Source organism: Centroberyx gerrardi, chromosome 16 (genome assembly GCF_048128805.1).
Source record: "Centroberyx gerrardi isolate f3 chromosome 16, fCenGer3.hap1.cur.20231027, whole genome shotgun sequence".
NCBI lineage: Eukaryota > Metazoa > Chordata > Actinopteri > Beryciformes > Berycidae > Centroberyx > Centroberyx gerrardi.
Window position 1 is genome coordinate 1,427,096 of NC_136012.1, and position 72,089 is coordinate 1,499,184.

At 41.5% G+C, this 72,089-nt stretch overlaps 3 protein-coding genes and 1 non-coding gene across 5 annotated transcripts in view; 3 read left to right on the forward strand and 1 right to left on the reverse strand.

Annotated features, from left to right (window-relative positions):
• The window catches only part of dnd1 (DND microRNA-mediated repression inhibitor 1), a 12,659-nt gene extending 845 nt beyond the window's left edge, over window positions 1-11,814 (forward strand). Inside the window, exons 2-5 of the mRNA XM_071920074.1 lie at window positions 396-501; window positions 2,543-2,868; window positions 10,500-10,632; window positions 11,264-11,814. Of these exons, the coding sequence (XP_071776175.1) occupies window positions 396-501; window positions 2,543-2,868; window positions 10,500-10,632; window positions 11,264-11,814 (1,116 nt within the window). The remainder of the gene's footprint in view (window positions 1-395; window positions 502-2,542; window positions 2,869-10,499; window positions 10,633-11,263) is intronic.
• Window positions 11,815-16,696: 4,882 nt separating this feature from the next.
• Window positions 16,697-29,798, reverse strand: hars (histidyl-tRNA synthetase). 2 transcript variants are annotated; one of them, XM_071920068.2, is made up of 13 exons: window positions 29,646-29,798; window positions 26,870-26,959; window positions 26,242-26,361; window positions 26,007-26,102; window positions 25,256-25,381; window positions 24,721-24,828; window positions 24,523-24,621; window positions 21,025-21,118; window positions 19,842-19,969; window positions 18,579-18,854; window positions 18,071-18,187; window positions 17,571-17,717; window positions 16,697-17,423 (listed from the first exon to the last, which is right to left on the reverse strand). In XM_071920068.2, the coding sequence occupies exons 1-13, from the start codon at window positions 29,733-29,735 to the stop codon at window positions 17,364-17,366; spliced, it is 1,551 nt and encodes a 516-aa protein (XP_071776169.1). In that variant the 5' UTR covers window positions 29,736-29,798; the 3' UTR covers window positions 16,697-17,363. The 2 variants fall into 2 exon arrangements, with proteins under 2 accessions (XP_071776169.1, XP_071776168.2); XM_071920067.2 differs by lacking the exon at window positions 29,646-29,798 and adding an exon at window positions 27,162-27,532.
• Window positions 29,799-31,413: 1,615 nt separating this feature from the next.
• trnaa-ugc (transfer RNA alanine (anticodon UGC)) lies at window positions 31,414-31,485 on the forward strand. Its single transcript has one exon. It is a non-coding gene; the product is annotated as a tRNA-Ala (tRNA).
• Window positions 31,486-39,029: 7,544 nt separating this feature from the next.
• mmp17b (matrix metallopeptidase 17b) lies at window positions 39,030-52,952 on the forward strand. Its single transcript, XM_071920066.1, has 11 exons — window positions 39,030-39,161; window positions 40,395-40,527; window positions 42,633-42,786; window positions 43,980-44,088; window positions 44,553-44,730; window positions 46,446-46,622; window positions 46,794-46,887; window positions 47,530-47,603; window positions 49,384-49,533; window positions 51,779-52,030; window positions 52,555-52,952. Exons 1-11 carry the CDS (start codon window positions 39,030-39,032, stop codon window positions 52,950-52,952), a joined length of 1,851 nt encoding a protein of 616 aa, XP_071776167.1.
• Window positions 52,953-72,089: the final 19,137 nt, after the last annotated feature.

The following is a 72,089-nucleotide window of genomic DNA, read 5'->3' on the forward strand; positions in this document are numbered from 1 at the left end:
CACAACTATCTACGTTTAATTTCATGGTCACCTAAGCACAAGGACCTATCCAAAAAGAAAGTTAAAAACGTACGTCCTTGAATTTTCCCCACATAGGAGTATGGCATAGGGATGGGACAATATGCTTATTTCATGATATGTGATATGGGCTTCACGACTCCATACAAGCATGATACGATGTAATAAATAAAAGTTCAGTGACAACAAAGTTTGACTGTGCAGAATTATGTTTATTTCTGAGACAGATCTTTCTAGCAATGGGATTGGCTTGCTAGAATGTAAACAACAATTTAAAAATGTCATTACAAAGTGCAAATAATATAATTTAGACACAGTCCCCCCTACACTGAGCTGCTATTTCTGATGGTTCATTTCCAAACTTTTTTCCACCTTAGGTTCTGAATCTTGAGCGGTTGAAGGCACTGGAGATCTGGCAGAACAAAACCAATGTAAAGCTGACCCAAGTCAACGGCCAGAGGAAGTATGGAGGACCACCTGAGGGTGAGAGAGGCCCCCAGGAGCCTGGCTGTCCAGCTCCAACACTTAAGATAGAAAAGAGAAAATCTAATGAGCTCCGTGGGGAAATTGGGTCATTACAGCAGCAAATAGTAATAGAATACAGCAAAAAAATAAGACTGTAAGTAAGAATAGAGCAATGACAATTCCAACATTTCAAGAACACTCTTAGTTTTGACATGGGGGTTATTTGGCACTTCACCACCATGAAAACCAGAATATACACTAATCACCAAGATCAGATGCAGCTGGAAGAGTTTGTAGTGTTCAGATTTTTACTTCCCATTCATTTGAATGAGGCCACAAAAATAGACTGAAAACTGACATTTAACACGTTTGTGAACATATTCAGCAACTTTAAGTGGAAATATAGGCTATGTATGAAAAAATCAGTACAGCATTATGAGGCTTGATTTGATGATTTGGATATGTGTATTAGTAGCTGTTCACATTATCAAAAACTCCAGATGGAAGAGGCATATGTGGTACAATTAAAAGTGACGCTTTACAAGGTGCCTGATGTTCTGCCTCCCATCTGGCTGAATAGAAATCATTCTTTGCAGCTCCTTTTGAATTCCTCCATATTTACAAGGAAGTAATTAGAAAACAGAGTTCCAGCCCTCATTTCTGAACGGCCGAGTCACGTTCGAAAAAATGAAACACCCGATAAACACAGACTTGTGACCACATAACAATTCATTTAAATGTTAATGATGTAATGTATAAATGCACACCTGTGGCTGCATGACAATTTATTTGAATATTGGGCAAACTCATACTGGTAAATGTGTGTGGTGTAGTAACCACTTTGTTTAGCCACTGTTCAAGAGTTATCTTGCTTAGCGGAAGAATGTTAGGGATGGGACAATGTATTGCAATACAAAAAATGTGACAATATGTATCGTCGGGCAGAAAAATGAATCGGAATATTAGGTACATTTTATTCTGCTGTAGTAATCACAAATGAGACAGCTTGACCATCACAAAGTCACAAGCTCTTCATCGAAATTATATTTGCACTTTCTAATGACATTTTAAAATTGTTGTTTGCATTCTAGCAAGCCAGTGCCATTGCTAGAAAGATTTGTAGCTCAGAAATAAAGCATAATTCTGCACAGTCAGACTTAATTGTCACTGAACTTTTATTTATTACATCGTATGAAGCGGAACTCGTTTTAAAAAACTACTTTAAAGTCACAATGAAACAGCATTTTGAGAGCATCTTGCTACCTTAATGTGATTTAATTCAGTTAGGGAGAGAAAGGCAGTTTGATTTAATGGGCCAGGCAGAGGGGCAGGATTGTTCAAAAATCTGTGATGCTTTTATTGGTTTTTATTTATGCCTCCTTGTACGCAATAAAGTCACCACTAAAGATGATCTGTTTTCCAGGAAGTATAAGTAATGAGATTTTGATATAAAAATACATTTTTGTCATTTTTGGCCAAAAATTATCAAATTGGTGTAGGGTTAGAATGAGATAAAAAGAAGTAATTTCAATTTGACATTTCTTAAAACAAGAAATAGTCCCTGTCCAGTGTTATTATCTAGGTATTTGGAAGAGACATTAAACATATTGCTTACTGGCTGTTTCAAATATATCTGAATGTAATATTTCTGATGTAAACTACTACTGTTGATATTGCATGGATAGAATTTTGTGTACATTCAGTAGTGTGTTTTTAGTTTTTATTCAATTTTTAATTTCCTTATTTTACTCTTCCTGATCTCACTTATTGGAGCTTGTCTTGTGATATGTGTGTATGTTGTGTACTTGTGTGTGTGTGTGTGTGTGTGTGTGTGTGTGTATATAGTGCATCAGTGATGTGCATAGTGTCATGTCTTTGTTATATGTTGCATGTTTTTTTTTTTTCTTTCATTTTGTCTGTGATGTTTGTTTGTGGATCTTAAACAATAAATAAAATGGTTGAATTCTTTACTTGACTTTGTTGACTTGACCATGTGATTAATTGACCAGATAATCAGGCAAAATGAACCATTCTCATCCCCTGTCCATCCCCCTGGTAGTCTGGGAGGGCCCCACCCCAGGAGCCCGCTGCGAGGTCTTCATCAGCCAGATCCCGCGGGACGCCTACGAGGACCTGCTGATCCCCCTGTTCAGCTCCGTTGGGCCGCTCTGGGAGTTCCGCCTCATGATGAACTTCAGCGGCCAGAACCGCGGCTTCGCCTACGCCAAGTACGGCTCGCCGACCCTCGCCTGCGACGCCATCCGCCTGCTGCACGGCCACGCGCTGGAGCCTGGCGCTCACCTCAGCATCCGCCGTAGCACAGAGAAACGCCACCTCTGCCTTGGAGAGTTGCCGCTTAGCACCAGGCGAGAGGAGCTAATACAGGTAGGCTGCGTGGGTGGGCTGTCTTCCCCTTCAGATACTGCAGGATCTCTGTTGGGGACAGTGTGAGAGATTGTTGCTGTCTGAAATGGAAGAAAAGTGGTAGCAGTGTGGTAGCAGTGTGACTTAATGGTTAGAGACACTGTCCTGTAATAGGAATGTCGTAGGTTTAATTACCCATGATACCAAGTGTTTTCCCTGTTGACATGTAAGCTAGACACTGAATCCCTACCAGCTACAGACTCACTGCTCTGTGACAGACTACACCCAGGAGAGAAGATACATTTCACCTTGGTATATCAACGAAAAATGTTATTACCTTATCAACAAGCACTGCACACACTTCAAATCAAAGCATTATCCAGACAAACAACGTAAGTCACACTGACAAGCATATTGAAGCTGAATGGAGGCTATAATCATAAAGAACAAAATAAGAATATTATGTAGGCTGAGGCTACAGTATTAGTCTATGTAGGCAATGCAGTTATGGCTCGTAAAAACCTGCTGCATTTTCATCTTGGCATTCTCATATTCCAATATTAATCCGACTGAAATAACGTTTCCAAACTCCAAAGGAAATAATCCTTTATGTAAACAAAACCATGTGCGTTCTAGGTAGCGCAACATGATTTAGTGAGATAACCAAAGCACAAGACTCAGACTGTTGCCACTTGCCTGTGTTGTTGAGTCGAGTTAAATAAATGGAGACACCCTCCGAAGTAGAGTTGTCACGGTGGTGCCTTTTGACACCGGTGTTGTTTCCCCCCTCAACACCGGCCATACCGGTTATACCGCCTGTCGCCACTAGGGGGTCTAAGCGCTAGCAAAATCAGCGTCACTACAATGAAAGTGAAACTTAAAATTCCTCTCCAAACTGTATTAACGCATTTGTAAACGTAACACTTTTTAATCAGAGATTTATAACACTGCTCAACACTCAGAGAGTTAATGTGAGTGCAGTGCAGATTCTGGCATATTGCCCTTCTTTAGGCTACCATTGGATTGTACTGGACACATTACTGTCACTAGGTAAGGATAAATAATTAATCCTATTCATCCTAATCTGTCATATTAGTGATCAGATATTAATGATCAGTATGTTTTTAGTATGTCCATTTATCATTCAGTAGCCTAACTTGAACATGGAAGCTCTGAATATGTGCTTTTATTTTACAAAATACAAAATAACAGTATTCCCGGTGTGGGGCTAATAACACCGGTGTGGACTCCAAGACCGTATGCCACCGGTAACACCGCCCACCGCGACAACCCTACTCCGAAGATATATATCCGTTTCAGTCTTTGTTTTTGTATAGCCTAAGTGAATGTTCTTAAGAGAGAGAGAGAAATGAGACTTTTCAGTTGCCTCTCTGCTGTTAGGGTCTTGACCAGACCTTAGATCGGGCCCAAAAAAACAAGCCCGACCCGACCCGAGCCCGTGCACGTTCTGTCTGAGCCCGGCATGGGCCCGTCCCATTAGCTGCATTTATGGGCTCAAGCCCGGTTTAAAACCGAAATTTTCTTAGTAAGTTGGCTGTTTATAAGTAGCTAAATTAATTCAGAGTTGTTTGAATGACAAAAATCTGTTCAGAATTACATACGGGATCTTACTGAATAGCCTACTTCCTCTCACAAAGGACTCGCAAAGCGAGTGTGGTGCCGCAGCGAAAACCCGACACTTACATTTCAAATCGTAACCTTTGATTGACTGGGGATAAAAACATAATTGACACAAGGAATTAACAATCAGACTTTGCGGATTACAGAGAAATTTGAATGACAGAAATCTGTTCAGAATTACGCACGGGATCCATGGTTATCAACCTGCCTGCGTGCGCACGGCGCCAGAGGAGAGGAGGAGACGCTGTGCCGCTGCTGACTGAGATGTGAATATGTATCGATCACAGTGATTGATATATATATATATATATCTATATCTCTGACCACGAGAGCGGCCCGGCCCGGCGAGGAGTGCAAACCATTATGTAAACAAACGCACATGGCTCACGTGTTTTGCGTCATCGATCGGTTTTTGCAATCGGCGACTATAAAGCATTATCGGAATTCTCCGATCTCATATATCGGCCGATTCCGATTGCTGATCGATCGCGGCATCCCTAGTACAAACCAACTGGTTACATTCCTCCCTCTCTGGTAGGAATGAATTTGTCTTTGTGGGGGGTTCACAGGTCCCAGACACACCAGTCCTTGGGCCCCATCCTGTTCACCCTCGATATGCTCCTCCTTGGATGTCATCAGCCAGCATGGGATATCTTTCCATTTCTACGCTGATGACACCCAACTATACATAAAGACCTTAGGGAGATCAAGGCATGGATGAAGCACAGCTTCCTCTAGCTGAACAGTGGCAAGACTGAGGCTCTCCTAGTTGGCACCCCACATCAGGCCCAGCTCTCTACCATAACTCACCTCACCGTCTCTGGTCAGAACATTCCCCTCTCCACCTCAGTCTCCAATCTTGGGGTTATGTTCAACCATCACCTAACCTTTGAAAACCACATAAAAGACCTCTGCATAGCCTCCCTCTACCACCTCAAGAACACCTCAAAACTCTCACACCTTAACTGTCTCAGATGCAGAGAAGCTGGTCCATGCCTTTGTCTCCTCAAGGCTGGGCTACTGCAACGACTACTGCTCTTCTTCAGGATCCCTGGCAGTAGTCTCCAGAAACTATATCCAGAACAGCGCTGCCAGGATCCTGATGAGAGTGCGTAAACACCAACACATTACATTACACCCATCCTGTACTCACTGCACTGGCTCCCTGTCTCCTTCAGGTTTGAATTCAAGATACTTCTCCTGACCTATCAGTGTATCCATGGACTTGCACTCCCCCACTTGAAAGAATTGAAAACAACTTAAATAATTAAATAAATATAAATTAAACATGGCAATTTAAAATAACTGTAATGTCTCCCATTACAATCATCAAGGCCCTCGACTCCGCCCAACAAGGTGCAGAGATCTATAGTATGAGGGGGAAAATTGAAATGGACTAGGGCCACTAAATCAAGAGAAAATTAGATAAAATCAGGAAAAAATATCTACCCCTTAGGGCAAGTTACTACCTTAGTTATTCCCTTAGGGCAAGTTGCAGCATGTTAACTTTGCTAGGTTTCAAACATGCACGTTGACATGTTACCACATTCCCTGATGTGCTGAAGAGCCTCTCCGAGGGTGAACTAGTGGCGGGTATACAAAGGTACCTCCGAGCTAGTTTGCTCAGCTTTGGGTAGGTGACCTGGTGGAGTTTCCACCAAGCCAAAGGGTCTGCCTCACTGTCAATGGTGGGGGACAGCAAGTAGCTGTTAAGTTCAGCTTCAACAGCTTGCTCCAGCTGCATGGAAGATGCGGTGGGAGTGGGGCCTGGATTTGTTTTGAGCAAACTGCCCAATGATCGCTTTGCCTTCTTGTCGCTGGGTGTCCATGCTTTGGGCCTCAGTGTTGTCAGAAGGTATTCCCTCCTAAACAGAGAGACAATTAAGAATACATAGAAAAATACACATGTTCCATTCACATTCAGATAATGCACCATCTGATTACAGTATGTGACATCTTGTATCCCACCAGTGCTCATGTCATTAAAATGTATAACCTAATTACCTTCCGTGCTGTTTCTTTCATTTCTGACATCACCCTGGTCTTGATGTCTTGGACTTTTTCGCTGCTGATGTAGCTGACCTTGAACCTGGGGTCCATGAAGGATGCAGTGTCCAGAAGTTCTTGTGTTGCTGGGTCATCATACTTTTTATTCATGTAATCCAGGATTTTCACTTTAATGGTCTTGGTTAAATCGGTGTCATCTTCCTTTTCTGCAAGAACTAATGTCTTCAAGAGATGAAGGGCTGGTTTCACATATGAAACACTCACATAGCTTTCCTCGGAAAGAGCATCAGTAAATTCTTGCAAAGGGTGTAATGCCAGGTTTACAGACTCAAGTACATCCAGGTCCTGCCAGGAGGGAACCAGATGCCGTGTTTTTCGGTCTGCCGAGAGGACATCAGAGATGGCCCGCTCCTGCTCCAAGACCCTCTCCATCATCTTTTGCCTCGAGCCCCACCTGGTTGGGCATTCTGTGATGAGTGAGTGCTCTGGGAGGTTGTGCTCCTGTTATGCTTCTTTCAGTGCCATCTTCTACTTCCAGCTGTGGGAGAAATGTCCCACCAATTTTTTGCAAAGCCCAGCAGCACGGGCAATGCGGCTGTCATCTTAACAGCATTTTCTGGAAAGAAGACATGAAGACACTAAACCTACCAGTAATCATTGTAGCCTAACTGCAAAATATAACAATTTTGTAATAATTACAAAGTAATAATTCAGAGACTACATACTAGTTAACTACAGTAATTACAAAGTAATGATTCAGGGACTATGAGACAGACTACCATTATGTGACATTTAGTAGTAGTTTAACTACTACTAAATTGAGCATGAGCTCAAAATCAATACGTTACATACAAAACAATAGACACAGAGGTTCTCAATGTATGAGGCTGCCTCCCCTAGTCTGGCGCCCCCCAGGGGAGGCACGAAGATAATTCAAAAACATTAGCTGGATGTCAAGCTCAAGTGTTTCCCAAACTGTGTGCCGTCAGTTTAGTTTATTAGTTTATTTGACAGGGACAGTGCACATTTAAAATGTGTCAGAATTAGCCAAAAAGGCTAGTTTCAGAGCTGACCATGCAGTGGGGAAAAAAAACTACGATTATAATTGTCATTTTTACATGTGCGCATTGCGTTTGCTATTTTTTATTCCAATCAATAATATTCAGACAGTTGCCTAAATGCCATCACATGCTTTCCCCCCTCTTGGGCAAGGTTGGACTTGGGTAAAATAAAGCCTGTGAGAACTCAATCTTTGGCTATGCAATGCAATTGACAACAATAACATTAGGTAATAAAACAGGCATGCTTGAATCATCTCAATGAATAATCCGGTCTGTTCGGGTTACAAAATAAGACTGCAATAGATTACAATAATGCCACGTAAAGCAAATGTATTCATTTACACTTACCGATGGCAAGATGCAGCCTGTGGCCAAAACACTAAAGTCTGACCCAGTGGTTGAGTTCGGTGGTCTTCACAACGTTTGACCCGTTGGTGGTGATGCAAACTAGCTGCTCTTCCCGCAAATGCCAGCTGGCCAAAGCCTCACGTAGTTCACACGCAATGTTTTCTCCGGTGTGTTCTCCGGGGAAGTAGGCTGTCTGTAGACATTGTGTTTTCAGTTCAAAGTCTTGATCCAGGAAGTGTACAGTGAGGCTGATGTAGGGCTCTGTCGTTCAACTGGACCAAAGATCTGTGGTACAGGCGTAGTGTTCAACTTGACCCAGTTCCGATTCCACTGTCCTCCTGCATGTGTCGTACATTTTTGGAATGGCGACATGGGAAAAATAATTCTGTGATGGAATCTGGTATCTTCGGTCCAATTTGTTTATCAGACTCACAAAACCATCTTTGGTCACTGTGTTTATAGGCATCATGTCCTTAGCCAAATAACGAGTTATGGCCTCTGTTATTTCTCTGTGGCGTTTGGATGTTTTGTCATAAGGAGTCACACTCGCAAAACTCTGAGAAATGGACTGTTGTTCCAATGATGGCAAGGTTTTAGATTTGCTGCTACTCAACGTTTGTGGTTTTGTGGTTTAGCTAGTTTTGAATTGTTTGTGTAGTTCTTTATGGTTGTATTGCAGGTGGTGATGGAGGTTGGTTGTGTTTCCTCTGGAAGTTGCCACAACTGTTTGACATGTTTTACACAGTACCTGTGTTTGTAACACATCGTCTCTCCTGAATCCAAAATAATTCCAAATAGCAGAAGTGCTGTTCTTTTTCATCACGAGGTCTTCGTCAACCACATTTTCCTCGCTCCTTCCTCAGCCATCGTGCTAACTAACCTCGCAGTCGCCACCAAATTGACACCAATTAATCTGAGGGTAGCTGACGGCTAACGTTAGCTGGGGCTTCATCTGATTGGCCAATGCATGGCCCATGTATCCAGGGCTCCATCTGATAGGTCAAATGTTTGCATGCTGAGTGTGAATGCATGGCGCATGTAAATACAATGATTTTTGTTATTCATCGCGTTTCAGGCAGTCTTTTGCGATGTGTTTATCGCGCATGTTCATATCGCAATGACGATGAAAATACGATTTATCGGTCAGCACTAATTTACACAATTATTTAGCTGAAATCGCCACTCTAGGTAGTGTAGATGGTGAGTAGATAGTGACTGAATTTTTGGGTGAACTATTCCTTTAAGCTCAGGTGCACCCTATTTTTGGAATGCCCTTCCTGACCACCTGAGGGCAGCACAGACTCTGGACTCTTTTAAAACAGGCCTCAAAACCTTTTTGTTCAGGAAGGCCTTTTCTTGACTTTCTAAAGTGTGATTCTCCGACACATATTTGACAACCGTTTTATTACTTTGACTTGACTCAGACTTACTTGTGACTCGGATGTATGGCAACTTGAAATGACTCAAATTGCAATGTTTATCGCCAATGTGTGTAAGCCCATCACTATTGTGTTTTTTGGTTGAGAATAGTCTTATAATCTCACACAGCTACAGATTTCCATTTAGATCTCAGTGTACCATCTCAACATCAGGTTGATTCATTAGATTTTATGTTTACATTTTATGATTTTTCCTATTTCCTATTTTAAAGTTGCGCTAAGTGATTTTCCGACCACTAGAGGGTGACAGAAACCGCAACACATTTGTAAATAAAGCACAGCAAAACTACTGGACTACAGAGGCCCCTAAGGACAAACCGTGCATAAAGGCTAATAGCTAAGCTAAACATACCATGGAGAATTGTTGCCGGTTACTAGTCTTACTTTGCCAGATTTTTCTCCCGCTGAAGGTTACATGTCCCACAATGACAAGTGAAGAGGTAGGTAGCAAGTTTACTAGTTTAACAAGTGTACTTGCTTGTTTCATCGATTCCGCCATTAGGAGAATTTTTTCACGAATGGGACAACTAAAAGTTAGTGCAAATAGAATCCTGTGCTGTAACAACACTAATCGCACGAATTCCCTGAAATTAACCAATTAACGAGCTATATTATTACCTTTGTGGCAAGCTGGCTCCCCCTCGCTCCTGCTCTCCACGGTAGGTCATATTGGTATCGCAATGCCTGCTGGGTAACCCTCGCTTTTAAGCCAGCACTTTAATTGCCTCATTTTCGAGGGAACGTCTGAGACCTGAACAGCCAGTCGCCCTCGCTTCATTTGGCTCACTCAGTAATGGGACACCCTCCATCATGGCGGCGGCTCACGGGAACGCGCAAATCCGAGGGTTACGAACCCCCTGCCCCTCTCACCATATAAAACCGCTTTTCTCTCCCCAACAGATATCCCATGGGGTTACACTTTTGAATGAGCACTCGCTCTGTTATATCCCGCCCCAACATCCTTTTTCAACAGGAAATACGTTAAATTACGGCAAGATGCTCTCAAAATGCCGTTTCATTGTGACTTTAAAAACTGCGTCCTCCACTAGCAACCCCCTTGCTGGTAAAATAGTTTGCAAACACATAGATTTTCTTCGTTCGTTCGTAGAATTAAATGAATGATGAAAATGAATAATGAAATGATCTTTGTTCCAAGGTGCTGCGTGGTCTGACGGAGGGGGTGGAAGGAGTGTCTCTGAAGGCTGGGCCTGGTATACAGGGGGTGTTGGCTGTGGTCATCTTCTCATCCCACCACGCTGCTTCCATGGCCAAGAAGATACTGGTGGAAGGTAGGTGAGCTAGACACTAGAGTTAGTGAAAATCAGATCTGGTCCAGTCAGTGTAGTCCACCTCTGATATGATGGATATGATGCAGTTTGACTGACTCCATATTTATTGTAGAATTGATCAATACTACACTGGTTGTCTATGGGAAGCCCTTAACCTGAACTGATATAAGATATTTGAGATATGAGATAATGAGATATTTTTATCAGATTCCACAGATTCCAAGTGTGGATGGATATGTAGTACTAGTAGTAGAGGGTAACTATGTAAACCTGTTAACCTTTATTTTTTTTTTTCCCCACTGCTGGCAGCTACCTGTGCACTTAGTTATGGCTGACTCAATTACACTTCGCTAGGGATGCACCGATCTAGATTTTTGGAGCCGATACCGCTTTCTGATATTCTGCCAGCCGTATCTGCCGATAATGTTTTTTTTGATGATTGGTATCATCAATCGGTTCCCTTTATCGGCCTTCAAAATGATCCAATCTCATATTATGAGTGAATATGGGCCAATCGATGGGTGCATCCCTAGGCTCCGCCTTGACAGTCTCTACCTGTCACTTGAATGGCGATTTAACAAGTGTGCCCTTAATTCCTGCTGTATTTCCACACCCTCCTCTTTGTCTCCAGCTTTCAAGAGGCGTTTTGCCTTGACTGTCTCTATCAAGTGGCAGTTATCGGTCAAGCCCAGCAAGGAGGATCCGGCATCTCCGCAGCGACCCCCAAAGAGCCTCCTGCCGTCACCCGTCAAGCCCCCCCGCCGCCCCCCGAATGCCCCTCAGCCCTCGGTCCTGCCTCCTCGCCTGGTCCAGCCTCCGTCCGCCCCCCCGGGCTTCTGCAGAGCGGTAGGAGGGCCCACCGCCCCCCAGCCGCCTCACCCCCCCTGCTCCTCCTCTTCCCCCCAGGGGCCTCTAATCACGGTGGAGCCGACATCCTCGGTGCTCCTGCTCCATAAGGTGTGCGAGGTGTTCGGCTGCGGCCAGCCGCTCTATGAGCTACACTACAGCCATGCAGGGTCAGACGGATTCCTCTACTTCAACTACAGGGTGCGCGTCCCCGGGGTGATAGTGCCCTTCACCGGCCTGGTCACGATCCTGCCGGGACCCACTGACGCCACCTTGCAGGAGGAAGCTCGTCGGGCCGCGGCCCAGCAGGTCCTGCAGGCCATCTACAAGCACTAAGTAGCTGGCCCACTCTCCAGCCAGTTAGTAAGCTATACATCACTGTACCGCTCACTAGGTACCGCTACATATATCTACCTCACTGCAGCGATGTTTCAGGCTTTACCATCGTTTATGTTTTGTCATTGATGTTTTCTAAAAGAAAGACATGTTTCATCTTGTATGTAGTTTGTTGATTTATGCATGTTTTAATTATTGATGTTTATGAAAGTAAGACTTATTTGTCTCATTTGAACTTATGTGGTTTGTTTTATGCATGCTTTTTTATTCTGTGTTTTAGTATTGGATTGGTTTCTCATTTTAATTAAATGAGATTTGAGATGAAACTGTGATGGAGTTGTTACATTAAGAAGGTAGAAAAGAGGGATGACTGATTACTCTTTTATGAATATGATTGATGAATGACCACTTACAAAAAACAATAGAAGAGTAGAGTAAGAGGAGAGTTACAGCCATTATCAGGCTTGGGAATGCTGGCAGGTTTTAGTTTGGGAGTGCAACATTGGTGTGTATCCAGTTCATTCCTGGTTCGCGATATGTAAAGTCAGAGGGCCTTATTCCCCAAACTTTTCTTAAATTATTCTTCCTTTTATTCTTTAGAACAGTGTTAACGCAGAAACAGAATTCATAAAATATGCACATTTGTTCTTTCTTGAGTTGATTTTGTCACAAAAGATACAATAAGCACTGCTGATGCCAAAATGACACCAAATAGTTTCAGTGCTACAATATGTAACTTTTATTTTTTTTTTTTACATTAAAATAATATAGGATGTATTATATCATCAGTATGTAAGTATTGGCTTTATAATGATGTTGGGTTGTAAACCATTTTGCAAGTAAGTCATAGCAACATGAAAGAAAATAAAGAACAGAAAAAAGTTTCATATTGCAGCCTTAAAAAGAAAATTTAGAATTCAGAAATAGAAGTTTTATTAACTGAGGTTAATGCAAAAGGAGAGACATTACCTTCACCAACTAGGTTATGTTTTCGCTCCTGTTTGTCAGCTGGAAATCTCAAAATCTTCTGAACATTCCATTTCCATTAAATTTGGTGGACAGATAGGCCTTGGGCCAAGGAACAATTGATCAGATTTGGTGGTGATCTGGGATTTCCGCTGTTAGAAACAAACACAGATGGAGACTTTATTCCAAATCCTAAGCTTCCGGGGTTAAGAAATCAATTTAACTTAAGTGATAGCAATGATGTGTTTGGGTGTAAAAGCAAGTTGGAGAATCAGTGTTGGCGGAGGTTTTCGTACTCAGTGTTCCCTCTAATTTTCAAAAGCTAAGGCGTAACAGGCACTGAGAGAAGAGCATGGCAAGACATTAAAGATGCTGTGTACGCGCCGTCGTCTGAGCACCGCACACTGGATAAGAAACGGTTTGACATGAATGTTCAGATGTTCCGGTGGAGAGGAACGCAATGGTGGAGAGCCCACTGAATATGTAGACGGCTTGGATCTTTCCCTTTCAAGTTGTAGCTCGAGGGTATGACAAAGATCCATACAGATCAGCCTTGGTAAATCTGAAGTTCATCGTGAGCCATTCATCACTGTCTGCAAAGATGCACTTTCTCTGCAAAGCCCTATTTGGCAAGGAATCCAGTAGCAGCAAATGCACCATCCTCAAAGTGTCAGAGCCGACTCACTGCTCATGGGTCTTTATATACTGTTAAACACTGTTAAAATGGCATGCATTCACAATTAGCATGTTGGTCTACGTTCTGTTAATTGTGTTCAGATAGTCTGTACACAGAAACATTCATTATTATATCAGAGGCTATTGCCAAATATAGGTCTTAAACCATACAAATTGTTTTATATCCAGTATACAGCCTACAAAGAATAAAAACGGGAACAAAGGTTCAAGATGGCAGCATGTTCCCATCAATCATTTATTGGCCATTAAATGTTCAAATAAATGACATGTTTCTTCAATCATTATTGGCCAATAAATGATTCAAGGGAGCATGTTCCCTGAATCTTTTTTCCATTATCCCCTAGGACTGAGCACCCCTTTCCTGGTCAGTTGTATGCTTTTTAAATACCTCTGTTGGATGGTGGAAGCACTAGTATCACGATAGTTTTTTTTTAATTGTTCGTAAACACAATTTGAGATGAAATTTGTCAATGTATGATTTGTAAACAAGGCCCATTAAAGTCGAGATGAAATGAAAAATGCCTTTTTAACCCTTTTAGATCACATCCCCGGTCATATTGTGCACCTATTTAACAATATATGCCACAAAAAATCAATTTCTTTGTATTCTTATATCAAAATTCAATCATGTTTTCTTCCTGTAAAACAAAATATGCCGTGTGCTTACGTAAGCAGGACTCAACCAATTTCAACCAATAATATCATGACATCCACCCATCAATCAATCTTCAACTTTTAGCGCACAGAGCTAAGATTCATTAGTTAGCTAGCTAGCAACAGCATGGTACTTCGGTGTGTCTTCGGGTGTTATGACACGCCCACTTTTCAACGTTCAAATCAAATTCCTCCCAACGTTATGTCCCGCCTGTCTTTCCTGTTTCACTCGGAAATACGTCACGATACGGAAGTTAGATACTCTTGAAATGCCGTTTCATCTCGACTTTAATGCTACGCTAGGCAGCTTCGCAAGTTAGTGGCCCCAAATTGCAGTGAGAGGCTGTTTGAATTTTGAGGTCTTCACGACCCAGAAATCCTGTGCAGTATCACTAAACTAAATGTTGTCTTATTGTGTGGTGGGGGTAGAGGTGGTGAAGAGGTTCAGCCATTGTTGGTGAGTCCAGCTTTCTCTGTACGGAGCGCTCACTTTTGAATTTTACTCATTAAAGAATTCACCCCAAAATGAAAATTAAGTCATTATCTATTCACCTTCATGTCAGTCAAAACTCCATTGAAGTTCGTTAGTTTCATCTCAGCCTTCTTCTGAACAGTTGAAGTTAACGGAGCCATCTTTTACAGCTCCAAAAGCACGTGCACCCTGCAGCGCTCTGGCGGACGTCAGAACACTGTGCTGTGATAGCATGCACCTCCCCCAAAACAAGTTGAGAATATTTATACAAGGGATTGAACTGAAAATCTAGGGTTGAAGCTGAAATAAATAAAGCATGTTGTGTTAAAGTTGTTTGTAAATTGTACCATTAGAGTGCGTGGATGGATTGAGAAAGTCTTGTCTTCTACATGGTAAAATACTTTGTTGTTTTCCACCCAAGGTAAGACACTATGAAAATCAGCCAAGGTCAGGGTGAGTTTAAAACTAGTTCCACACTAGATTCCATGATAAAGGATTTCATTTGGGATAGTTCTGAAGATATGGACAATCATTTCCCCCCTCAGCAATGCCTTGTATCTTAATGACATCCCTCAAGTTTTGCTTGGTAAAGGTGCCCACAAACTTGGTACCCAAAATAACTTTCAGTAGATCAGTATGACTTCAGAGCTTGAAATTAGGTGAACTGAGTAAATGGTAACTGAAAATACACTTTGAAACACCAGAATTCATATCAACATATACTAAAATAAACTGCAGGTTTTCCTCTTCAGAGCATTCAACCACATGGGTTAAATCCAGTTTGAATCGGCAGTTTAATGGTCTGATTTGATGCAAGTAATCAAATGAAACTTAAGTTTGGAATTATGTCATGCAACCTCACCCAGGGGACTGGGATGCCTTTGGACCATGAACCATTGTGCTGAATATAAACGTGACATTGACCTTGCAGTGATTCGGACTACCACTAGGTGCCAGTCTAGTACTGCCCTACTTACCTACAATGCCTTAAAGGTCCCACATTCTCCACTTCCCAGAGTTTTATTTTATGTCTTGAGGTCCATTCAAAGCTGTTTCTGTGGTGTCATGTACAAAAAACACTCTCAATCCATTTTTACACATTAATTTTCCAGCATCTCTCTGAGCCTTGGCAAGAACAGGCTGTTTCTGTCGCTGTGTCTTTAAGGCTCATTAATATTAACGACCCTCTGTTCTGACACCGCAGCCCGGCTGCTACAGGTAGGGAAAACTCTCCGGTAATAAACAGTATTTATAAAACAGACAACCGCTTTGAAAAAAACACTTTGTTAGCCTATTATTTCTTACAAAAATCATAATGAGCGAACCTTTGTGACGCCACAAAGTTATGGAAGTCCAAACGGCTCGTTTAGAGGCTCGCTTTTTTAATATGGATTGTGTGGATTTAGTTGGCGACTGTGCATTTTGATACTTTCATGTTTAGATAGTACATCCAACTCCTTTATAATCAAAGAGGCAAGGGAAATCCTGTTATACATGATATCGGACCTTTAAATACAGTCAAAAGGTTAGAGAAGTGGGCTTGTGCCTGGAAGATCACTGGCTCATATTGGTGTCCTAGCTAAAACATGAAAAGGACACGGGGAATACCCATTCAAATTGTTTCCAATTGCCATTCATCTGCTTTACTTAATCTGGCTGTTACAGAACCATGACATTAACATCCACTTTCCATTTTAGCTGTGCCAACTACTGTGATACACTAGTTAATATTATTTCCAACCATTCTGTTCTGTGCTGAATACACTCAGGCATTCCGTTATCGTCTTGCAGATGTACAAGAGTTTTGTGAAATGAAACATGAAATTACTTGGGCTGTGAACACGCAGGGAAACCCAGTAAACGTTTTATTGGTTTCATCGTCAAAGAGCGATGCCACCCAATAATCTGGCTTGCAGTGTAAACAAAACTCAAGAGGATCAGCTAAAGCATTTCATATTCTGGACATCCTCATCACAGTATGGTAACCCGTGGCTACTCATAAAACTGAACGCGCTGCTGCTGTGCAAACAACTTTCCTCGTAGTCCACAAGGCAATTATATTTGAGGTACTGAGAAAAATGAGGACCAGAGAAGTATGATTTTAATCTGTTTATTTTTGACACTGGACAGAACAGGGATGTTTCTTACAGGTAGAAATGTGAATTTTTTTTAATAAGAGCTCAGACTTGAAGCTGTAATGAATACTGCAGCATTACCATCTGTTGGGTTCAGGCAGAAAGAAAATGTCTATAACAGAGTTCCTCATTCTTGGTCCTGGATAGGCGAAGCAGTTCTGTAGGAATGCTGCTCTGCGATCAGTTTGGCTGATTAATAATTTGAATGAATAACATATGAGACCGAACTGATCTCCAAGAGCTCTATGGAGCAGCGTAGACTCTTAGAGGTTTCATTAACATCAAGGATCTGTTCCCCAGAGCACAACTTGATGCAAAGTTCAAACTCAAAGCAATGTCACACACTTGACACTCTAAAACATATTACATTTAATGTAAACGGCGTCATATTAGATGTATGGCATTCCCTTGAAAGTAGCGTAACAAAAAGCGCCACACACTCCATATAATATAGCAGAGTATGAAAATGAGATTGGATGTGTGTGTCCTGTAGGGCTGCAGTGATGCGGAACATGCTCTATTGAGGACTAGTTAAGGAACTCTGTACAAGGTGCTACAGAGCGTTTCTGTGTGTTTGAACCAATTGGGTGATGCGGCCAAGGTTGTCGCTAGGCAGAACGGAACAGCTAGACCTCAGAGGTCCTCTTCCTGATCTCCTCTATAAGATCAGCTCTTGAAACATCAACCTGCGGAGACAAAGCCAAGAAGGAGACAGTGGGGTTAGTACTGCAACTGTGATATTTTAGAGGCTTTTCAAAAGTGTCCGTTTGTCTTCATATGTGAAAGACAGAGATATAAAGAGTGAGTGAGGAAGGGTGTATCCTGTATCGTACCTCCTCTCTGGTGGCCACGGTGCGCAGTTTGACCACTCCATCTTTCAGCTCCTGTTCTCCCAGTATGGCCACCAGGGGAATCCCCGAGTCCTCACAGTGCTGCAGCTGACTCAGCAGCTTGGGGTTCTTCTTGTACATCACCTCTGCCTGTACACACACACACACACGCACACTAAGTCAATTTACTGTGCATCATTTTTAACAGTGGTTCTCAAAGTGTCCAGGAATGAGGAAAATGAGGAATAGTTTGACTATAATTTAATTTCCTAGAAATTATCCCAATTAGAGAAGATATAAGAATGACTATTGTGATCCTAGGTTTAACTCTCTCCACTATTATCTCCCCATGTACAGTTTAGACAGTTGTACAACACAATACTAAATCAACAACTACAATCTGCCCATGTGTGTTCCTGGGTGATCTGATCAAATGTGGGTCCGTGATGTGAAGAACCTTCAGAACCAGCGCTTTAGAAAACATAGACAACAAACACACCCACCTTAATGCCACCATTCCAGAGCTCAGAGGTGAGTTTGAGCCTCTCCTCCAGTAAGTTCTTCTGGGCCGACGCCACCATGACCTGGACCTCTGTGGTGCGAACCTTCTCCGCTGAAGCCTGGACAACACACTACCGTTAGGCTGAGCACAACTCAAAACACTGGACATCAATGTTTGGATTTGGAGAACACACTGGACGACCGGTTGGACATGGGGAACACACACTACCCGAGTTCTAATGCCATCCAACCCCCAAATCTCATGAAAACTTGAAATTTCCCACTAATATAAGAACAAACATGGAGGTGAACAACTTGCTGCTGGTTTTTTTTCCCCCTTGTTTGGCGCTAAACTTTGGCGTAACACGTTCAGATTTAAGTGATTGACCAGTTCACACTACAGGAGGATGTCAGGCCGGACAAACTGAAAACGTGACCTTTAAATCTGGCCCATATTAGGCACCCAAACTAGCTTGTTTTGTGTCTCCTTAACCCCCCACCCAGCGTTACCTCAGCCTTCTGCTCCATGATGGAGAAGACCCTCTCGATGCCGATGCTAACCCCCACGCAGGGCACCTTCCTGCCCTTGGGGTCGAACATGCCCACCAGGCCGTCGTAGCGCCCCCCGCCGGCCACACTGCCTACGCTGACGCTCTCCTCTGCGGCCCCGTTCTGGGCTTCGCTGGAGACCGGGGCCGGGACCACTCCCGCCTGGGTCAGCACTGCCTCGTAAATTATGCCCGTGTAATAGTCCAGACCGCGGGCCAGACTAAGGTCAAAGACAACCTGGAGATAAGGGGGCAATGGTACAAGGGTAGAAAAGTAGAGACAGGGTAATAGTAGCAGGGTAGGAGGAGAAGAAAAGAATAGGAGAAGGTGTAATGAAGGAACAATAGTTAAAAGATTGTAAGTAAGTATTACAGCCATCCACACAAGCAACACTTTTTGACTGTAAAAACTAGGGTTCGACCGATATGGGTTTTTGATACCGATATTTTTGGACTGAACCTACTGATAGCTGATATTTTATGCTGATATTTAGTATCTTTACATTTGACAATTTCCCAGCCAAAACATTCAATAATAATAATAATAATAATAACCAGTGTAGTATTGATCAATTCAATAAATATGAAATAAATCCAAAAGAAATCGATAAAAGGCCATTATTGGCAAACCAATTTAGCAGTCTAACCTCATAGGAACACACCAATGATTTAATATCTGTGCAGGTAGAGTTTGACATCACCACCTGCCAAGTGCCAAATGCTTGTAAAAGTTGTCTTTGGTGGCCTGCTGGCCACTATACACTCTCTCTGAGTGTGAGCAAAGCAGCAGCATCTAAACTTGTGCAAAACTTCCTCCTGTTACGCCTGTCTTGGTGGTTAACTAGCTTAATATTAGTTGAAACTATGTTATTCCCATGAGTTATGATGAATTACAAAGTTGATCCATTGTATAAGTGACACAAATTACAACTCTAAATGTGCTCTAATGTATTTACTAAATGTTTCACACAGAACCTAATTCGTACATTTTTTTTAGTTTACCAGCCCTTGGTAGGTGAGACAAAAACTGAATTTCGGACACTGTGTGCGGGTACTGCGCATAAATCCTTAGTATTACCAACCATCCAAACATGGCATGATACTGAAAGCCAGAGGGCCACTGCCTCCACTATATCACTGCTCACTCGTTTCCCCCTCCCCTTCTCTCTCACCCATCTCCTGTGAGCTTTTAACCTTTGATCCTTTCCCCCCTTGCCTGCCTCACCTTGTCTGTGACCTGGAAGAGCTGCAGGTAGCTGAAGAGCAGCTTCATGTCGGTGAGGCCGGCGCAGGCCTGCTTGCTCTGGGACATCTTCTGGTCCTGAAGAAGACGCTCTGCTAGGTCCATTCCACCTAAAACACACAGAATGCAGATGCAATTTGGGTTAGACCCATATCTCAGTTTGACGACTTATCGGGCCAATATTGTCCAATCAGTGTTGTCCACCTCCCTAACGCAGCTAGGCATTATATGTTTATTATTATTTTTTATCAGATGTCCAACCAGAGAAATCAGTGTGGTGTGGGAGGATTTTAACCCTTAAAGAATTTCATTAGCATGGCTTTTAATGGAGAGTTTTAGTGTCCCATGATGGTGCCTTCTCCACCCTGACAAAAATAAAACTCTGGAGGAAACACCGAATACTTTAAATTTTTTTGGGCATGAAAATGGTAAAAAGATATGAAATAGCGCTTGGCTCTTCAAATCAACAGGCACGCTTCGCACTGATTGAGTCTACATGGTTCTCATTGATTCAAAGAAGTGTATACATCGAGTGAACAAGAATCGTGTGGAGCCAACCAACTCTTTTGACCCTCGTTCATCATTCACTGGAAGTCTTCCCTCTGTCCCCCACGCATAATGGCCAACTAAATCAAATGAACAAAAAGAATCAATCTAACTAATCTTTTCACTGAGTGACCCATAAAGAATGAAATCTCACAAAAGAGCCGAACTTTGCATCACTACCACTGCAGACTATATAGTCTCACCCCATTTTCATGTCAAAGAATTCCCCAAAAATGACAAGTATTCAGTTTTCCCCAGGTGGAAAACAGCATTTAGATAATGGGACACAAAAACGCTCCACTGAAACCCAGGATAATAATAAACATATTCATACTTAAATGGAATCCAATAACAATGTCATTAGAATCAATCAAATGGACAACCAGTGTAGTATTAATCAGTTCTACAATAAATATGCAATCTATCAAACTGCATAAAATCCACCATATCAGAGGTGGTTGACACTGACTAGAACAGATCCCATTTTTAATACAAATTCACGTTTTTTTTTTTAACTCATGTATTGACTTAAGCAACCTCTGACTGATGCGAGCATTGGGCAGTGATATTACTTCCATACACGGTGTCCCTGCAGCGGGTTATTGGTTCATAGTCTCACCCTGCATACTGACGTACTCCCCAATCTGGTCAGCAGCCTCCTCTGACAAGCCCTTTTCTTTCACCATCTCATTCTTCACATCCTCCCAGGACATCTAGGGGAGGACAGGAGGGAGAGAAGATATAGAGAAGGGGTGGAAGGAAAAGAATAGAGCTTAAGATTAAAGAAAAAATGTATATGGTTCACTTTGATATGCTAGCTCATTGGCCTGGATATCGTCAAGAAACTCATGATACAAAACACTTCAATACTTCACACAGTATTGATATTATATATAGAGTATATGACTGTAATTTGCAGTGAATTGATATACAGTGAATCTTTTTTAGTGTTGTGATACGTGGTTGTGTGCAATATTGATCTGCATTAAAAGAAAAATTGAGGCGAAAACTGATCCCACTGGTGCGTGAATTCGAATTCCAATCATTTTTGTTTGCAGAGTGGAGCCTTTTCTCTGTGACTTGTTTTGTCGACTTGAGGGCATCGAACGGAGAGTGATTGTCAGTTACACAGAGCAGTGGAGGAGCATTCAGTTCAGCATCACCAGTAGTGAGTTCAGAGAAGAGAACAGCCAGAGAAAAAGCATTGTCTATTCCATCTGACATTGCAAGGGTCTCCCCTGCAAGTGTGCTGCGCACCACACGCCTGATCCTCTTGGACTGCCAACAGAGAGGAGAAAACTTTCCTTTTTCTCCCATGAGAACAATCAAATGCCCCCCTTGTGTACCTCCATCAGGAAGGTTTCCACTGAAAACAACCAATTTCAGAGCATCATTGTTTCCCAACTGTTGAAAACTGAGTGTCACCTTTTCAGACTTAAGATTTACGGATTACTTTGTTTCATGAATAGATTGCACTGTAGCATTGTTTGTGTTGGGTGCTAAATTACAGGCATCAAACATCACATCTGGTCTGGTCTGTTTTGCAACCCAAAGAATCTGCACTATTTTTGATCGGAGTTGCTCTCTTTAGTTTCACTAAGGGGTGCATGCCTTTGTACAGCACGTGCAGCTTCCATGTGAATAAGCTGCAGGTTTTTAATGTAACTGTCCTGATGTATCTGTACTATACCATCACTTAGGCTTCAGGTGAGGAATTACATCAGCAGCAAAGTTTTGTGAACGTCCCCAAATAAAACTATCCACATGACATGCAAGTACTCCAGTAACCTTACATTCTTCATCTAACCAACAGAAAACTGCTGGATCCACTTGTGACATTTTACCATCTGTGCTCAGCATAATTTCCTTCACTTTGTTATACCAATAAAGTGATGCATCTGCAAGGCCATATACACATTTCTTTAGTTTCCACAGAATACCTTCAGTACCTGCCTCAGGAGGGGGGCGAATGTAAATATCTCTAGACAGCTCCATACCCTGCAGAAAAGCAGACTTTTATGTCCATTGAAGGGAGATCCCACTGATCCTGACAGATTACTGTCAACAATAATCTAAGAGATTCTGAAGCACAGGTGGGAGAATCTTTCTGTAACTCTTGGATATTAAGTTCCACAAAACCTCTCGCCACTAAGCGTGCTTTAGGTACTATACCCTGTGAGGTATCTTTGAGAGTGCAAACACACCTAGTGGAAACACACTGTTGACCTACATCCTCAACTTCCTCAAAAACATCATTAGTGTGCCAGATGTTTATCTCTTCCTGTTTTGCTGTCTCAAAAGAAATGTCGCTGGTTATGAGCACATCAGCATCCCCACACAGAGTATGAGTGTGGATTTCCCCATTCTCTGATTCAATGTGAAGACCATCAACACGTGACATACCAATACACTCTTAGTCCATCACTGCCATCAGGTTCTATATGTTGCAAGTTGTACCAGTTTTTGTTTCGTCCTGTAGCTTTGCCTGCTCGACCTAAAACTGTGGCTCTATGTGGAATACCACCATCTTTGTCCATAAACTTCACAATCTGTCCTGTCTTTAATGTTAAACATGCAGAAGAGGTGGGGTTACTACAACCATGTTTCTCTTTTTCAGTTTGTGTCACGGGTGGTTGCACAACTTCTCCTGTATCCTCTCCACTGACACTGATGTTCTCCTGTTCATTGTCTGTATTCTGTTCACTGTCTGTGTTACCTGCAGCGTCGTTTGAGATGCCCCTGGCATATCTCACAGTGATTCACTATTTGTTGTAAGATAGTGGTACACTCCTTGACTTTGTTGCCTGAGCTGTGAATAAGTCTCTGAAGTCTGTCTGCAGATGCATGACCAAACTGCTTGTGAAGCTTCAGCAATACTTTATGTTTCTCATCTGAGGACATGTTCTCTGTCACTGTGAGGACCACATCTTCAGTTTTACTCTTTTCAACACTATCATCTCTAATGTCTACACAATAGTGTCCAGAACTAGTGAATTCGAGAGGTACAGGTTGTTTGAACATCACTTCTTTGTCATTTTCCATATCCAAAATTGTTCCTGCCCTCTTCAGTGATGTTCTACTCAGTAGCAATGGAATATCCACCGGAACCACCTCGGTTTCAACATGGCATTTTGTCTGCCCTATTTTAGCAGGGATTTTCACTTTTCTGGTGGAATATATTAGATTTCCATCTCCAAACCGAAACGGTCTGCTACTGTGGGTCTCTGTTGCTAACATTTTGTTCATTTGGTCTCGGCTTAGGTCATTACTATAATCATCCAGCCATTTCCCTCCACATACTGTGCGTGTACATGCAGTGTCAATAATAGCTGATCCCAAAGATTCTGCTAAAAAAATCTCTGAGTCAGACAGAGTCTTTTGTAAACAGTGTAATGTTGCACTCCTCTACACTTCCAGTGTTCCAGTGGACAGTCTTTGGCCCAATGAAATGTGCTCTGACAAATAGCACATTTAGATCTCCTACTGAATTTATCCAGTGGATTAGTACCAGGTAGTGGTTGCTTCTGTTCCACTCTGCATATTACGTTGTCCCCTTCCATGACACCTTTTGCTCGGTCAAGTATGCCACGTCCTGGTTCACTTGTATTCCGGTTGATGAACCCGTCTAGCAACTTGAAGGCTAACACTGCATCGGGAAGTGTCATGTGGTAGTTTTTCATCTGATTATATCTCTGTTCAAAGTCAATAACGTAGTCCGCCACAGAAACAGAACTGTCCTTCGCAATGCAATCCAAATGAGAATACGCCTCATATACACAGTCTTTTTCCTCCTCTTGGAACATTCCATCAAGTTTCGTTAATAACGTTACCATACCGTTGTCACTGTCCAAGTCTTTAATCGGGATTTCCATAGCCGTTTCCCTAGCTCTGCCTGTAAGCCCCAAAACAACAGCAAGGGCTTGCTTCTTTTTGTCGAGGTCTGTAACTCGAGTCCAGATATTAACTTTTGTCTCTAGCAACCATGCTAGAGCCACCATGTTGGCCTCTCCTTGGAACAAACAGATTACTCATGCACGCCCTGCCAACAGTAAGTACCGTCGGGAAACAGTGTTTACCGTAAAGAACATATAAAAGGAGTGTACACATTAACACTTACCTTGTCCAGTTTGTCCACTGTTGAACAGATAGTGCGGAACTTGTCATCTGGAACGCCACAGACAGCAAACATCCCATCCAGGATTCGTCTGTCATTGACCTGGATTTGGAGGAGGTGGTTACAGAGTTAACACCTACTGATAGCCTGTTAGCCTGCACATCTTTCATCTGTGGATTCACCGTGATTGACATCTCAGACCTTGATGCGGAATTCTCCGAGGTCCAGTTCGCTGAGGATTTCGTGGACAATTTTCAGGCACTCGGCGTCAGGGATCATGGGATCATACTGCCCTGCGATGTCAAAATCCTGACACACACAGATGTTGAGTCATTCCTATGAAAAAGATACTGTGTACAATGTTTTAGAGGGGGGCTAATGGATAATCTTTGTTATGACAGTTTTGGATGTTCCTTTTCACAGTGCAAAAGTGAGAAATGTACTATTTGTTGTTTTGCCAAAGTTGTATTCAGAATAAATGTCTCCTCTGAAATAGGCAAATCAGAACATGGTCGGGTTAAGATGTAGAAAGTTGACTTTATTGGAGTCAACCAATCAAATTATGTTTGTGGCAGGGAGGGGGTGGAGCCTCTAGTGATGCCAGTCAATCAGAGCTGTGGGTTTTTGTGGCTGCTAGAAACAACCAGCTCTTTAGGTGGGACACTAGAGTGGCACTAGAGAACAATGTATTTTCACAGCTTTGACTCAAGGCTAACAGTTACACTGAAACACTCACACATTGGTAAAACTCCCGGTAGCGGCCGCGGGTCATGGCTGGGTTATCACGGCGGTAGACCTTGGCGATGTGGTAGCGTTTGATGTTGGTGATCTTGTTCATCGCCAGGTAGCGGGCAAAGGGCACCTGAGGGAGAGCAGGTCAAGGACAAACGACTGGTTCTCTGTCAATGCTGCAGTACGTCTCTACAAGCTGTTTTTAATGGATTTTTGAAAACAATGGGAGCCTATAACTTCCGGGAGGTTGGGCAAACCTGCAGTAGAACAGACCAGTAGGAGTTTCTGACTGACAAATACATCAGAGGATTTAGACTTATGTAAAAGATTACACCGGTATTATCCTTTAAGGGTCAGAGACTAGGGCATCGTGGTGGCTCAGTTGGCTGGGTCGCATGCCGCAATGTCCTCGGTTGGAATTCGACCTGGGACCTTTGTTGGATGTCATCCTCCTCTCTTTCACCAGTCTTTCCTATCTCTCTTCACCGTAAAACTATCTAATAAAGGCAAAAATGCCCAAAAAAGTGGTCTAATAATCATCGATCTAATCAAAAAAAAAAAACATACCAGCACCTTTAAAAACCCATATCAGCCAACCCTAGTTACAACATTGATAAGACATAATAAGACATATAAGGGTCTCTCCAACAGAGAACAGTGGCTCTAATTTTTGTCCATGTTTCACCAAGTGATGCATGCAGTTTAGTTGTATAAGAAGCTGGTGGTTGGGGGTTTGGAGTGGTTTCTAAGGATACAGTGAGGTCATATCTGAGGGACAGCAGCTCTCCTCCTTGGTCCTTGAGGTCGTAGATGAGCTTGGAGTCTTCACCATATTTCCCTGTCAATGTTTCCTACAAACACCCCAACATGGAGATAATGAAGGGTCCCACTCATATAAAAGATGACATCAAGTGAAAGTTTGCCACTGTGTGTATGTACAGTATGTGTGTTTGTGTGAGTGTGTACATATGTGTGAATGTGTCTGCCTACCTTCAGTTCAAAAACGGGTGTGTCGATGGTTTCAGCTCCGTGGCGTTTAAAACTGCTAACGATGGTGTTGAAGACTCTCTCTCTGATGGCCATCTGCTTGGGGTTGTAGTCCCTCGTTCCCTGACAGAGAGAGACCCTGTCATGTGAATTTTACGCAAACTTTTGAAATGTCGCAAAAAAAGAAGTGTTAACTAAGTGGGCTGAACTGCATAAACAGGCTTTGTGAATGTCAAATGTCAGTCTTTCAAGAATTGATTAGTATTACGCAAGTTGTTCTTTAGTGTCAGCTAATGTTGGTCATATTTCAAGTTGTCTGAAGACGAAAAAAAAGAAATGTACTTGGCAATACTCCAATTTACCAACTAATGGTGACAGAAACAACATTTATGGAGGTTGTGGTGGACAGATATTTTACACCCCACCCCACCTGCAAAAAATTGCAACAAAGTAAACTTTTCCACTCTGGTTCAGACCAAAGTAAACCAACTGCAGGTGTGATCGTGTCATGAGCAATGCTCTGTATGAATTTCTCATTATTTTCCTGAATAAACAAGGCTGTGTGTGTGTGGCTGCAGGAAGCACTGTAGATTACAATGGAAGCTGCTATTGGTGAACTGTCTGGTCTTACCTTGGCTGTCTTGAGAACAAACTGGTGTTTGCCATCATCTCCTCCCAACTGGGCCTTCAGCTCCAGCAGTTTAGCTACTTCTTCATCAATCTGCGCACACACACACAGGCACACCAGGAGAGAGAGGAACTGTGTGAACATCAACATCATTGTGGATGTTGTTTGCCAACAGACATCTTGTACAATATAGCGTGTGCAACAGCAAGCAACTTGACAAACTACCTTCGATCCACTTTACGTTACATTTTAGCACATTTAATCACCACATACACACACACTCCTAGAGGCCTACCTGAGCCACAGTGATCCCATGGCAGGAACGCAGAGATCGGACGCACGTTCCAGTCCGACAGCCCAGCAAACCAGCACAAGCACGAAGGGTAAACACGCCCAGTGTGTTCATCCCAGCACAGGTGAGAAAAATAAAGGGTAAAAAAAAAAATTAAGTCCAGATATTGGTCAACCAAAAGTTCAGGAGTGCATCACAGGTGCAGCGTTGTCCAATGGTATTGCCCGGGGCCGGCCATGGCATCCAATCACAACAGTCAGAAGAGGCAGAACCAAGAAATGAGTTGCCCAGGAAAGTCCAGAGAGGTTGGATTCCCCAGACGTTGAGGTAGATGATGGTGATGATGAAGGGTAAACCAGGTCATCCAGGGTCAGGCAGGAAGAACAGGAGAAAAGTGGTGAGCAACCCTAGCACTAGGGGAGGGCGGGGCATGACGCATCATCATCATCATCATCATCATCATCATCACAGCGTGAAAGATAGAACATGAGACGCACGAGTCAATCAAACCAGCCAGCCTATCACAGCTCAGACAGACAGACAGACAGACAGGGTTCCCACTGTGGCCCTGATGTAAAATTCCCTGACTTTTCCATAATGTTTTTCACTCCACATTTGTAAAAGTCCCTGATATTCCCCAGTGAATTGATCAAATGACCCAAATTTCCATCTAACACCTCTGTAACTTCCATGATATTCCAGAAATTCCTGGACCAGTGGGAACCCTGAAGGTAGCCAGAAACCTCCAGAAGTCCAGTTCCTAACATCATTTCTCCTTCTCCTACTGGCAATGCCATAAAAGCCTTGACTTTAGAGGAAGGGGGGCTGAGAGAGGAGTCAAGGGCCTGAAATGGGGAGAGACCAAGGAGGTTCTATGGAGAGACACTCAGGGTATGATAGTGAGATCAACCCCTGACTCAATCCCAGTGAATTCAGACTAAGCAAGAGGCAAGGAAACAGAAGAGGACAGAGAGACAGATGACATCATTTGACAATGGCTGAGCAGGGATAGTGGAATAGGATGAGTGAAGAGACACCGAGCCAAGGCTGCTATCTGTGGACTGTTAAGCTGAGGCAAATTAAGGGGGGAGCATGTCCACTGATTAACTGGGGGCACCATAGCCCCAATATGTCCCCTCTCTTGCATGAAGAGAATGTCACACTCTGTTCAAAACTGTGGCCTTGGTTAGGGCAAACAATGTACAACTTCGCAGAACATGTCTTAAGAAATTGTACTTATCACTAGGAGCCACTGGAAAATTCGGCATACAGGTGATCAACCAACTTTATTTTGATAGAATCTCAACTTTAAGAAGGTGAACCAATTCCAAAAGTCGAATTTGCGCTGCCTAATGTATTGGATTTGTGCCGAATTGAAGAGTGTGTGTGTGTGCCGATAGGTAAGGCAGTATTGAACTGTCAGATCTTTGAACGAAGTTTGGTATGACGTTCTCTCCATATCTGAGAACACGGAACGTATTATGGCTGTGCGGCACCAGGAAAAGCCTGCTTATTTGTTCTAAGATGTTAGATGCGCAGCCAGATCAGTGATAACGTTTGTCTAAGTTAACAAGGCAAGATATTGCGTCAGCTGTCGCGACATATTCAGGAGACATATGCTTTGAAATGTAAATTCAATGTTTCACTACGCTGTGCCGACGTGGTCTAGCAGTACCCTTTTACAAATTAAATGCCCCATTTCTTGCCCAGCTATTTCATTTATGTCAATTCTATGCCAATGTGAACTTGTTAGCAGGAGCTAACTTGACAGATGAATGGAGGCCGGTGTCCTTCGCCGACAAGGCTAGTTAGCTTGATAGTTAGCCTGTTTAGCATCACGAGTTAGCTTTGCTATGATGAATATAAGAACAAGAAGAGGGGCAGGTAGTTCCAGCTACATAGTAATCGGTTTTCCTGCAAGAATGTGACTGACATGATAGCCGGCTGGATAAGTACTAGCCCCAATGCGTGCAGTTATGTCTTCAAAAATATGGCAATTTAATGTTGCCTTGCTTATCAGCAAAAATGTATACCTCGGACAACATGACTTGGGACCTTTTCTGAATCCTTTAAGTCTTCTGCTTCATTCGGCATATAAATGATCCGTCAAGCAGCTCTTATTTAAATAAAACCACAACTTTTAGAATAGGTTTACGCAGCCTGCTACCTCCCACCGCGGTGTATTTTGATGTCTAAGAAGGTTGTGGGAATCACAGGCGAACCAAATTGAAAGTAAAAACATATACTAAAATAAGTACTGCTTGGCGGATTTTATATTTGCCGAATTAAAAGGTGGCTCCTATTGATTCAGGTAAGGTCTTGGGTCATATCTTATTAGGTATGCAAGCCCAATAAGCAAGGCCACATTCAATTTAAAGATTTTGAATGGAGTTTAGCCCAACGTTCAAATGGACATGCTGTTCACCGCATGTTAAGAAGCCATCCATACCAGTCCAAGTCAATGCTAAACCTGCTGGGAATACTGACCTGGTCTTTGCTCGCCTTCTCTACCTTTAATTTTCGAACGACTTCACCTTGGTTTTTAATCGATTCTTGTATCTGTGCCTTGTCTGCCATGGTGTTTCATTAATGTGTTTCTGCCGCTACCACCACCGCTAGCTTCCCCACAGCTGTCAAGACCAGTGCCAGACAAAAATTAGAACTTCCGTTCAACATTTTCAAAATAAAAACCTTATTAAATATTTTTTTCCACAAAATATCCTCAACACAACACAATTTCTCTCTCTCTCTCTCTCTCTCTCTCTCTCTCTCTCTCTCTCTCTCTCTCTCTCTCGCTCTCTGCTTTAACAATGCTTTATTGGCCTGAAATTACAGACATACCCACTTAGACGTATGCAAGATATATATAGAGCTCCAAAAATCAATAAATACAAATCTTAATCCAGACAACAACAACAACATACAACCAGTTCATTTTAATATCAACTATAACAGTGGCACAATTGTTCATAAAGGCTGTATGGGACCTCCAGTAGGCTTCCCATTGTAAACCAGCAGGAATAAATTGGTTATAACGGTGCTCTCAGTTTCTGGTGCAAATTTGCACCAGAAACTGCGAAGCCAGCAGGACAAACTCAAACTCAAATGCAAAGCACGCCAGATAACGTGGAAAGATGTCCACTACCATGTCATTTTGGCTACTGTGCCATTTTTAGTCAATAACAATGCCACAAATATTCTTATTTGCAATATATACATATTTGAATTCCAGAAGTTCCCCAGTTTATTTAGATATTATTATGTAGTTCGTTTAATCTCAATTCACACTTTGATTTTCAAGTTTTTTTCTACGCTTTTATTTTGAATACAAATCGCTAAACCGGAAAATTTATTTGTACTACTTCCTACTAACTTGACGCAGCTTGAGACCCGATGCTAAGCTAATGCTACGCTATTTCCTTTCTAGCGGAAGGAAGCCGATAGAAGGTAGGAACACCTTGTGATGTAGTTACTGCATTTCATCAAAACGTGGCGCTAAATTCCCACAGACTGCCACAGACTTGAACCTAGTTAGTGTATATTCACACCGTCTTGTTTCGTATATAGCTTTTATTCAGATATAATTCAGAAAAAGTATAAACACGTCTACGTTCCGCTCTCTCTTGCGTTGAAAGTACTTCACTCGAACCTCTATCCTAAACTGAACAGGCAATTTAATGCTGTAAGTACCTAGGCTACCACATGAAATGTGACTTTACATCTTTTCTGAAACGTTAGTAGCCTCCCTTTATGTCGATATACATATAATCCATCAGGCAACATTTATTTCAATAAACCTTATTTCACTGGTCGTATGTTATGACCCCTGCCAGCTAACGTACTGCAGCCTTCATCAACCATAGTTTTGGGCGGTAGCAAGCAGTGTGAGCCAAGTATAAAAGTAGATTTATTTTTATTGAAATAAGTGCTGCTTGGTAATTTATGTGTTAGCCGAATCGAAGAGTGACTCCTAATGAATCAGAAAAGGTCCTGAGTCATACATTATGAGGTATGTACTTTTGCCCAGGAGCGAGGCCATATTAAAACACCATATTATTGAATGACGTTCTAAGTGTAGTGCAGGCAGACCATGTTGGCCGAGTCACCACGCATTGCAGTCGTCCCATGAAAATACCGACTAGCTGCGGACTGAGTTACATTACATGTTGCATAACGAAACCTACTAAATCAAAAGTGAAATGACATGCGCCAATACAGATATCTATACCATGATGTTTTATGTTGTTGCCGTATAGGGGATGTAGCTCAGTGGTAGAGCGCATGCTTTGCATGTATGAGGCCCCGGGTTCAATCCCCGGCATCTCCACTTCCTTTGGTGTTGTCCCGTGACAATATTTTGTCATCAGCAAAACAACCTGAATAATTAACCTGAATGTAGGCAACTCTAATACTGTGTTCATCGCAATGTGTTCTAGCTCTTGCATCCAAATTAAACGTAGACAATACACTCCTTCTTGGAAAGTAACATAGGAAATATAACCAGTATGCTATAGCACAAGACGTTCGCACGTGCTTGCAGACTATTATTTGAAGGATACAACGTTTCAGCCCCAGGCCCTCATCAGATACAGCGGTGTCCAAGTAGGTACGTTTCTGAATGTCTATTGTAGATCCGCTTGCGTCAGTTCAATAAAGCCATATTTGCGGCAAAGACAAAGTCCCTGCATATAATATAATTTGCCACCAAAACTTCCAAAGCTAATTAAACAGGCATAATTTCTAACTAATGACTGACAAGATATTATTATATTGGTCAATGTGATAAATTGTTAGTCATAGGTCACCAAGGTTCCAAATTGATTTCGAGGGATTTTTGCTTGATCTTCGCTCTTCTTTACAATGATGAAAACCTCCCTGACCACAGCTACAGAAAAACAGTCTGAAAAACCTCACATGAAGATTTTTTTTTCATTCATTTAATTGTTCAATAAAGTTCTTTGTAAATGAATTCTTCATTTAAAGGCCTATTGTATCACTGAGTTTCCCCGCTATTGAAGATATTGGGGGGGGGGGCGGGGGGGGGGGGGGGGGGGGGGGTGTTAGTGTCCCATTATGCTCTACCATGGCCACTGAATTTCTTTTTATGTATTTTTGGGCATGAAAATGGAAAAAAACATAAAGACACTGAATATCGGCCTTCTAACCATATTGGTTGAACCCTACTCTCTTTATTTGCCTATAAGTCCAGTGTCCTCTGTGGTCTGGCATCCACAGTAGCAATAAGGGCTTTTTCAGGGAACAATGGGCTCTTTATGGACCTGGACCCTGAGCATGGACCTCCATTCTAATCCACAGAAAGCTCCCCAGGGGGTTTACCACCATCTAATCGCCGCCCACCACAGGTCAGCCTCATCAGAACAACATCCAGGGCAAGTCAGTGTCAATAACATTTTCATGCCACCCAGTCAGAGGAGTTTTACTAGCCTGTTAGCCTGTGACTAGTAATTTTCAGGCTTACAGCAGACTTGTTCTGCTCATTTGTTCGAATTTGTATGGCAGCTAATTGAAATGGTTTGACAAGGGCATCATGCACAAGTCACCAGACAATGGTTAGAGCGATATACTGTAGCCTAATGCAACGGTTCAATTTTGCCCTTTTATAAAAAAATGGGGTCTGGTCTAGTCAGTGTGGTCCACCTCTGATATGATGGATATGATGCAGTTTGGTTGATTGCATATTTATTGTAGAATTGATCAATACTACACTGGTTGTCTATGGGAATCCCCTCATCTAAACTGATTCCCTGAACCCTAATACAGTTACAGTATATGTGCGCAGAGGGGTCCCATGGGTGCACTTCAGAGAGGGTCATTCATCGAGGTAACAGAGACACCATGCAGTCCAAAAAAAAGCATCTCTGTTACTAGGGACGACAACAAGACGGGACCCACAGACCCAGACACACAACTCCATTCACATATCTACCAAGACCCCCCCACATACACCCACCCACCCAGCTCCCATCACCCATTACCCCCAAGTCACCTTTGACCCCTGCCAGCTACTGCATTCATGAGGAAGTGGCCTGTTGTCATGGTGACAGAAGGAGCTTTTAATCTCAACTTTCCCCAGAAATTTGACTTTATAAAGAGCATTCAATTATTTTCTTAAGTCTGTGTATTTATCAGATAATGGGTCAAATAGCATTTCTAACTAGTTCTTATATTGTTTTAACCAGTTTGGAGTACCAGATGGATGGGATACTGCCACACAGGACAAAACAGTGACTTCCACTGAGTTTCCACTATTTCAAAGACGACTCTGACACACTATCTGAATTGTCCCAATGCAGTAAGCCCCACCCATCTGGTAGCCTACCCCAAGTAGGTTAGAACAAATGCTTAGTAGTTATTTGTGAATACTATTAAACAGGTCTGGTACATGTAATAACTAGATGTAAATGGTGAAGATCAGAGGTGGAAAGAGTACTTAAGTAACAATGCTGCTACTTTGCTGAGATTTAGGCTACTTCAGTAGAGGTAAAATTACTGTTGTAAAAATATACTTATAAAAGTAAGAAGGAGCCAGCTCATGTAAAATGTACTTAGAGTAAAAGGTAAGGAGGGTTTGGTTATTTTCCACATTTATGCCATCTCCCACCATCCAATAACTAAGAATTAAGAACCTTTTAATATCCCAAAGAACCATATTCTTTGGATATTAAAAGATCCTTTGAAGGTTCTTTGTGGAACCAGAAATGGTTCTTCTATGGCATCACTCCGAAGAAGCATTTTCGTTTCCAGTTTGCACCTTTATTTTTACGTGTGTAGTTAATTTAACATTTCATCCACATGCCTGAAAAGGTTTTGCACAGATATATTTATGATTGTAAGTTATTAAGTAAAGGTAAAATTTGCTATCCACCTAACTAGGGAACTAGCTAACTATTAGCAAACTAGCTAGACAACAACCAGGCAAACACAAACCAATACAGAGTTGGATGGATGCTAACTAAGCTACTATCACAGATAAATATAAGCATTTAATGTTACGGTCACATGCTTGAAAAGGTTTGACGCAGATATATTTATGATTCTCAGTCATTAAGTAAAGGTAAAATTTGCCTACTGACTCAACATTTTTTCAAAAAACTACAAGTAGGCTACCCAAAAAAGCTACTCAATCACAGTAATGAGAGTAGACTAATTGTAGCCTAATTTGTTACTTCCACTGGAGGATAATATTGCTAATGCGCCCCTGATCTAAACTTTTAGCAAGCCTTCCAACCTCCCAAATTTTTACGTGAAAAATTGCTGAATAAATGTCTACTGCTCCATTCGCTACCAATAGCATGAGTACATAGATAGCATAAAACATGCTGTCTCAGGAACTTATCAGACAGCCTAGACATATCACAAACTGGTTCCACTATAGGTAAATTCAATGCAGCACAAAAGAAAAGCAATCCCATTAAATCGTAGATCAGAGAGCGCGTAAGTGAATAGCATCAGTCAGTAACTGGATCCCTGTGTGTGTGTTCTGTGACAGGATCAGATCAGGGGAATCAGGTTTCCCTGTAAAAACACCATCAAGCCTACATGTGCTTTTTCTATCAGCCATCGTCCCTCCAGAGACAAACAGCAGATTGGATGAAACTTTAATGGTCCCTGTGGGGAAACTGGGACGAACAGTAATAGGATACAGCAAAGAATATAGAATATAAATAAGAATAGGCCTATAGCAATACGGAGGGTGTTTAAACATAACACAGCGGTAACGCTTTATTTTCTGGGTCCACAATTTCCTAACAATATTCCTAGAAAGGAACTGTTAATTTCTTGGGAAGTTTTCTGGAAAGAACCATGAAATTATGTTCTAATTATAGAAAAATTAATAGTTCCTTTCTAGGAAATTATTAGGAACCCGCAAAATTAAGCGTTACCAACACAGCTGACAATTTCAACACTAGAACATGCAGGAGAGCTTTCAACAGTAGAATTACAACACCAGACCAGCAACAGAACACACTGAGACAAAGTAAAATAAATGAATGAAATGAAATGAATGAAAATATGTATGGCATGAAAATACATCAAAATATGGGGATATGCAGTATGAAATAAGTGGAAGAAGATATACAGTGTGTGTTATATAACAAACTAGAGGAATATGAGAATATGCAGAAAACAAATGTGAAGGAGGGAGTACATTTCCAGATGCACTTGTCTCTCTCTCTCTCTCTCCTTGTCGATCTTTCCAACAGGTGATTCCAGTTGATTCCCTCTGCTCTCTGAAGAGAAACCAACTTGGATTACATAGAGTGGAATGTCTTTACCGAGCGTCCATCTCTCATCATTTGTACTTACAGAAAGAGGTCACTATGGCCGGCCATGTTATCCCTCTAACAGTTGGTACGATGGCTTAAATACAAAGAACCGCAAACTAAAGGGCGAGAGACAGAGAGGAAAGTGGCAGAGAGAGAGAGAGAGTTCATTTTTAATTTTTTTAATCCCTTCCGTTAAGAGGATTGCATGAAAATGTTAATGCCGCCATGAGTGAAGATACACACGGACATGCAGATGTTGCACGCAAACACACACACACACACACACCCTAAACCCACCATCTTTGCTGTATCACTCTCACTAATCCCCCCCCCCCCCCCCCCCCCCCCCCCGGGTAAAAAGGCTTTCAGAGGAACTTTACTTGTTTACAGACCATGCCAGGACTCATAGACACAGGAATTCTATTTAAAATAATAAAAAAAACATTTATTTTCATATACATTTAATAGTCTTTTATTATATTCCCGATGGATGTGGAGCTGACCAGCCGGAAAGTGAGTGACAGAGGGTGAGCGAGAGAAATCCAAATCTTCTTAGATGGAAGAAAGAGGTTATTTCTGCGGCACACACACACACACACACACACACACTCGTGCAAGCCTAGATTTGGCATGACAGTGGGAAGGGGAGGGGGGGGGGGGGTTGAAGCATATGGGCGGAGGGCGGGATGGACAGGGGGAGAAAGAGGGACAGAGTTCATTGGGTAGAAGAGAGGAAGGAACGAAGAGAAAGGACACATCTGTTCTATAGTGGCAGATAAAGACAGAGCGGGAGGGAGGAAGAATGTGAAGGGAGGAAGAGGAAGGTAAGAAACAGAAACAATTCATCTTTCTCTCATGTTTCTTATGCTTTTGAATTACTTTGCTTATCATCTTCCCCAGTTTGTCTGGTAGCTTAAATTTTGAATTTCAAGCATTTGTACACTTCAATGTGCCACTAAGTTTATCTGAGAATGTGTGTGTGTGTGTGAGTGTTATAGTGAAAGGTGTGCAAGTACACTTGTCCTTCCATAAAAGTCACATGTGAAAATCCACATGTGAATTCAAAGCACATGTGTTTTTTGGATGCATGTTGGTTTTCACATGTGAAGTATTTTTTTCACGTTGTATTCTGACGTCACATGCCAGTTTTTACTTAAGATGTGAAAATTTACGGGGGGTTTTTTCACATGTGAAAACTTAATTTTACGGCTGAAAATGTTATTTTCACATGGGAAGGGGGGAAATTTCACATTCACATATGAAAACCAACATGCGTCCAAAATGCACACGTGCTGTGAATTCACATGTGGGTTTTCATGTGCCTTTTTTTGTAAGGGGCTGCATACACGAACACACACCCATCCACACACACACACACATAATATATACTTTTGCATTCTCTTTTTCTTAACAGTCTCACCCTTTTTATCACCCTCCATCCTCTCCACTTTAATCTCATTAGTTTAACAGTTCTCCTCCATCCATCTATCCTTCCTTTTATCCTTTCTTCTCCACCCCCCGTTCTTTAGCTGAAACAGTTCCTGCTAATTTAATTAAGCTTCCTCTGACATACACACACACATACACACACACACACACTTCCACCCGTCTCCTGTACAGCAGCTACCAATGCCCTCCCCTCTGTATCTCATGGTCATTTCCTTCCATCTCCTGATTGCATCTTCTTGGATGGTCTCCCCTGTGGGAATATCCTATGGATCTTTCCTGTCAACTACTGTCTCTGACAGTTTAACTCATTCATGTTATTTTGACATTGTAAACCAGGGTGTTATTCCTTATTTTGCAGAGGGAAAGTAAATGGATATTGAGTCGCCTGACCCGGCAGAGTATTCCACTTAGTTTTAACATGGGGGTTATTTGGCACTTGACCACCATGAAAACCAGAATATAAACTAATCACCAAGATCAGATGCAGCTGAACGAGTTTGTAGTGTTCGGATTTTTACTTTCTATTCATTTGAATGAGGCCACGAAAATAACCTGAAAACTGACATTGAACATGTTTGTGAACAGATTCAATAACAGATCCTGCTTTGAAGACAATAAAGCAGTCATTGGTCTGTCATTTAGCATTTCTTTTCTTGATTTACACTAAAATTAGTATTTAAAAATAAAAGTAAATAAATAGGAACTATCTCTCCTAAATGGTATCCCTCCGCTATGTTCTTGTCTATCAGTAAAAATACTATTTGGTGTAATTACGTTCTAAAATGTTGGACCAACAGTTAATTGAAAATCACAGCAGCAGGATCTGTTGTTGAATCTGTTCACTGTTCACTGTTAAATGTCAGTTTTCAGGTTATTTTCATGGCCTCATTCAAATGAATTGGAAGTAAATATCTGAACACTACAAACTCGTCCAGATGCATCCAATGTTGATGATTAGTTTATATTCTGGTTTTCATGGCAGTCAAGTGCCAAATGACCCCCATGTTAAAACTAAGTGGAATATTGCTTTAAGCACAGAAAGCCATAGCAGGTTAAGGGGTTTTATTTGATTCATCAGTATGCTTTGTCTTCTCAAATGTTACTATGGAAGTTAATGAAGAAATTGGACAGAAAAACTTACTCCAAAGTGCATCCACTGTACTTTTATGTATAGCGATGGAGGGATGATAGCTTATTTCTTCTTTGAGACCACAGGAACTGGAATCAAATGCATTAACTAAGTGACACTGGTATAAATAAATCTTACACCCCAAAATCCCATTAGGATGTACTGAAAGGATTTGGGATGATAATTCCAAGCAAGGGAGTTCAATTAAACCAATTTTGAAAAGGAAAAGTATTCAAAATGATGATGAATGAATAATATATGCTATTAAATATGCTTAACCATTGAGACAGTTTTGCCCAAGTGAGCAAAAGATATTTATATTTATTATCTACATCTGTAAATGACCTAAATCTGTAAATTGAATATATTTGATAAGGTTTTTTACACCTATATACACTTTCTGTAGACCTGCTAATGTGAATACATCACATGTTATGCGCATCATGTATATATAAGATGTAAATTCACTTATCAGTGTTGTTAATATTCTCATATTTTTTGAACTTGTCATATATCACATATATCTATTGATAATCTTTCACATTTTTCACTTGTTTCATACATATTTTTCATGTTTTTTTTGGTCTACTAGTTCTACTTCTAGTACTTTGCACACCCAGCTGTTAATGCTATAATCCATACTTCTTATAACTTTAATTCATACATTTATATTTTAACATGTTCTTGTGTTGAAATTGTCTTTTGTGTTATGTTTAGCAACCCTATTTTCTGTTTACTTATTTCTATTCTATTTTATTCCATTATTCTACTCTATTTTATTTCTATCTTTGCTGCAACTTATTTGCTGCTGCAACAACTCATCAATAAAGATCAATAAAGTTCCATCTAATCTGATCTTTTCTTCACTCCACTCCAGACCCTCAGTGTGACACAACAAACTAACGAACGATAACTTAGGGTTCGAAAATCAACTCCAATGGATTCACTGGAGGTGTTGGAAGATTTGGGTTCTGTGAATGTTTGAGGCACGAACATGTGCGCAGAATGAAGATGTGGACTTTTCTTTTCCTCTGCCTGTGCTGTGGACGCCTGCAAAGGGTGTGTACTGCTGCTGTAACCCCGACACCCTCCTCTGCACCGGTGACACCCACTGAAGACGAGAGCACCCAGCTGGTGGTAAGAGAAACACAGAGAATTGGATTTGTGTATCTCTCTCTTATGTGTATAGGTGCAGACTGTCATATGTGTGTTCGTCTGTGTGTATATCTGCAATTCATTTGCATTTACTCGCATCTTTGAATGTGACCCATTCAAGGCCTTGGAGGAAATCTTGACCTTGAAGACACAATCTGATGCCATGGCTTCCTACTTAAGCATATACGAATCATAGACACTCAAAAGTTCTATTTTGTTTTTAAAATCCACTTTGAATGTCTCCAAAACAGAAAACTCCATGCCCAAGTCCATCATTTGTCCTACTGCACAAGCACCGTTTTCTGCGTCCATGTGGCCTCTAGCACACCAAGACCAAATTTCAAAATAAGATCAGATATTCAAATTCTAATATACAAGGCCACAATGCTGTATCATACAGTTTGTTTGATCCGCGTATCAGTGAGGTGGGGACTCGAATCACATGACTTGGACTCTAGTCACAATTTTAATTGCTTGAGACTTGACTTGATGCATGAAGAGAAGACTTGAGACTTGACTTGGGTTCTGGTGACTTGGGACTTGACTTTGACTTGTACTTTGATGACTTGAAAAGGTTTCTAAAGTCTTGACTTGAGATCTTGTGTTTGTGTAAATGACTTATATTGAAAGTGATGAGATTTGTTCCAGCTGACGACTGAATTGAAGTTCTGTTTTCTGAATTTGTATGGAATGATTGAATTTATTGAAGTTGAAACTGATTATAGAAATCTCATGATGCTCTTACCAAGTTTTTATCCTATTAATATTGCATTGAAAAGTCCTACATATTTCGTTTTCTTTAAGATATTAAATTGATACTAGAGTCTTGATTTGTTCTACATTTAGACTTGAGACTTGACATTAATGACAAAGACTTGACTTGGTAATCTATATTCAGACTTGGGACTTGAATTGAGACTTGTGCCTCAAAACTTGAGACTGACTTGGGACTTTAATCAGTGTGTGCAAGAGGCAGCGGATTATGGTAAATGGTGGACTTGGACATTTTTTTCCATCTCTGAGACAGAATTTTAATAACAAAATCAAACTTTTGAGTGTCTATTTTTCACATCTATCTGTTTTGCATATGCTGAAGGATCACAACTCATCTTTGGCCAAACATGTCTTGCATGGGTCGCATTCAGACTCAAGTTTGGTTGTAGGACTGAAAAAGTTGAAGAACCCTCTCTACATGATTCTCTGTCCCCCACACAGGATTGGTTAATAAGGTATGGCTACCTCCCGTCCCCTGACCCCTCCACCGGACAGCTACAAGCCTGGACAGCTGTCACTCATGCTGTCAGGGCCATGCAGAGGTTCGCAGGCCTCAAAGAGACTGGAGTTGTAGGTGAGGATGACGTTCTCTTTCTCAATCCATCATTCTGCTCTCTCTCCATGCAGCACTACAATGGAACTTTAATCTTTATTTTTTTTCTTGCTGGCTGTCTTTTTCTTTGTCCTTGGCAGTGTTGGGCTTATTACTCAAAAACAGTAACACATTACTCATGACTTGTCACTCATTTCAAAAGTAATACGATTATTTATTACCCCCTGGTGGCGGTAATTCTTTACACTATACTCGTTATATGACTTTTCTGTGACTTTTCTGGCAGACAAACAGCAACAATCAGAAGTAAAAATTTACCTCCTGTTTCTGTTGTGTTGTTTTACACATCCACATACATTTGCACACCTACATAAATGTGCTACAACTATGTGTATCACTTTTAAACTTCAGCATATCATTACCAAATGAGTAGGAGTGAATAGTAATACCTTGGTATAATTATTACTAAAACAAATGAGAGCATGGTGGAGACGATTGGTCTCTATCTCACACCAGTTGTATTGTTAGTGCTAGTGGTTCTCCAAATTAAGACAGCATTTCCCATAAGCCCCGTCGCTTCCTGGCCCGAACTTCAATTATGATTTAGGGATGCCTCGATCGATCGGCCAGCAATTGGAATCGGCCGATATTCAGTATATGAGATCGGAGAATTCCGATAATGCTTTATAGTCGCCGATTGCAAAAACCGATCGATGACGCAAAACAGGGGGGCCATTTCTCTTCTTGAACTTCTTGAATTAATATTTCTTTAGGCTACATGTTAATTAAAAACACAAATCTTCATGGACAACCAGTAACGTCACAGTCCGTCAAGCCCGCTACTTCCCCTCATTTAATTATCTGCTTATATAATGCATCAATTCATCGTATGCCATGTGCGTTTGTTTACATAATGGTTTGCACTCTGCACCGCTGTCCGCTCGAACTGGACGACGGTCGAGACCCTAACAGCGGAGAGGCAACTGAAAAGTCTCATTTCTCTCTCTCTTAAGAACATTCACTTATACAAAAACAAAGACTGAAACGGATATATATCTTCGGAGAGTGCCTCCATTTATTTAACTCGACTCAACAACACAGGCAAGTGGCAACAGTCTGAGTCTTGTGCTTCGGTTATCTCACTAAATCATGTTGCGCTACCTAGAACGCGCCTGGTTTTGTTTACATAATGATCAAGTAAATATTGAGGTAGAAAAAAAGAAAATGTGTATACTTTTTAACCAGGACTCAATTTGATGGATGAAATGTATGTAAAATGGAAACTGTTAGACCTATAATACTGCTATACCAGCTGCTATAACAAAACAAAAAAACTATTGGCATGGCCGATCGGTATCGGCAGATATGGCTCATAGACGATCGGCGTCAAAAAACGTTATCGGGGCATCCCTATTATTATTATTGCAAACATAGCAATTTTTCTCTGATGCCATTTACCCAAGTGCTTCACAAGATTTTACATATTGTTACTTGCAGTGGAAAGATGTGTACCTGCAGACAATTTACAATTGACAGCAATGTTCCTGTCAACCTTCCACACAGTGAAATCAATGTAGTGTGCATACTTGCAACTGGAGAAAGTACCTGTAATCCTTTCTGCCATTTTGCCTCTAGAGTAGTACGGTTGGGCAGTAGTATACGTCCTCCTCAGCCAATCGTCATCGCATGATCCCTGTACATGCTGGGGGTCACATGGACCCATTTTTGGAATGGTAGTGGAGCTCTGGACTAGCCGACTGTACACGGTGCAGGTGTGATACGTTGAATTGAAGTGTAGCTTGTAAATATGCAAGGAATTGGCATCTGTCTGTTTGTTAGCAAGATATCTCAAAAAGTTACAAAGGATTTGGCTGAAATTTGGTGGCCCAGGAATTTGGTGGTGATCTGGATGTGTGATTTCTGCAATTAGATGATTTTTGTTAGCCATAACAATTATGCTGCATTCATGTGCTGGTGGGATCCGGGACTTCCAAGTTGGCTGCTGAACAGCATGGCATTCATGTTCTATTTAGTGTTACCACCCAACACTGATGTTTAGGCTGATCTTTGATGGCTCTGATGGTTAAATACGCCACGCCTCTCCCTCTTCTCGCTCTTGTGCTCAGATGAGGAGACGATGGCTCTGATGAAAAGTCCACGCTGCTCCCTGCCTGACCAGGAGGAGTCATCCAGACCGCCGGTCGACCAGGAGGGAAGAAGCCTGAGGAGGAGGAGGAGGAGGGCTGCCTCCATGTGGACCCGTAGGAACATCAACTGGAGGTTGGCTAAACTTCCCACTGTGGCCTGTGTAATGTTTATAAGTTTTATATAGGCCTACTAATTCAAAATCGAACAATGTATAAATAGAAAATGTAGTATGTTGAAATCTCAATTTCTTGCCCTGCAAATAAATGTTTTTCCCCATGGTGCAGCCGAGGGCATCATGAGGCAAATTCAGGTCAGGCAAGCAGTCAGTCAGTCAGTCATTGTGTATAGAAATTGATAGATCTCTAATGTTTGTCATTTGGAGATGCACAGATCAGCAGACCAGCAGCATTGTACTCAATCCAACAGTCTCCCGGTGTGAAAACAAAAGTGAAACTTAACATTCCACAATTTGCTCCAAACTCGCCTGTGTTATTTGTAAACAGTAACACGTCCTCTGCTGCCCTACAAACGGTAGGTAATGTTATTACCTTGTGGTATTTAAGTAACGTTAGTGGAATTAGGTAATTTATCTGTGTCGCAGTGCTTCAGTGCATAGAATTGAACACACGCGGCGTGGGTCTGTACAGAATCTGTGCTTGTTTAGTTTAGGGATATTCAGGTTTACGTTGGCTGTTAGCTAAAAAAGCAAAACAAAAGATGGAGGGAGAGACGCAGACTTTCAGCAGCCGGAAGTATTCCCATTATTTAAAATTTATCTCAGTCAAGGATGCAAAGAACATTATCGTCCATTGTAAACTTTGTGTGGCAGCAAAACGCTTTCCACAGCGAAAACCACAACATCCAATTTATCAAAGCATCCAATAATAAACACAGCAATGTGAAACTCAGGGAAGAACAAGGAGCCTCTACTGCCAACGAAACGCAAAGTAATCGAACGAGGAATGGAACTAATTACTGCTCCTGTTGGGTAATTAGTAAAGTAATGTGATTACTTTTTAAATGAGTAGTAAGTAAAGAGTAATTGATTACATTTTCAGAGTAACATCAATGCCCAACAATGGGGTTATTTGTGCGAAAAAACCCTAACCCTAACCCATTTTGCACAAGAAGTTAGGCAGGATGATGGTTCCCACTGACCAATAAGAGACAAGTCCTGCCCCTGGACCCACCACACCTCCCTTTGCTTCAAGTCTTCTGTGACGTGACAAGGTCTCTCTCTCTCTATCTCTCTCTCTCTCTGTCTGTCTCTCTCTCTCTCTCTGTCTGTCTGTCTCTCTCTCTCTGTCTGTCTGTCTATCTCTCAGGTTGCGTTCATACCCCTCCTCTTCCCATCTGTCCCGGGAGACGATTCGCTCGCTGGTCTTCTACGCCTTAAGAGTGTGGGCGGAGCCAACTCCCCTGGAGTTCCATGAGGTTGGTCTATCTGTCTGATGCTGCATTCATGTCATATGGTAAAGATGATAGATATGAGTTTCCTACTAGAAAATGCTGTTCACCTCAGCTTTCAAGATGGTAAATGCTCCTTGGGAACTCAAGGTTTGGCAGTGGACCCTGATTTTTTTACGATTTCCTGAATTCTGACTGCTGGATTTTTGTTTTGTAGTTGACATTACAATGTTTAGTTTGCTATAAGACATAAACTCAAATGTATCATTTCTAAGTTCATGTGTGAAAAAGCTGATCAGGAGCAACCAAAATCTACAGAAAAGTACAATCATGGTGTCAAACACTTCAAACACTTCCAAGTTTCTTAACTTTTAACTATCAAGTAATTTGGACAGTTATTCCCGTATGACATGAATGTGGCATTACTCTCTCAGTTTGTCTGTCTCTGTCTTAACTCACTCATTTACTTTTCTGTTGGCCTCCGTCTCCAGGTGGGTGGTCCGGAGGCAGCTGACCTGCAGGTAGATTTCCTCAACGGTTACCACGGCGATGGCTATCCCTTCGATGGGGCGGGCGGTGCGGTGGGCCACGCCTTCTTCCCATCAGACCCCGCCCGGGCCGGGGGAGTTCACCTGGACGCAGAGGAGGAGTGGGCCTTCAGACAACCAGGTGGAACTTTATTAAGAACTGCTATACATTTCTTCTTCTATATTCAAGTTGAGTCAGTCCATCTGTGAGGACGACTAAAGCTTGAAAGCTGGAGTCTACCAGACAAAGCCAGAAAGCAGATCATGTACTGAACAGGATACATCGACTAGTATAAAACATGAGTGGTTCACACGAGGAGGAGAGTAACAGTACTGACGCTGAACAGTGGAAAAGCTGTGCTACTCAGGCTTCAAATCAGGAAACAGTACATTTTTCGCACTTGGTAGAGAGACGCTGCTGCCTTTCTTCAGACTTTTAACAGTCACATTTGATAGCCACTTAGGCCTGATTATTTTACATAATTAATTTAACAGCTTTATTCATGTGGCAATAACATCAGGCAATAAAATGAACAACTTATGTGGGTCCAGTCAAAAAACATAATTCATGCTTATGGTGCTACAACCTACAAACATATATATACATATTATTGTTGCTGAATATTATTGCACAGTATTTGAGTAAGCTATCAATGAATGACCATTCTGCCACTGTAATAGTGACGGGTAAGCATGTATGCCCTGGACCACTGAATGTACTGCATGAGTCAGAAGGCTTGAGCAATATCCTGATTTAATATAACTTACATTTTTATTATCATTGAAATGATCATACACTGGGATCTGGGATAAAATGAAAGACATTTTTTTTTCTTTTCTTTTTTTTTTTTAAATGAGCAAAAGCTGCATGTCAATTTGATGCTCAGAGCCTTTACTCAGCTGGTCTGTCAATTGCTGCCGACAGGTTTCCCACACTGACTATGCTACGGTGGTGTAATGTAAAGCAACATTTATCTATGCTATGACATTTAAAATTTGTTTTGTTTGAGACTCACAGCAATCTCATTGCAGACCAGCTGCATTTTCACCTGCTCATTTTTGTCACATTTTTCCAATTTACTCCTGTATTACAAAATTGTATTTTCAAGTTTACAAAGGTGATACGCTTAGTATCATAATTTAAAATTTCATGACTTCTACAAAAGTTTCATATTATACAATTTTCCATAACTTTTCCAGGATTTTCATTAACCGTGGGAAGCCTGTGCTGAGTACTCCATGTATTCTTATCTTTATCTTTTTGGAGCTGTGAATGTGATGAGTAGGCACATCCTGTTAGCTAAGTTGTAGGGATGGAACGATATATCGAAATTCAATATATATCGCAATGCAAAATAAAAAGTGACAATACGTATTGCAGGGCAGAGAAATTAATCGTGATATTAGCACCATGTTATTCTACTGTAGTAATCACAAATGAGATGGCTTGACCATCAAAATTTCACAAGCTCTCTATCCAAACTATATTATTTGCACTTTGTAATGAGATTTTTGAATTGTTGTTTACATTGTAGCAAGCCAGTGCTAGAAACACTTGTGGCTCAGAAATATACATAATTCTGCACAGTCATACTTTGTTATCATTGAACTTTTATTTATGACATTGTATCGTGGTTGTATCGAATCGTGAAGCCTATATCCTGTATTGAATCGTATCATGAGATAAGCATATCGTCCCATCCCTACTAAGTTGTCTTCTAGCTATCAGGATGCGCCTCCTCATTACACTCACCACTTCCAAAAGGTGAAAGATAAGAATCAATTGATCTAGGACTATTTGGGATTTTCACCACCCAGCTAACTCTCTCTCCTCACTCTCCTCCACCCCAACCCCAGCCTCTGAGGGCACTGACCTGTTCACGGTGCTGGTCCATGAGTTTGGCCACGCCCTGGGGCTGGCCCACTCCTCAGGCCGCCACTCAGTGATGAGGCCATACTACCAGGGCCCCGCCGGGGACCCCCTCCACTACCGCCTGGGACCCCAAGACCTGGAGCACATCACCCAGCTCTACGGTAGGGCCATCTGTGTTATGACATTGACTTAAAAATAACAATAATTTTACTCAATATTGTGAGATAAGTTATGATACATGTGGATTGGAATAAGGGTGTTGTAAAAGTTTATCAGTATGTGTCCAAAAAAATATTTGTATCAAAGTGTTTATACATATTGTGTGTGTGTAGGAAAGAGAAACCAGCTGCTGGCCACCGACGCTCCTCGTTTCGCCCCAGAGCCTCAGTTGCGCCACAGAGGCCACGACCACCACCACAGATATGGGTACGACTGGCAAGTTAGGATGAAACTTTACTGAGTTGTTGCAGGAGCAAATACAGCAAAGTAAATGAAAACTACCTTAATGCTAGTTTCAAGTTTGTCACCTGTTTTGTCTGTGAAGCTGACCAATATAGACAGCTTAAAGTGTCAAAACCAGGTATATCAATTGTACATTTAAAAAGGCCTAGAAATGATTTTAAGGTGCTTTCAGGCTGGGTCCACTTGGCTAGTTTGTTTCGAAACAGCGAACGCTTACCTCCTTGTCTCGGTTTCTTTTTATCAAGTGTGAAATCGCAACCTGGTCCGAAACAAACAAGGCAAAACAAACCAAACTAAAAAACTGATTATAACCGAGATGCATTTTGTTTCACATCAGTGTGAAAGCAATCGCGCTGAGATCAGCGCCAGATAAATACCAGAAATGTAAACACAGCATATTTTGTTGTCTGTTACCATAGTTACTCCCTTTGCCTGTCATGTCATAAATGAAAGTGAAATGAAGAAGGATATTGCTTGACAGCTGTCAGTGTGAAAGCAAACGTGACAGCAATACAAACGGGACGGGGTTTGTTTTGTACCCATGTTTTCGGAACAGAAACTGAATCAAAGCTTACATTACTGTCCCTGTCTGTCTTTACCCCACAGCCCCTCCATAGATCGCTGTAACACCAGTTTTGATGCCGTGGCCAAGATCAGAGGAGAGACTTTCTTCTTCAAAGGTCAGAATATAAACTAAACTGGCTAATTTGGCAGGTCTTCATCAACTAGCAAATTGGGAATTTCATAAAATGATTAACTTGTTTAGGACTCAAAAATCAGGACCAACGAGATTCTTTGTAAGAAATCCAACTGTGTTAATCAACTGTTTTTATTTTTGATGCATATGGTTTGATCACTCTTTGGTTTTCACAGTTGCTCATTGTCATATTGTTTTGTGTTATGTGTCATGCTCAAATATAATCTTTGAGGGCATAGGGGAACTGCCATGTCAGTTTGTTAAGTCAGGTATTACTTTAAACTGGACAGTTCTTTTTACAGCCAGCCAGTTGGTTACAACTAGTGCTAAGCTGAGAAGATAAAGGTGCTACATGTATCATTTTTAAACATCAATATATCATTGTCAAATTAACAGTGCTACCTTGGTGTAATTACCATAAACAAATGAGACCATGGTGGAGACAATTGGTAGCCTCTGTCTCGCACCAGTGGTATTATTAAACCCATACAATGACCACAGGAAATGACTTTATATGAAAGAATAATACCCAGTGGATTATGGCCATACATGCGCCTCTGCCAGCGCCTCTGGTCACAAAATTACCAAAAATCTGTTGGTCACACCCAATTAATTACTTTCCACTGGTGGGGTTTAGGGCTTTTCCTGGTTTAATCTGCATATTTTGCATCCACCTCAGGTTTGTCTTTCTTCCTCCTTTTGAGGCATTTTCTTTGTGAAATACTTTTGAATGCTCATCTGAGGGAACAAACATTCAATGCACAGGAGAAAATAAATTTTCCACTTGATGAATGATTGCGTGACCTGTTGAATATATAGACTCCGGTAACAGCTGGGGCAACTGTCACAAACCATAACATCCCAAGTTCAATATTGGAGGATAAAAAGTTAACAATTAGTTAGGGCGTCCTGGTGGTACCTTGTAGCCACGACGTCCTGGGTCGAGTCTGGCCCAGGAACTTTGTCGCATGTCATTCTCCTCTCTCTCTTTCCTGATCTTTCCAGTCTATTTCTACTGTAAAAACTATCATAATAAAGGCAAAAGCCTAGAAAAATAATCTTAACCCCCCCCCCTTATAGTTTCCTACGCGTCCTTATAGTCTGAGATGGACTATGTGCTTGATGTACATAACGTGATGCATCCCTTGGTGCAGCGCGAGATCGATTTAGACCAATTTTGATACATTGACTAACTTTTTTTTTTTGGCAGCCGTGCTGATATTGTGGCAATGAAATGAAAATGTTAGCATGGAGCCTACTATCACTCAACATATTGTGCAAAAACTGTTAGCACATGGAGTCTACTGTCACACAGCATAGTATATGCTAAAGTGTTAGCATGGAGCCTGCTATCACTCAACATAGATCCTGCTATCACTCAACATAGTGTATGCTAAATTGTTAGCATGAGCCTGCTGTGACTCAACATAGTGCTACAAAGAATACTGTTAGCATGGAGCACCAAAGCCAATGATCTCCCAGGAACCAATTGATGATTTTATGTTCTCATCACTTAACAGGGAAGTTGACCAATAAGAAAATCTGTCTGGTATGAAGAAATTACTTAAGAGCCACCCTTTCTGTCAAGCATTCTCTTAAATCTGATGCTGTGTGTTGTGCTGTGTCTTATGTTGGCTTTAAAATGAAAAACACTTTGTGATTCTAAATCTATAAATTTGCTGTACAAGTAAAGCCCTCCTTCCTCGCTCACCCATCTGTTCATTCTTCTTCCATTCTCTCTCTTCCCTTGCACCTCCCTCCAGGTCTGACTATGTGGCGAGTCAGTGGGGGAGGTTTAGTGTCGGGTCGGGGCGCTTCGGTCAGGAGACTGTGGGTCGGTCTTCCTCCTGACCTGCCTCGTTTTCAGGCTGTGCTGGAAAGACAGTCGGACCACGCCATCATCTTCATCAGCAGTACGTTGGCACTTCTTCCTCCAGATGGTCCCTGTTTAGTGATATAATGCTGATTATATAGATTTGAAATTGTTGGTGTGATGTTACTTTGTGTTGACACTGTATTCCAAATGGGCATTTGGAAGGTTTCTTGTCCAGAGAGACTTAATCAACAAATGAATGAATGAATCAATCAATCAATCAATTAGACAGTCAGTCAGTCACTCAGACAGTCAGTCAGACAGTCAGACAGTCAGGTCAAAAGTATGTGCTTTTATGCTTTTTTTTATTATGCTTTACATATAAACAATGAAAGAAGAACACATACTAAAGTAGCCTAGTGCAAACCTGCCATAAAAATATATATATCACATAGAGAAAATATACATATACACATGTCACATAGAGAAAAAATACATATACATACATTGCATAGAGAAAATATACATAGCCCCATATCACATAGAGCAAATATACATAAACACATTGCATAGAAAAATATACATATACACACATCCTATAGAGAAAATATGCATATACACACATCACATAGATAAAATATACATATACACAGATTACATAGGGTTGGGCGATACCAGTTTTTTTATATCATGATATAAACTCCATATTTACTTTTATCAATATAGATGCCTAATTCCTCCTATATCATCTCCTGCCATTAGGTGGCGACACCTGACTGTGGTAATATGGTCAGAAACCTGCTGGGTTCTAATATAGCCATGTGCCTGAGCATATACTACCATGCCCCACTCTCATATCTTGTGTAGTAGGTGCAATCTATCAATTACTGGATGACAGGCACAATGAGTTCAAATGAACACAATGAACTCAATGATTCAAAGAGTTTTATTTTGAATGTTCTTCAAAGCAATATATTGGTCTAATGTCAGGCTATGCTTCATAAAATTCATCAAGTCCAACACTTAATTATTAGCCTAAGCTACACACTGTTATTGTGGCAATGAAGGATCATTCACAATGTAAATGCTTAAAAACTTCCATTAAAATTGTTTTAGTACGTCAAGTCAGCCAAAACTAGCTTGGATGAAACAAGATCAGTCAAAACATGCCCAAAAATAACTGGGCTCCGGGCGACTAGGCCAAACCAAAACTGATTAAACTGAGACTTTTTCCACTGTGCTGAATACCTACTAAGAGGTAGTGCCTGTTGAACATATATATAAGTACATAAGTGCATAAGTATTTTGCTATATCCAAGACTTAATAAATAGTAATAAATAATAAGAATATGATACCTTGAACATTTTCTAATATCCCGTTATGCGATAATATAGGGATACATATCATATAACATACAGATCACATAGAGAAAATGTATTACATAGATAACCCCCCCCCCCCCCCGACTCCCAGAACACACACACACACACACACACATACACAGAGATGAGGTGTAGTCAAAGGCTTTAGAGAAGACAAAAGTTGTAAGCCTGCTTTTTAAAGAGGTTAGAGTGGTGGCAAACCTCAGGTCCTCTTACAGGCTATTCCAACAACTAGGAGCCTAACACCATCCAGTTCCTATCATACAAGCAAACAGCATAACAGCAGGAAACATTAACGGCAACCACAGGGAGTCGAGTTCATCTGGTCGCCTTAACTTAAACTTCTTGTATTTTGTTCGCAGAGGGAGAGGCAGATGAGGAGTAACTGATTTTTTACGTTGCACATACAGTATCTGGGTCCTGTTCATTAAAAAGATTATACGATTATGTGCTATATAAATTGGTCTTGAGAAAGAGTCACAAAGGATTTACTGCGGATTTTGGAAACAATTTATGTTTTTAACTTTACAGCAAAACAGTATCTCATCAAGTCATTGTAAGAACTGTAGTTACTATCGTTTTAGCTAAACTTATAGTGAAACCTGCTAAGTGCTGTGATCTACAATTAATAAAGCTACTACTTCCTAGTTACCGTTTGGGCAAGTTGCTAGTAAGATAACTTGCAACCAGATAACCTAGTTCTATGCAATCAAACAGAGACACAAGAAAAGAGTGCAAAATAAAGTTAATGCGTATACTGAGAGTTCCGAAACTGTTCACGTTTTGTACCTCAGCGACACAGGTCAAGACATTTTCCAAAGCAATATCAACGGGCGTTCACCTGCTCGCAGTACGTTAGGAACCAGTGTAACAGCTAAACGCAGCTTCACCAGCTTTTCATGAATGTTGGGTGAATCAACAAACTGACCCCACTCACCAATCCAGCTCCTGTCTTGCTGTAGGTTCCCAGTTTTGGCTGTTCAGGGACCTCTCCCTCCAGGAAGGCTACCCTCGACCCCTCTCTGACCTCAGGATGGGGATGAGCTTGGTGGGAGCAGGTGATGAGGAGGCGGCAGGGAGGTGGGGCCTGGTCTGGGACCCAGAGGAGGGCCCTGTATTGGGGGAGATGGGAGAGGTGGAGGAGGCGCAGCAGGGCGACACCTGGACTCACCTCCTCAGAGAAGGAGTCAACGGCATCACCACGGACGAGGATGGTGAGGAAGCGCGTGTGTACTCTGTGTGGACTTGTGTTGTGGTTTGGGTGTGCGTGTGTGTTCTTTTACTTCTATTTTCTATTTTCCTTATGGGGACTTGAAATGTCCTTACAAAAATAGACAGATGAGAACAATCCTGCAAAGTGAGGACATTTTGCCGGTTCTACAAGGGGCTAGTTTATGATTAGGACTTGAGTTTGGGGTTAAAATTAAAGTTAGGATTAGGTTTAGGTTAGGGTATGGATTACGGTTAGTTTAGGTTTAGGACTTGGGTTTAAAGTTGGTTTAGGTTTAGGACTTGTGTTTAGGGTTAAGATTAGAATTAGGATTAGTTAGGGTTAGGTACCATAGATTAAGGTAAAGGAATAAACGTAGTCAATGAATGTTTCTCATAAGTACATTTTTACAAACATTTGTGTGTGTGTGTGTGTTAGAGAGAAAGAGAGAGAGAGAGAGAGACTATGAGTGAGAATGGGAACAATTGAGCAATTAGTAAACCCTGGCCCTTCCTCCCGCCTCTCTAGGCTCCGTCTATCTCTTCAAAGGAGACTCCTATTGGAAGTTCCTCTTTCCAGGCTCGTCCCCGGAGGATGGCTACCCTCGATCCTCGACCACCGATTGGCTGGACTGCCCCGTCTCCTCCTCATCCTCACCTGTCGTGGACGACCTCTCCCTGTCTCTCTCTCCACCCACAGGAAGACAGGAGCTCCGAGAGAGATGGAGGGGGGAAAGAGGGGAACCAAGAGGAACGAGGAAGGACCATGGGAAGGACAGAAATGGAAACAGAGACAGTCAGAATGACAGAGGACCGCACATCTGGCCACAGTGCACTTGCCACAATGGAGCACCAGGGGGCAGGACAAAATCCTTCATTGTCGCCTTGCTGCTGGGTACATGGACACTGATGAAGATTTTTATGTAAAAATCCAGCTGTATTATCAGTCTAAATCAGGAAGTGGGGCTACAACAGAGATGAGCGTCCCATCCCCACTAATTGAGATGCCGTAGATTCACCCCATTTGCCCAAATTAAATTCTGGTGTTGGGTATGGGCACTGGTGGGAAATCTCCACACAGGATGTGAGCAGTCGAAACTAAGATTGAAATCCAGCAAGCACTCCGAGGGGGAGCAGAATATTTGAAATGGAATGCACTTGCCCTTAAGCAGGCCTAATACTTGATAATAAGAAAAATTACACAGAACAACAGAGTAGTATTGCTGATTCTCTTAAAAGCAGGATCTGTTTTTGAATCTGTTCACCGTAGCTCATTCAGATGAATGGGAAGTAAAAATCTGAATGCTACAAACACGTCCCAGCTGCATCCGATCTTGGTGATTAGTTTATATTCTGGTTTTCATGGTGGTCAAGTGCCAAATAACCCCCATGTTGAAATTAAGTGGAATATTGCTTTAAGATGGCAGTAGGGATTCCCCCAAGGGGAAGCACTGAGGGGAACGACGAGGACAGGTTAAAACCACTCATGAAATCTTCACCACCTCCACTCATCCACAGTAATAAAATCGTAAAAATTAAAACAGTTACCTCATTTAATTTTACCTAATGCAGCTTTAAAGTTGTATTCTTCAAGTTCCTCATTTTTCTGATTTAGGCGACATGATTGGTGCTAAGCAGTCATTGCTATGGTGGTTTTTCTTTTTATTATTTTGTCTCCATCTTTGGTGCTAAGCTCTCATTGCTGTATTTTGTTTTGTTTGTCTCCATCTTTGGAGGCACTGCACTTCCCAGAGGTCACTTGTCAATCAAACAGTATGTCCAGTACTGTGACGTCTTTTTCCTTGGATTTTCTGTTCATGAAGTTTGAGCTTCTGTAGGTGGCGCTCTTTTCTTTGACTGTTCAGCCATGGTGGCTATCAATTCAATTCAATCATGAGCTATCACTGCTCATGCTAACTACCCAGTTCTTTTCAACCTAGGCCTTTTTGCCAGTGTTGTTAGATTTTGAACACAATCGTCACAATGGCAAAAACTAGGGAAATAAAGTCCAGGTTCAAATAACGGGAATTGTCCTTTAAACACTAGAAAGGCCAAGCCACAGTCACTTGATGACATTTGGAATTTTTGAATTGAAACATGTTAGCTCTCAAAATGACTTTCCTTATGCCCACTTTCTGTACAAACCAGTTTTGTTAGAGTTTCAAAATTGTGTAAGGAAATAGTGGTTAGAATTATATTTACCCCTTTCAATTGACAGCATATTGGCCTTTTGTTAGACCCACAATATCTATTGGCCTTTCTGGTGTTAAGGATGGGCCTCATTAGCCTATGTGTTCTTCTTGAGCTTTCTCCTGGCCCGTTTCTCAAGACCCTGTGGAAGTGTTCAGACTGAAAGTTGTGAAAGTTTAAAGCAATTTTGCACTTTGGTATAACTGTTATTTTGGGTGTACAAATCCCTGGGTGAGTTCTTGAACTCTCAGCCACAAATATTGGCACTTATAGTCCATTATTTTATGAATTGTTAACGTGATACTTTGTCCAGCTAGTTTGACACATTTACTGTTCATATAGTTATGTTGAGGTGAGCGTACTGGAAAATGAAGCTGTACCGAGTTCCACTGTTATAAGAAGGGCTTTGGTATATGATGGATCAGTCGGGCCCACCCTGGTATGCCTAGGCAAGATTTTGAACTAGCGCTGATAGGGAATTATTTGTAACTTCTGGCTGAGGTCATTGTAAGATTAGAAAAATGGTTGTGTTATGGATTGGTCATAATCACTGGAGTAGGGACAGAGTCACATTCAAGTGTATCACTGGCCACTGTGTTCTTCTGAAGCATACAGACAAAACAGTGAGAAAATGTCTTCAATAAATCACAGTGTATAGAAAGGCAGTACAGAGGCAGCAGTAGAGAGGCTGTTCTCTGAGGAATCTATATCTTCCTTTATTGTCCTCTGCCAAAATCAGATATCAACCAGTCAATGTCATCCATCTCCGATATGATGGAAGTTCCTCCCTTTTTTGTAAACCAGCTTCAACGGTGGTAGTCTGTAAAACCTGACATGAAACCTTCCTCAACCAGCTTTAAAGGAATAGTTCATCCAAAAATGAAAATGTTGTAATTTACTACTCACTGTCATGTCAATTGAAACATTGGTGAAGTTTGTATGTCAGTATAATAACACACAGCGAGTGTGCGCTGCTCTGTAGCAGCCTTCTCCAAAACAACTGGAGTGAATGGAGACCGTTTCTTTAGAGTTCCGACAATGGCAAAAAATGACCATAAAATTACCCCAAACAGTATAATCCAAGCCAAATGATTGCACTGTGGGTCCAAAAGTCAAATATTCACCTCATTATCTCCTAGATTTTCCACACTCCTTTTACAAATTCCTTTTACAGTCATAAATACAACTCGTCATGTATTCAAGTACTTTTTAGTCAGAAATAACAACATGGACCCTGAAACTAAAGTATCTTTTTTGGTGACTATTTCAGAAACGTAGTTTCTGAAAGTTAAACAAAGACTTAGAATGTCACATCGTAGCATCTTGGGTATCATGTAAAATTTTACTTTCCCCATTTGTATTTACCACTTCATTGGGTTGTTCAAGTGCACTCTACCTGTAATTACAGTATTTCCAACAGCATTTGAAGGCAGCATCTGCTTGCTACTGTTGGCTTCAGAAAACTTGGATTATACTGTTTGGTATATTTTTATGGTCAGTTTTTACCCCTTTTTGGAACTCTTAAGAAACGGTCTCCATTCACTCCAGTTGTTTTGGGGAAGGCTGCTATGGAGCAGCGCTAGCAAACTTGTTGTGTGTTCTGTTGACATACGAACTTCACCAGTGTTTCAACTGACGTGAGTAGTAAATGACAAAATTTTCATTTTTGGGTGAATTATTCCTTTAAGGAGCTGCTAACCCACCTAAAAGAATTATATTAATATGGCTTTCAGAGGAGAGCTTTAGTGTCCCATGATGGTCTAAATGCTGTTTCAGAGGCTTTTCCACCCTGATAAGAATAAAATTGTGGAGGAATTATTGCAATTCTTTTAACTTTTGTGGCATGAAAATGGTCAAATTTAAAGATACTGAAAATCAGCACAAAATATTGCAGCCTCAATCCAAAAATATCTGTATTGTAATCAGCTTTCAAAAACACATGTTGATCAAACCCTCGTTCGAAGCTTCTTTCATCTCATGCATTTCAACAGGATTGCAGTACACTGGTCCAAGTGGTGCAACGTAGAATACATGATTAACTCATTTATAATAACTAAATGTCCAACTCCCTGATAAAGTCCCTGTACCCTATTAACACATTTACACTTCTAACAGAGAACTCCTTTACTCCAGACATTTGTACTATACATCCATCCATATGTTTGATTTTTTTTATTTTTTTGTATCCCACAGCACCTTGTATAGCTAAATTTGTTTTTATAATTGTGTATTGTTGGTTGTTTGTGTTTGTTTTACTAAATAGAAATGCAAGAAAGCATCTGCATTGTTTAATAAAAACGTGTTAAATCATGGTGCCATAGTTGCTGATATTTATGTTTTGCTGTCAAATGTAGTATAAGTGTCATTCATGAAATTTTTAAGCTCTTTTCATCCTATTTCACGCAATTTATTGCCCTGTAGATCCTCTACATGGGCTGAGGAGCGAGTGGAGCACCATGGACAGTGGGAAAAAAAGGGGAGCTAAGTGGTGACAAATATTATCACTCCCAGCTGCTTCTGGTTTGGAGATGAAACACATCTGTCTCACATTATTAACCATAACCCTAACCCTAGTTAACACAGTCCACTATAGACACTCTTAAATCCTTGGTGTCTAGCCCAGCCCCAAATTCTCCCCTACAACACAAGTCTCCTTTTGATGAGGAGTTCCCGCCTCTCCCTCTTCCTGCTTGTCCTCCTTCTGGTTTCAGTGGTTCTGTTAAGAATAGCGGCCCACTAGCTGATCTCCCCACATCGAGGGTTACAGCTCTTTTAGAGGAGACCCAAGTAGTGATGGCCACAATGGTTTCAGCGGTCAGTGCCGATTTGAACCTCCCAGGCCAGGCTACTCCGGCACCCAGGGTGGATTCAAAAATTGTGGTTGTCACGCCAGCCGTAGACATTGACCCCTTAGAACAGGGCTTCTCAAACCCTGGACCAAGGTCCGGATCCGGACCGAACTACAAATCAATCCGGACCGGACCTTGTGTCATGTCTCATGGGCCATAAGTACTCAACAGCATACACGGATATTTATCTGGCGGAGCGGGAACAGACGGCGTTTGAAAAGTGCCCGATTCGTCCCCTACTCTACTTGAGGTATCTGGACGACATCTTTGCTCTATGGGATAAATCAGAAGCAGAATTTGAACAATTTATTGCGACTCACCACCATCCGAGAATTAAACTCAAAGAAAACCTTCAAAGACAGCAGGTTGAGTTCCTGGACAGTCTGGTCTTTTTCAAAGAGCCTGAGGGGGCTAGGAAAAGGTTAGCCACAAAGGTATACTTCAAGGAAACCGACAGACATGCTTTATTGCACAAACAAAGTTATCATCCGAAGCATACCTTTAAGGGCATCATAAAATCACAACTAATTTGATTCCATCGTATCTGTTCCTACCCTCACCACGTGGAGGAGGCCACGAGTGTCCTGTTCGCCGCCCTCAGACCCAGAGGTTACACTAAGTGGTTCCTTAGGTCTATTAAGAGCGCAGTCCAACGCTCATTTTCTAGTAGTGAAGGGGACAGCAGAATATAGAACAACAGTTTATCCCATTTGTAGTCACTTATTCTCAGGAGCTGAAGCCTTTAATCCAAATTAGAGTCAGTCAATAGATGTTGGACTTCATCACATTTAGATATTATACGCTGAATGTTCAAATGTCCACCTAGGATGCCTTTTGGTTTGGGTCTATTCTCCCATGTAATATTGGTGTGGTTTACTGTCCGGAATACTCTAAAATCCCTTTGTTTTACTGCTGCCCATGAGTCAGTCAGAGACCCATTAGTTACACATGTTGCCTCTGCAGTCAGTAGGTTGATTAGACTCACCAGCTGTCTAGTCACTCTGTGGGCCCACAAATGAGGTTCCACATCACTGTCTGTCAAACCACAACATCCTGCCCAGCTTCAAACAATCCCATCAGGGTCCCATTTCACGTACGTGGCTTAAACAATCCAGCATAATTGGACGTGTGCCGGATCGAATTATCTAATCAATTGAGCTCAGGCTTTGTCCGTTTTATGAACGTGGATTAGGATTTGATTGGTCAATCATGCATTAAATCATCTCGGATAACTGTGCGCACCCGCTCTGCTACAAAGGGGAGATGAATCGCATGCCAAAAACACTCCTTATATGGACACGCGAGGCGAGGATACCTTTGCAGGATGGCGTAACACTTTTTAAAAATTCTCATAACATAACCTTATATTGGTTTTATTTTGTTTTGTGGTTTTAGATTACCAAGTCACATTTTTCACGAGAGAAAAAACAATATTAACCAGCAAATCCAACACTGAGCGGCTAAATTGAGGGAGGAAGCCTGGCAGAGAATAGAAATGCATAAGAAGACCATTATTCACTAAAGAGTGTGGCTAATTTAATTCTGCTAAATTTTAAAGTGGTTGTAAGCCCATAATATTTGGACTCTTGTGCTTTCTAATAATGTCACCAAACTGAAATATTAAAAAGTATATTAGGTAACGCTTTATTTTACAGCCCGCTAATTACGGTGTAACTAGTTTGTAATTATGGGGTAATAAGAAAATAATAATGCTGTAGTTACAGGGTAACAAAACAAGAAGTCTAGGAATTAAGGGGTAACAATTTTGCAATTATGAGAGATTTATAAAGTAGTTACGGTGTAATTATTTTCGTAATTACCACATACTTAAAAAATAATTATAGCGTACAATAACATAATTAGGGGGGGACTAAACAAATCGGTGTTTAAAGGTTAATGCACTAGAAAAAGGCCATTGTAAAGTGCTACCCATGTTTCTATTAACTACATGGGTTGATGCACAGGTTGCTCTGGAAAAAATCAATTCTACACCTGAAAAGCTGACTTGAAGATTAATAACTTTTCTTTTTATTTTCCTGAAGTATCCCGTCAGATATGATAGTAGGTAGTAGTAATAGGTAATAGTAATATATAGCAGTAATAGTAGTAGGTAGTAGCAAGATTAGAGTGAGCTAACTTGTGGCTTAAAACAGTCAAAGTGCAATAGGAATTAGCAATTAAATAGATGTTTTCCTCATAAAAACAACAAGTCCTCCAACCCATACGACCACATAGGTCGTTTGTTCCTACCCTCTAATATGACCCACAGGAGCGTTTCCAACGTGATCTCACAAAAATACGTAAAATGAAAATGACCCACAGCAGCATTTCCAACGAACGTGATCTCACAAAAATACGTGAAATGAAAATGACCCACAGGAGCGTTTCCAACGTGATCTCACAAAAATACATGAAATGAAAACAACTTGGGTTATGGTTATGGTTAGGCAACTAAAACAACTTGGTTAAGGTTAGGAAAATGGTTTGGTCAGGGTTAAATTTGGAAACGCTGGGAATCAAACCCCGGTCGAAGGCAAACGTATACGCCCATCCGCTATCCCTGGCCACAACGCCCTTACTTTCCACCGTGTTATTTCAATGTTGAGAGAGAAACGTGACAGTCACGTGACGTGGACGCAGACCAACGCAGCATATTGTCATTATTTACACGACCGCTAGAGGTCGCTTAACTTTAAAACTTAACTATAGGTCGTAATAAGCTGCTTGTACAAACAACCTATGGGGTCGTTTTTTGGGGAGGACAGGCTCCATAAAAAATATGGTATCTTAATACAAATTAACTACCTTATAAATCTCTCATAATTACAAAATTGTTACCCCTTAATTCCCGGACTTCTTGTTATACCCTGTAACTACAGCATTGTTATTTTATTAGTACCCCATAATTACAAACTAGTTACACCGTAATTAGCAGGCTGTAAAATAAAGCGTTACTGTCTCAATATTGCTTGAAGGTTGTGGCACATACATAGGCTACGTTTATGCTGTGGATATAAAAAATGTGCCTGCCGCGAAGAAGCAAAGCTCAATATACAGCGTCTGTGTGACTGTTAGGCTGAGCTTCACTTTGTGGAGTTTGTGATGTGCCGTCCTATTAATTGCTGCACGTAAATGATTCACTCATGACTAAATCGATAGCATTCATAAAGATAATTCACGTGCGCTAAAGGATCTTGTCAATGTGTAAAAACACGTTCCAGAGCCTCTCTTATAAACGGTGCATTCATTTCTGCTGCTGGGTGTGTGTGATTTCTGGCTTATATATGTTCACACTATCCAGCTAATTTAAGCTTAAACCTGAGTTTTTGCAGGTTTGGGCTTAAGACTCTGTTGCCCTGGTAACAAGTCTGGCTAAATTGTTAACTCGCTTTAACTCACAGGCCTCGCAACTCCAGAAGCACCACCATTCAAACACGCACTCAGCTGGGGGAGGCATTCTATTGCCTCGCTCACTTGGTTCAGCGAATCGTTGGTTAATGGGTCCCGAGTTGAACATCGGCGGATAATAAAAGCAAAAGCAATAAAAAGCTGGAAGCAACCATTTATTTTTCCTCCTGGTGTATTGTTTGCTCTCTTTGTTCTGTAGTCCAAGGAAATACCAATTTTGCCAGTAGGTGGAATAAATAACCAGGTATCCTTGTCCAAAAAAATATAATCTCCATATTTGACTGGAAGTGGCAGAGTGAATGGGTATATCTGCTGTTTGGTTCACTGTTAAACATTTCCCCTGCCCCTCTCCTTTCCTTTGGCAACTGCTCTTCTTATATCCAGTCTGATTGCTGATTGGCATCAGCTCGGTTACCTCCAGGTTTGACTTAAAAATGTATGCCTTGTCCACACTAAGCCGGGTCAATTTGAAAATGCATCTTTATTTCTCCGTTTTGGCCTTCCATCCACACTAAGATGGCGTTTTCGACTACCGAAAACGGAGCTTTCTGAAAATGCTCTCCAAAGTGGATAAATCTGAAAACGCCGGCTTCGTGTTGTAGTGTGGACGGCAAAAACAGAGCTTTTCAAAAGCGCTAACGTGGGATTGTCATGTGATCTCAGGCAGTTCTCACGCTCGCAAAAGACTCCCAGTCTATATTTTCAGAGGCTTTGGTGGTCTTGTAGTCGTTTTACTTTCAAAAGCAGCTCAACTTTGTCGTCTGTCCAGACAAAGAAGTCCGTCTTGCTTTTGTCGTGATTTGGACATCTTGTTGGCGCTTACTGCATCCATGACAATACTTCCGTAAACAGTGGTAACCATGGTGGTAACGACATAAATGTCATGGGCCGGAGGCTTGCACATGCCCAATAGAGTAGATTACCATTTTCCTATGTCTTTTGCGTATCAGTGTGGACGGGCAACTTTTAGAAAACGGCATGCAAGCGCTAGTGTGGACAGAAACGCAAACGACACAAAAATGGCGTTTTCAAATTTACCCGGCTTAGTGTGGACATGGCCTTAATTTCTGTGTGGAAAAAGGACCTGCATCTCGATGCTCCCACCTTTCTGGGTCAGTATCCTCCAGGACTGCACATTGATCATCACATCTCTTCATCTACTAACTCCTCTCGATCACTGTGTATGATGGAAATGTTATGTAGGATACATGCACACATGATGAGGTCATCGATTTCCTCCATATCTACCACATCAATTCCCAACCTCATCTTGGGAAATCGTCTTTTGAGCATTCTAAAGGGCAGTGTTGTATCAAATTTCCATGGTGTCAGAAATTAGTTAGAAGCCAGGGTTGCACTGGGTAGTCACCCAAAATATCATTTGCAGTAAGTGCCAAACCTCTGGCTGCCAAACTTGACTTTTGGAAGGAATTTCCATTGTGCATCAGTCCTGGATATCCTACATTAATATCTGTGAAACGGAGGTCTTCTTCCTCTGTCCTAGTTCTTCCTGGTAAAATAGGCCCTTCCATTCCCACCAAGGGGCTTGGAGATGGGGACATGTGAGCCATCCAGACACCTAACTACCCCTGGAAACCGGTACTGACCCATGTGGTCAATGGCCTCCACTATTTCTGCCACTTTCTCAGGTGCTGGCCATACGATGGATGTTGACGACAGACAGTAAGGCTTAATATCTCCGTTGTACAACCACCATTTTGTTCTCTGAAAACATCCAATGAAAGCTGACAAAATAAGCTATACAGATATAAGATTTGTGTATGGTGTTTGTGAGGCGGGACTTCCTGTACTATAAAAGGGAACACAAGCCTGTCAATTCCTCATTTGCCACTGGGAGGCGCAGCTGATCACGGGAAGCAGAGAAGCCATATTGGAGTATTTACAGCCACTGAGGAAAAATAAACTCAAACCCCGAAGGTAAGATAATATAATGGTAATATCCATCTTTTTTTTTTCACATGAAAACAGTTTCATTTGGTCTGAAATCAAACTTTTACACCACTAAGTCTGTGTTACGAAAGTCGCTCTCGGCGGGAAAAAGGCCATCTCATATGATATTGATGGATCTGATGCATTTACTATTCTCACTGATGCCTTTCCACTGTTCATCCATTTTAGGGATGACCACATGTAAAGTAAAATATCAGTATTTGCTCCAAGAATTTTTTATCTTGTGTGCAGTGCAGGCTGCTGCTGTAGTCTGACTTTCAAATGATACCTCTTTTTGTTTCCACATCTGACTTGTAGTTTTGTTTATATTTATGTCTAAATGATAAAGTAAAATTATTGGGCCAGTACTGCTGAATCCTATGACACATGATGATGACAGTGAGGGGGGTAAAAAAAAACTGCTGTCTGCAGGGAGGACTACATGCAGTGTATAAAAATCAGTGTTTGCTAAAGGAAATTCCTATCCAGTCTAGAGCCTAAGCTAAAGTAATTCAATAACTGTTTCAAAGTGAATACTGTGACACATATTTACATTGTATATACTATGTGTTTACATGTCTTTGTATTGCAGAAATGGATGGAGACCGGTACAAGGAATTGATGCGTTCCCTTGACAAGGGCAGCAGGCTGAGCGCAGATGAGCTGAGGATCATTGCAGACCAGATTGTAGAGGACCACGGGGGCATGGACATGGAGGAAGAAGACCAGCTGGATGCAGAGCTCAGACAGTCTGAACTTAGCGATGAGCAGCAGCAGGAGGAGGAGGGCGAGGGAGAGGGAGAGGTGGACATGGACCCTGTTCTTCAGGCAGGAACATCGAGGTCATCGAGGACATCAAGGACAACGAGGACAACGAGGGCAGCGAGGTCGGCGTGTAGACCAGCTAAAAAGCATAAGCGGTTTTCTGACTCTTCCCCCTTCCCTTCCTACAATGAGCATGATGTACAGGTGCCAAAACCTCTGCCATTTACTCCCTGCCGCCCACTTAGCATAGATTTGAGTAGTGTGCGTTGTGCAGTCCGGTCAACTACCAATGCCATGTTACAGGAAGTTGATTTTTTCATGCTGTTTTTTACACAGGCTGTTGTTGCTGAGATTTGTGGCTTTTCAAACCGACAGGGTTGGGACCTCGAGTTAAACTGCCCGTCATATGCAGGCAGTGATGGCAGTTGGGATGAGGTGACTCCGGATGAATTTTACAGATTCATGGGGCTTCTCATTTACATGGGCTTCACCCATCTCGCTGACATTCAGCGTTACTGGGGAATGAAGTCGCTTCAGGGCTCACGGTCAAAGATGTTCATGTCACGAAATTGTTTCAAGTCTCTGCTGGCAGCTTTGCATGTTGTAGACCCAGCCTCAGAGGATAACCAGGACCGTCTTAGGAAGCTTCGTTATCTTATGGATCACCTCAAACAAAAGTGCACCGAGCTGTTTCTGCCAAATCAAAATCTAGCCATAGATGAGCGCATGGTAAAATCAAAGGGGCGTTCAGGGTTCAAGCAGTACATGAAAGGAAAGCCAACTCGTTGGGGTTTCAAACTGTGGGTTATTGCAACATCAGACTCTGGGTATACTCTAGACTTCAACATTTACACAGGAAGTCTTGGCGGCCATGTTACTGACTTTGCATCAAAAGTAGTAGAGGCCTTGGTACAGCCTTTCAAAGATCAGGGCCACCAGGGCTTTTTTTGATAATTTCTACACATCTCTGGCACTCGTGGCTACATTGCAACAATTTGGGTTCAATGCTTGTGGGACATGTAGAACAAACAGAAAGAATTTCCTTATAAAATTCAAGGATATCAAACGTTGGGAGCGCAAAGCAAAGCGTGGGGACATGAGGTGGTGTAGGATAGAGAGCAACATTCTGGTTGTACAGTGGAAGGACACGCGTGCAGTTACATGCTTCTTCCACAACGCAAATGACATGACTGAGGTGACACGGTTTGTCAAACCGTCAAATGGTGTCTGGGATAAACTTGTAGTCCGCCAACCCAAAGTAATTGGTGATTATAATAAACATATGGGGGGAGTTGATAGGTCTGACCAAATGATCAAGATGTACGAAATCATCCATAAAACCCAGAAGTGGTGGAAAACACTGTTCTTCCACTTCATCAATATCGCTGTGGTCAATAGTTACCTGTTATTTCAGGAGTGGCAACAGTGTCACGCAGCACCCGGGGCTGAGAACCGCTTTGCAAACTACGCACAGATAGACTTCAGGGAGAACCTGGCTCGTCAACTGGGTGGTATTGATGTCAACGCCAGTTTACCGTCACACAGTCTAAAGCCTGTGGCACCTCCTTCCAAGTCGTTCTATTGAACACATGTCCCTCAACTGCAGGACTTGTCAAGGAACTGTTGGCTTTGCTACCGAAAAAATAGGGTAGAAAATAGGACCAAAGTAGCATGCTTGGCACCTGAGTGTAATGGCAAAAGGCTTTGCTTCGCACGTGACAGGAATTGTTTCCAGTCCTGGCACTCCGCAGAGTGTGACAAAATTCTTGAAGGGGTTTAGGTCTTGTTCACTGTCCCATGTCCCTCCCCTCTCCTCTCCTCTCCCCCTCTCCTCTCCTCTCCTCTCCTCTCCCCCTCTCCTCTCCTCTCCTCTCCTCTCTTCTCCTCTCCTCTCCTCTCCTCTCCCCCTCTCCGGGGGAGGAGAGGGAGGAGAAGAGGAGAGAATTACTTATTCATTTATTACTTATACAATTTACTTATTCAAAATTACTCTTAAAGGATTGGGAGCAAGTTATTAATTGGAAGAGAGTATGGGGAAATATCAAAGTTTCATCACGAAATTTTAACCATCAAATGATTCACTACAAATTTATTCATAGACTGTACTTCACTCCCAGGAAACGCTGTCAACTTCAACTTTGTTCTACACCCATTTGCCCTCTGTGTAATAATAGAGAAATAGGAACCTACTTGCATACAATGTGGCAATGCCCAGATGTGGAGTTTTTCTGGTCCCAAGTGGCATCCCTGATGGGAGGTATAATTGGAATCTACGTACCTTGTACTCCGACTATTTTACTTTTAAATGATGATTTTTCATTATCTCTTAATTTTTCTCAGAGAAGATTGTTGCTTCTAGGTATGACAGCTGCAAAGAAAATGTTAATACAGAGGTGGAAGCCCCCACACACTCCATATTACTCAGTGGATTGTCCTGTTTTATGACATAATCTCTCTAGAGCTTTCTATTGCCCGGTCAAATGGGGCCATGGCAAATAAAGTTGAGGTTCTGTCCAAGGCAATGGAGAAGGTTAAATCTATCTATATGAATCAGGTTGGCCAATAATGTTTGGTTCACTATGCTAAATGTAATTTTTTTTTTGTGGAGAGTTATGTGTGTATGTATGTATAAATGTATTTGTATGTACTGTACGTATATGGGTATGAGTAGGCATGTGTATGTACATGTATACAGTATGTGTGCACATACAGTATATGTGTGTATATATTTATTAGTAGTAGTCCTATTATTAGTATTATTATCATTATTATTTGATTAGATTATTATTATTATTTTTTTTTTTATTTTTTTTATTTTTTTTTATTTTTTTATTTTTTTATTATTATTTTTCTCCTATGCTATATGCCTAGGTATTACGTATGCATGCATAGGGAGTTATCCAAAGCCAGCCAGGGGAGGGGAAGGGAGTAAGCTAGGGTGGGGAGGGGAGGGGAGAGGAGGGGAGGGTGGGATAAAATGTTAGGTTTCTTTATTTTTTTTCTCTCTTGAATTACACTGTCCGCAACAATGTGTTATGGAGATGTATGGACACATATGAATGTGATACATGCGGGTATGTGCATATGATTTATTATTGTTACACCGTAAAGAAACAAAATAAAAATTTGATCACAAAAAAAGTTGAAAACAACTTCAAATTGCTGGAGATGATAGATAAAAAAAAATCCTATGGCTTGTGTTTTGTGTGGTTGGATGTTCTCTAAGGACAAGGACAAACATTCTCAAAAATAGGGGCAGAGTACAGAGTTTAGAGAGCTGCTTTACAGATAAAGCAAAGGAAAGAAATAACAAAGCAATAGAGGAATGTGAGAATAGATCATCAGAGCATTGATCCTCCCGATCCAAGCCGCAGTCACTCTGGTACCCATCGGTGCTGAAAACGCCGTTCGCCGGGCACCTGGTAACGCATCGGCGTCGGGACCCCCGCCGAAATCTCGGCCGGATCACCGGGAACAAATCGGTGCCCAGCTATCGGCACTGGCCAGAACCGTGCCCCCAGGAAACTCCGGGAAGCGTCAGCAGTAAGCCCTCGGCGCACCGAAACCTCAATGCTTGTCTGTGTCTCTCTCTCCGCCGACAGAACAGAGGGCTGTCAGGTGGACTGAGCTCGCGCATATGCATCGAAATAAACGGTGATATGATATAACTGTATAGATTCCACTTTAGCTTCAGTTAACTTCAGCTTACATGCATGATATTGGTCAGCCTGCTTACTGTGTGGGAGAAACGGGCTCCCATCTCAGCGGAGAAACAAGATGGCGGAGAAAACGAAACTTAAATTTCTGGCTCTGTGATCCTATGATGTGCCACGTGCCACGGCCGACCAATGGTGTAACTTCATCACTCAGTCAGTCACTCAGTCAGTCAGTCAGTCAGTGAGTGACAGACATTTGCGTTTATAGGGCTGGCCCCGCTGTTGCGGTCCAGCCAAAAACAAGCAGGAGGAGATAAAACAATTTGGAACATTAATAAAAAATTGAATATAAATGAAACATTACGTAAATGCCAGTTTAAAAAAAATAGTTTTAAGAAGTGATTTAAAAGAGGCTAATGAGGGGGCTAGCCTGAACTCCATGGGTAAGTTGTTCCAAAGCCTGTGAGCCCTTAATGGCAAAGGTCCAATCACCCTCAGTTTTCAGGGTAAACTTTGTAACAAGGAGGGCACTGGCTCAGAGGGGGCTAAAAGATCAGAGATGTATGCATCATACAAACTTCATCAGTGTTTCAACTTTTGATGAACTACTCCTTTAATGCCATAACATCTAAACCTGAAACCCCCCTGCTTGGACTTAGAGGGGAATCCTCAGAAGCCAGCAGTAACTGATTTCCCGTATGTTCAGCAGGGTGGTTGGCCATGGTTGCCCTATTACACTCATAGGAAGACCATTAATAAGATAAGCTGCATCCCTTCATGCTCATCTCAACTCTGGTTTTCAGAGAGAGAATCAGATAACATAAGGGAAACACGATCACTCTGCTCAGGGAACACCTGAACCAAAGCCATGCCTCTCACATTCTTACGCTACAGGAATCAGAGCTGTCTATCTGAAAACCACAGAAATCATCAAAGCTGAGTGTCAAACCATAGCTTTCAGGGGGAAAACAGAATACCCATACCATACTCCGTAGAATTGAAGTGTATTTATTTGTACACATAAATAGTAAGACACAGAAAGAAGAGAGGAAATGCAAATTATGCAATTGAGATTAAGAAAATAATGATAAAATGATATATATATATATAACCTTTCAAAATATTGTTACAAAGTGCTTAATAAAAAAGCATAGTAAAACAGAACTACAGCCAGAAGAACAGCCAAGGAAAAAAAAAAGATCAACTGCTACACAAGGAATATAAAATGAACAAGAATAAAAATGAATATGATATCATTATAAAAAAGCCTCTTCATAAAAATGTGTTTTGAGAAGAGACTTAAAAGAAGAAACTGAGTTGGCTACCCTGAGATTCTCAGGCAGCGTGAGAAAAGACAGACAAAAACTGACTGTAGAGTCTATGATTAGAGGAGTAGCGTGTTAGAGTGGATTTTCCCTTTAGTGGATAGAAACTGGATTTTCCCTTTAGTGAATTTAAACTTTGATGGAAAACTGTATGCTGTTATTTTGAGACCCAGTCGTCATGGCAGCCAGATAAGACAAGCCAACCGCTAGTCTCTCCCTATCTCAGCCATCATGTTTTTGTCACAGGTCAGATGAAATCCTTATATCTCCAGATAAGTCAACCTTTCAGAATTGAGAAATATAGAACGTTTTCTATTTTCAGATTGACAAACAGGAATTTTTGAACCTATACAATGACTTTTTATTGAGTTTCAGCGTTCCTATAGAGTCACAACACTGGCTCAACCCACAAAGGACTGTATACTTCAAATAAAAGACAAAATAAAAGACCAAAATTATGAGACTACAAGGTTTTCGTGCAACAGCAGCAATATTTACAATTATTGAATTGTACCAAGGAGGTTATACATTACATTTACTTGTACAAAAAACTGAAATCACAAATTTCTATCAAATTTACCTGTTCCATTATTGTGTTATTCTCACTTTCATCCCTACAGAACAAATCACGGTCCATTTTGACTGGCTGCACTTGTTATTAACACCGGGGCGTTCGGGCTTGATGTAGTTCGCCGCTAAAATCAAGTGCAAAAGGCACCCAGCGGGTGTTGGTTGTATATTTTACAACAAGAATCCTTATTTCAGCAGCTATGCATGGTGTAAACACAAAACATGTTGCACAAGGATAGAACCTATTTTTTTGGAGGGGGGCATGGATTGGAAAATTAAAACTACTTTCATCACATATTGCATCATTTGTGGATTCATTATTTTTTATTCTGAAGTATCAAATGCCTTTGTAGGATCTATAGAATTCATTAAATCATACATCCTTCTGTTATTGTTGTGGGCTCTCTCCAGCTATGGGTCCCTAGAATCGTCACCATCTTTCACCCCACTAGCGACGGCGCTGACTACAGGTATGTAAGAGACAAATTATGTATAAGTTCAAAATCGCCAACTCATCCTTTGGTCTAGCTAGGAAAAACATATCCATTTTGGACACAATTCCTTCCTCTAAAATGTTAGTACTTTAAAATATGGACTCAAAATCAAAGTTTACGTGGCAGGTTTTCATTCCACTTGAGATTAAAAGATTCGACCTGAAAAATCTCTTTGAAAAAAGTGCATCTGATTTTGTAAGTAATCTCTCCATACAGGTTGTGTTTTGACAACAGACAGCAGACGCATTTTGATTTACATCTCAGATGCTGATGATGAAGTATATGATATTGAAACGTCTTACTTTTTTTTTGTAACGAAGCACTTTTATTTTGGCTCATGTATTAAAGGTTCATCAGGTAAAGTTTTTACTTTCCCATAACACAAAATGACCATAATATATCTGCGGGGAGGAGGGTGGATAGGGTTGTTAATCGATACCAATGACTCTATGATTTCTTGGCGAGGCTTCTGGCTTTCAAAACTTACTTTCCAGCCTGTGTGCGTGCAAACGTGTGTGTGCACATCTGACTGTAAACTTGTGGTTGCGCGCATTTATGTTCCCACTTACATGTATGTGTGTATTTGTGTGAGTGTTTAGGGCTATTAAAATCTACCTACCTGCCACAAACAGACTTCTCTCCCCCTTTAACGCTCTGTGTGTGCTGTGGTTTATTCTAAGAGCTCTATGGGTTGAAGTTAAGGACCCACAGAAGACCAGCTGAAACAAAGAGAACAATGCGGGCTGCTAAAACCTTCTGTGGAACAGCATCCTGAGCCATACATGGACAGAGTTGGGCCAATAGAGTTTTTAGTCACGTCATGTTAGCCGCATTAAATAGATTGATTAAATATTGAATAAGATCAAATTCTGATAGATAGATAGATAGATAGATAGATAGATAGACAGATAGATAGATTGATAGATAGATAGATAGATGACTCTCACCATGGTAATTCGCAATGTTACATATTTACAGCCAATACTTCCAAGTACCAGGGAATGGTGACAATATGGCACCTGCAATACGACTTGGTCCAACTCTCACTATTTATAGCTCTAGACAGGAAAGGACAGAAGTGAAAAGGAGAGAAGAAGAAAAAGGAAAGGAGAGGTTCATGCTCTACGCAGCTACGCTCTCTCTTTCTTTCCGACCCATTCGATGGACAGTGAAGGCAGAGAAGGAGAGAGGTCTGGTTCACATGGGTCAGGTAGAATGGTCATTTTCAACCTGAAGAGTGAATTCAGCCAGAGAGAGCCACACCAGGGAGTGAATGGGAGAATCACTGCTGGGTGCGGACTTCAAGAATCTGAAAATATTCACAGAAATCCTCACAGATTCATGAGAAGCTCGAAATCTTTCATAATAGCAATCCAATCTTCAAGAGGCTTCTGGAAACTTTGATTCCTTTTTGTCGCAGACTTACCATCAACAATCATCAAAGTCCGAAGGTCGGCTTGTCACCAGAGAAGTAAATTTAAGCGTCCGTGGGACTTGGATTGTCAAAGTGGTCCAGCTGAACCTTCCTCCCTGGCACAGACCACCGTGGAAGTGTTGCAAATAAAGCAAGGAATCTACTTATATATTCCTGCGTATGGATAACTTTCATTTATTCTCATAGACAACCGCACAATCGGTTGACAAGCCCAAGCCAACTCAGAGAACAGTAACAAAAGTTATAACTGTGTGCCATTTATTTCAGAATTTGTCAATCAATTTTACAAGCCCAACAGGACATTGATCATCATGGGTCTTTGCACAAGTAAGTCCACCGTCACCCTGGATCCCAGCGCTCATACCCTGAGTGCGGACCCCGCCAGCCGGGGAGCAAGGGAGGGAGTCAGCCCTGGAGGGACCCCCACCCTCGAGGAGTGCATCCTGATGGTCCAGCCCATCAAAAGCAAAGCCGAGGGAGGAGGCGGAGGAGGAGGGACGAGGAGCGGCGGGACGGTCAACCAAACCGCCAAGGGCTACCTGGAGCTGGGGGGGAAAGGAGGAGGAGGTGGGGGAGAGGGGGAGGCACAGACGTCGCGAGAAGCCGAGGACGAAGAGGAGGACGAGGAGGGCGATGTAGTGGAGGAGCTGATCAACTTGTCCGACAGCGAGGGGAGTCTGAGGAGCGAGTTCCTGGAGTAGAGGAGGGGAGGGGAAGAGGTGAAGAGAGATAAGGAGAGGTGAGGAAAGAACAAGAAAGGAAAGGAGAGGTAGAGAGAGCCTTAGATGATAAAGGATCTCATGAAAGACAACAGAGACGGACATGTTTTCAGAATATTGGTTTGAGTCACTATCATTGCTGGTGTGCGTGTTTTTTCTCCAAGATTGCATTTACAATTTTGAGTAACTTGCAATAATTATAATAAGTCAGCATGTGTGCCATTTATCACATGTAACCTCATTAAGAACAAGTGTAAGGGACAACAATACAATGTCAATTACTGTCAGCCTTTTTATCATAACTTCTTATCCCCATTCCCCATTAGAATGTTTATCTTTTTGTTTGTTTGAATAAAGGATTTGACTCATATATATATATATGTTGTCTCGCCCCTAATTCTTACTCCTAGGGAGCTGATAAATATTAGAGTACTGTGTGTTACTGACTGATAGGCCTCCCGTTAACAAACTGATAAAATTCTCAAGAAGCTGTTCTGGAGCTGCACAATATGATGCAAGACTGGGACCTGGATGCCTGGATGCATTAACATGTCCTAGAATATAGCTGAACTGCTGATCTGAAACCAGTTTACTTCTGAAGTCATGGTGAAGTTTATATGGTCATGTATTTTGTCAAGTCAAGTTTATTTATATAGCCCTTTATCACAAGCATGTCTTTGATTTTGAGCTCATTCCTGTTGCT

Bases quoted from the DNA above. Each gene is read 5' to 3' on its own strand.
- mmp17b (XM_071920066.1), top strand. From the start codon at position 39,030: ATGAAGATGTGGACTTTTCTTTTCCTCTGCCTGTGCTGTGGACGCCTG. The intron at 42,787-43,979 runs GTTGGCTAAACT...TCTATCTCTCAG, and splicing joins CGTAGGAACATCAACTGGAG to GTTGCGTTCATACCCCTCCT. The intron at 46,888-47,529 runs GTACGACTGGCA...TTTACCCCACAG, and splicing joins GACCACCACCACAGATATGG to CCCCTCCATAGATCGCTGTA.
- hars (XM_071920067.2), bottom strand. From the start codon at position 27,272: ATGAACACACTGGGCGTGTTTACCCTTCGTGCTTGTGCTGGTTTGCTG. The intron at 26,362-26,869 runs GTAAGACCAGAC...TCTCTCTGTCAG, and splicing joins TTGTTCTCAAGACAGCCAAG to GGAACGAGGGACTACAACCC. The intron at 18,188-18,578 runs GTAACGCTGGGT...TGTGTTGTCCAG, and splicing joins TCATGGAGCAGAAGGCTGAG to GCTTCAGCGGAGAAGGTTCG.